At 38.8% G+C, this 72,089-nt stretch overlaps 1 protein-coding gene across 1 annotated transcript; it reads left to right on the top strand.

Moving 5' to 3' along the window:
- The first annotated feature begins 1,813 nt into the window (after positions 1 to 1,813).
- On the top strand, positions 1,814 to 60,434 carry LOC109073856 (lethal(3)malignant brain tumor-like protein 3). The gene is made up of 18 exons (XM_042746278.1): positions 1,814 to 1,868; positions 8,528 to 8,639; positions 13,784 to 13,934; positions 19,185 to 19,314; positions 20,150 to 20,234; positions 20,363 to 20,457; positions 23,910 to 24,014; positions 24,100 to 24,235; positions 24,374 to 24,465; positions 24,783 to 24,934; positions 31,239 to 31,315; positions 35,292 to 35,377; positions 35,466 to 35,576; positions 46,113 to 46,227; positions 47,868 to 47,970; positions 50,586 to 50,729; positions 57,273 to 57,377; positions 60,259 to 60,434. Exons 1-18 carry the CDS (start codon positions 1,815 to 1,817, stop codon positions 60,431 to 60,433), a joined length of 2,028 nt encoding a protein of 675 aa, XP_042602212.1. The 5' UTR covers position 1,814; the 3' UTR covers position 60,434.
- Positions 60,435 to 72,089: the final 11,655 nt, after the last annotated feature.

Genomic DNA, 72,089 nt, shown 5'->3' on the forward strand with positions numbered 1-72,089 from the left:
GCCTCAAGATATCTGCCTGTTAATACAATGATTATGCCCGTTGTTCCAGTTTAGCTTGTATAGTGCTAAACAGTGTTTGTGTTGTGCTGCTTCGTGGTTGTTCCAAGGGTAACACAGGCAAAAGAAGGTTTGACATCTGACATTGCAAGAGACAGATGAAAGACAAACAGTCTTTGCTAATGTTTTTTATTTTATAGATTATGCATTAAAGTCAGTTTACAAATGCATACTGTCTTAATGCGCAAAACCCCAGTGCATCATTCATTAGATGATAAATTGTACAACTAGCACTGGAATAAATAAAAATGTAATTGAAGAGTTCAGATGCAAAAGCCTCTAAGTGCTTTGTTTTCTAAAAGACCTATGTTTAGTTTCCGTAGGTTTCATTTTTAATGGCAAATGAGTGGGTTCTTTTCCATTGCATATTAAGGAGAAATAACACCTGAACATAAAAAAATAGGCGCATCAGAAAAATGCTAAATTCAGAAGACAAATTTACAGGTGACACTTTTTCAATGTTCTTTGTATAGATAAAGCTTTCTAATTGTTCTTTGTTATTTGAAATAATTTGCAAAATAATTCAGAGTGTTTTAATATGATTTAACATAGTATATGAAGGAATCTGATCAGTTAAGAATATGTCTGGGCCATAATTTATCAATAAACTAAAAGAAAGAAAAAAGACATTTAATGCGAATTTAATTGTCATTTAAACTGAACATGTTAAAATGCAGTTATCTAAAAAAAAAAAAGCTTTCATTTGTATGCAAAAAACAGATCTCTTATTTATATGATATATGTATATGTAATATAATATATGTATATTATATAGGATGAATAATGTATAATGTAATATGTATGTATATAGTATATTATTTATGTATATAGTATATGTATATATAGTATTATATGTATATGTATAATATATATGTATCTGTATCTATCTATGTTATATGAGTCAATATATCTGTAAATATATACATATATGTTATGTGTATATGTATAGTAAATATAATAATAATGTATATAATATATGTATGATGTATGAAAATGTGACACGTGCATTTTATAAGATATCTAGTCGATATGGAAGTATTCGATTCAGACTGTGCATGACTGAAAGTTATATTGCATGGTACCATGTTTTAACTGCATTACAAAACTAAATAACACATCAGAAGTTAATTTTGTTTCTATTGTAAGTCAAAAACACACAACGTCGTCAGTGTATAGATGAAGTACAAAGAGCACACAGGAAGGAGTTTCAGTGTGAAGTTTCTTCATGACCTTTAGTGGTATATTGTGAATAAGGCTCATATATTGTAGGGAGAAAAGTCGTGCGCCTTTAATGGTTAGAGAGTCGGACTCCAATCGAAGGGTTGTGATGTTTCGAGTCTCGGTGTCACGCAGGAATGTGGGTTGGGGGGAGTGCATCGAGCAGGTTCTCTCTCCAACGACTCAATACCACGCAACTTAGGTGCCCTTGAGCAAGGCATGAAACCCACAACTGCTCACTCCCGGGCGCCGCAGCATTAAAAGGCTGCCCACTGCTCCGGGTGTGTGTGTTCACAGTGTGTGTGTGTGTTCAATGCTCGTGTGTGTGTGCACTTCGGATGGGTTAAAGCAGAGCACTAATTCTGAGTATGGGTCACCATAATTGGGCTGAATGATCACGATGTCACTTATCTCTGGTGGTTGATGTGGAGTTATGATGTGGTGTTTTGTCAAGATTAGCTGTGTGCGGGTGTGATGGAGTTGTCAGGCCCGAGCACAGCCGCTTAGCTGTGTATTATGATGTGTAACACTTGGGGCGAATGGACTGGAAAAAGGACGGAGTGGGAACACTAGGCTCTGGCAGTGAGCTCAAGGTTAGCAAATACATATTAGGGTCTTTAGGTAAAAATGCAAAAAAAATGGTTCCCTTTTGATTTAAGTCATCTTCTTTACATTCCTGGGGAATATCCCTTCCTCCCAAATACCTACTGTAAAGCCTTATTGAATCGCCAGTGAAAACTGGCCAGTGGCAGTTGATACTATATGTCAATATGAGGAGCTCCACTCTTATATAAGGCAGCGATTGTTACGTCATCCATTCAGAATCTTGAGTTCCTTCAGCACAACCTTCTATGAGAAGACAAGAAGCCTATCAACAAAGAACACTCATCGTGATTTAAACGCTGCAGCGGACCAACACCTTCTCTTCCCTGCTGTGTCCAGGTGAGAGTTCGGACAAGGACAACAAGGATTGAACTTGGCAATTGCCTTTCCTGCATAGAGCCTATCGAATATATGAGCCTCCAGAATATCAGGCATCCATGTGGCCTGCGTCCAGAGCGATGAATTCGACCACAACTAGCCCTGTACGTCTCTCCGCTGCCGCCTCTTTAGGAGCTAAGGAGGAAAGTGACCCAAGATTCTGATGTAGGTGTCTGGTCAGAGGTCCAGGTGGACCGATGCATGTAGGTGCTCCTCACCCCCCTGCTGCAGGTACCCTATCCAGTGCGCTTAATGGACCCCTGTTCTCCACCCCTCTCCCATCGCCATCACTCAAGATGTGGTGTCCTTTGGTGCTATGGAGGGCGCTGAAGAGGAGGATGATGCCATTTCGGTGGCAGCGTCTGTGCGAGAAGTGGTCCAACAGCCTGCTGGATTACACTGCGCCCCATGGCAGCAAATGTGGGGGACCTCCATCAAAGTGATGTCGAGCTCTACGTGTCCCTGTCCAAGGCAGTTGATGAGTTTGGTTTGGAGTGGGCGCCTCCTGCCGAGCCATCCAGAAGCCATCTGGACGAGTGGTACCTCCAGTCGGACCGTGGACGAAAGGACACCCCGCGGAGGCCCGACCCTGTTTTCCCTGAGGTGCAGGGAATAAGATATTGAAGTCATGGAACGCGCCGCTCACTTGTCGAGTGCACAACCCGGTTCCCTTCCTTCTGTCATCTGTGGACGGCGCTGACCAAGTGGGGTGTGTTTAACAGCCCTGGCCCTCCGAGTGATGAAGGTGACAGCTCGAGCGATTGGCCGCTACATGTGAAATCTTGTGGTGCTAGATTGTCACCTGTGGCTTACTTTGACCAAGTTAAAGGACTCAAGGAGTTAAAAATGGCCCTTCTGGATGCACTCAGGACTCTTCGGAGCGGCAGTGGAGACATTCACGGAGCACTTCGTTGAGGCGCAGAAACAGTCGAAGGCCATTAGCCACGTTCTGCCAAAGAGCCCTGACAGATACGGCAGGCCACCGGCACTGAAATCAAAGCCGTGTTCCTGACACTGTCTCTTGGAGGAGGAAAGCTGCACCCAGCGCCGAAGACGAGCCACTGAAGAAGTCTGTTGCGGGTGGAGAAAGTAATTGTCATGTTTATTTTTTGACTTTTCCACTATGCCGTGCAAAAGTTGAAAAACACAAAACTCACCTCAAAATCAGAGCAGTTCTCCTCCTCTCACTTCTCTCTCCCCATCACTCACTCTCACACTCGTGTGGTATTAAACTCCCCGCCCCCCAATGGCGAATTATCCCTCACGGTGTGCAGTCCGCCTCGCCTGCTGTCACAGTTTACAGAAGCGTGCCAGGCACAGGCAGGGGTATCAGAGTGGGTTATGAAATCAATAAAGAACAGCTACACGCTTCAGTTCTTCTGCAGGCCGCCCTGTTTCAAATGTGTGTTAATGTCCACTGTACGGAAGCCGAATGCCTCAGTTCTGCGAGAGGAAATACACAACGTCCTTGCAAAATGTGATGTAGAGAAAGTGCCCCTTGCAGATGGCGAGAGTGGCTTCTACAGTCATTATTTTCTGGTACCAATGAAAGACGGCGGACTCTGCCCAATCTTAGACTTGAGACCGATGAATTGTGCTGCGACAAATCCTCTCACACATGATTATCTCTTTTCACATTCAGGTAGCCCCTCACCACAGGAATTCCTGAGATTTGTATTCGAGGGGATAGCGTACCAATTCATGGTCCTACCCTTCAGTTTATCCCTGGTGCATGGATGCTGTATTCTGGATTCTGTATCTATCTAGATTTTTAGGCTCTACTGTTAGTGTTATCTGTATGCACCATGGGTCTGAGAGTAACGCAATTTCAATTCTCTGTATGCATGTACTGTACATATGGAAGAATTGACAATAAAGCAGACATGACTTGACTTGATGCTGCTGTCTCTCCTCTGAAGCAGAGCAGAATCTGCATCCTGGACTATATCAATGATTGGCTAATCTTAGCCCAATCAGAGAGCACGCTTCTCAGTGACAAGCTCAGTCTCCTCGCTCATCTTCAGAGCTTAGGACTTAATGTGAATACACAAAAGAGCATGCTGGTACAGAGCCAGAACATCTCCTTTTTAGGAGTGGAGCTGAATTCAATCGCACGGGCACCTTGCGCATCAAAGTTACATGTGACTGCTGGGATGCTCTGACCCCTTGGCATCATATGACTCTGTATCACCGGGGTGTTCCTATTGGCCAAGTGATAAGGAGAAAGACTGTTATGACAGATGCATTTAGCAGGGGCTGGGGAGGCGTATGCGACGGCAGACCAGCCTTTGGGACATGGTTAGAAATGGAGAAGTTGTGGCACATAAACTGTCTGGAGCTCCTTGCTGTACACCTAGCGCTCGAGTGCTTTCTCCTGGACATTCTCCACCGTCACATTCTCATCAGGATGGACAACAAGACGGTGGTAGCATTTATTAATCACCAAGGGGGTGTGAACTCGTGGCCGCTGCTGCGGCTGGTGAAAGACCTTCTTCTGTGTACTCTACCCTGGGAGTGGATGCACTAGCTCACAGCTGGTCAAATGTATGCAAGTATGCCTTTCCTTCAGTGAAACTTCTGCCTTGCATGCCTTGCAGAATCAGAGAGGACAGAGAATCTGTTCTGTTAGTGGCACCGATATGGCAAAATCAGCCGTGGTTCCCAGAACTGGTGAAGATGCTGGTAGCCACGCATCCCCCCCGGATCCATCGCTAGGGTTCCCTCTGGCGGCAGCTCGCGCTGGTTCTCAGGGCCCCACCCCAGTGCCTTTCTTCCCAGAGATGCATGATGAGCTCACTGGGTCATGCATGGCACCTTTGACTGCCAGAAACTGCCCCAGTGGCTCATCCTCCCTCACCACCCTCGATGGTGGCGCAGCTCTGGGGTAGACGGAAGTCCCCCATGTGGAGCGGTCAGTTGCGATGCAATTGTGTCCAAATGCCGCTACCACTTGGTGGAGCAAGCCGTTTGTCCCCTCCCAGGCCTGTAGGCACACAGAAGGACTTGCACAAGGGTGGTCACAACCCAGAAGTTCTCAAAGAACTCCACACCACAACGGACCTCGCTCTACGAGCGACGAAAGGTTACGGCATGGTCTCTGGGTGATTCGATGTTCACTGTGGTGGTCCAGGAGCGCCACCTCTGGCTGTGTCTGGCCAACATGCGTGAGACAGACTAGACACAAATCTTGAACGCCCCTGTGTCACAGACCAGCCTTTTCGGTGACACTGTGGAGAACTTTGCCCAGCAGTTCTCCGCTGCCCAAAAGCAGACAGAGGCCATCAGGTACATCCTGCCCCGGTGTGCAGCTGCTGCCTCTACTCGGCCGCTGGTGGCCGCACCTCAGCCTGCTCATCACCGAGGGCAGCTCCCTGCTGCCACCCCCACTCCCATGCTGCAAACACAGAAGCCTCCAGCAAAGCAGTATCGTGGAGCCAGCTGCAGGGCAGCCGCCCTGCCCATCCAGGCCCCCACCAAACCTGGTGGCAAGAGCAAGTGGCCCCTCCCCCTCCCCCCCCCCCCCCCCCCTGTCCCCCCAAGAGCAAGTGGCCCTGAGACGGGTGACCCAGAGATGGAGGGATCTGCTCTTTTGGAGATGGTGAACGCACCACTCCCTCCCCCGGAGGAGGGCCAGGTGGAGAATTTTTGTTTCTTTTTTCCCCGCCAATCTTCCCAAATACTCGACAAAAGTGCACAAATCTGGGGGGGGGGGTTGTGGATGATCCAGTGTCATATCACACTCAACCTTCTCCTCTCGCCAGTGAGCAGCAGTGGGCAGATCGGGAGGACGAACCAGTGGACTACCCAAGCACCCTCTGCTTGAATGCAGGTAAGAGTTACACACACTGAGATCCTGCCTCGGACCGGCAACGAGACGCCCGCGCCGGGTCCCTGCATTCTTCCTTGCTGCCCCACTGTGGGTACAGCTGTAGTTCCATTGGTGCCCCTTTGCACGGCGTCTGGTAGCCTGGGAGCTAGCGATACCCAGCATGTCTCGATGGCTTCTTTGGACTGTAAGGCTCGTCTATGTGATTCTATTTGCCCGGCGCCCTCCCAAGTTCAGGGGGGTCCACTTTACTTCAGTGAATGCAGCAGATGCCCCTGTCTTGCGTGCAGAGATCACAGTCCTGCTGGCAAAGGATGTGAAGGAGCCGGTTCCTCCAGCCGATATGAGGATGGGATTTTACAGCTCCTACTTCATTGTACCCAAGAAAGGCTGTGGGGTGAGACCCATCTTGGATCTGCGGCGTCTTGAACCGGGTCCTTCACAGGCTCTCGTTCACGATGCTCACGCAGAAGTGCATCTTCAGGTGCATCCGTCAAATGGGTAGAAGCACTGACTGGCCCCAGCTTTGAGTCGGCTTGCTATAACTGCTCCAGAGAGTCCATACAGTAGACTCTATTGAGCTCCTCCGTCCCCTTGGCAGCCAGACATGGCAGAGCATCCGGCGCCAAGCCCTCTTTCGATGAATCCGTTAGAACTGGTAGAAGGCTGGGTTTCATATGTAGAGACCTAAGTGGATACCATATGTGTAAAGTCCACGGTATGGTCTCAGAGCTGTGTTTCCCTTCTGCTGTTACAATCACCTCCAATCTTACATATGCACCTAAATGGATGTTCATATGTGTATTGCTTCTGAAACCTCCTTCGGGAAGGATTGAGCTTCTGCAACGTCCCTGTTCCAAGTGGAACGGGTACATTTTCCCAGTGTTATTCAGTCTTACTGATTGGGTAGTGCCATAGCAGAAGTAGCTGGTCTTCTTGTGGTAAGCCCTGACCTGCACCAAAAAGTAGGGGCGCAGGTGGCTTCCACAGGACACTGGAAAGGGCAGTACCTGTGGCCCTTTGCTAGGGATCCCAATTCGTCTGTCACCCGTTGCCACAGCTCCTGTACCACTGCTGAGTGACCGGTTCACCGGCTTGGCTCCTCAGTGAAAACCTGAATATAAGTACCTGCTGTCTACTTATACTCACGCTGTGATCAGCAGCAGCTGGATGCAGTAATCGCATGCCAATGTGCATTGGCTCATTTAGTTTACACTCAAAGTGGATTGGTCCCTCTAGGCGAGATCCCAATTCGTCGGTCATCCGATGTGACGTTTCCGTTCCCTCCTTCAGGGAACGAGGGTTACCATACGTAACCTATGTTTCTCACGTAACCTTGGTCCCCTGGGATGAGGGAACGAGACATTGCTCTTATTGCCGTGTCACCTAGCTCAGTATCTTAGAATGGCAAGTTGCTTCAGTCAAGATTCTGAATGGATGACGTACAAGTGCTGCCTTATACAGAGTGGGAGCCCCTCATATTTCATGCGCTTGAATGTAGGGGTGCACGATAAAGATCGGCCGATCATTAATGCGCATCTCGTCAGTAAAGCCGGTTCTCTAATCAGTGATAAATTCCATCGGGTTCGTGATTTCACATAGAGCAGCTGTTACTACACAGGGCCGTTGTTAACTGACAAGCAGCGCAAATCCGCATTCATTATCAGTGTTTATTTGCGCAGCTTGTCAGTTAACAATGGTTCTATGTTGTAACAGCTGCTCTATGTGAAATCATGCACCTGATGGAATTTACCGCTGATTAGAGAACCGGCTTTACTGACGAGATGCACATTAATGATCGGCCGATCTTTATCGGGGCACCCCTACTTGAATGCCATTACCCAGTTTCACTGGCATGATTCAAGGCTTTAGTAGTATTTGGAGGAAGGGATATTCCCAAAGCAATGTCTCATACCCTCATCTCAGGGAACAGAGGTTACAAGTAACCGAGAACGTTTTCTTGCTTAGTATTTTTTATTTTAAACATTCTTGAATCAAGATGCATTTACTTGACAGGTAAAATGGTCTTGTTTTCTAAAAAAAAAAATTGTTAGTTTTTGTTTATAATGAGCAAAAATATCTGCCAATGGGGTAAGAAAAGTAATCTTAATTCAAAGGCTGAAACAAGATTATTTTTCTTAACCCATTGGCAGATATTTGTGCTCGTTTTTTTTTTTGTTGTTGTTTTTTTTTTTTAGAAAACAAGACTTAAAATCATTTTACCTGTCAAGTAAATGCTTCTTGATTCAAGAAAAATACTAAGTAAGAAAACAATTTTTGCAGTGTATATATAAACACAAGACTGAATATGAACCTAAACATGACCAACTTACTGCATTAAATCTTTATGTTTTAATGACGGACATCTGGTGGGAGTGTGTAGGTTAGTCATGTACATTCAGCATTGCAGACAGTGTGTAAGCGTCTCCGTTGTGTGTGTTTTAGTTCCGGGTGAATGAGTTTGGGGTCCTGGAGGTCATAACGGACGAAATGGAAGAGGAGAGGGGCAAGAAAGCTCATGCCACTACCACATGGAGCGTCCCCACTGCACAAGAGGGTAAACACAATCATACGCTCATGTTTAGGTTTAGAACTGCCCCTTCCCTCTGCCTACAGTTCTACACAACATCTCATAGACTTAAACTGGAAACTGGTGATTTTCACTTAATTGTGCTCATAAAGTGGTAAAAATGGTTGTATATTATTCTAACTCAGACTGCTTCGGAAATAATTGGTTGTGATTGTCCCACTATTGATGAGATCTATGTCTCACGTTTACAGAAAAAAGGTCTAACAATCCTTAAAGATCCCTTACATCCAGCCAGACAGCTCTTTACATTTCTACCTTCAATCAGACACCTTAAAGCAATTAAAACTAAGTCTACACTTTTTCTGAACGGCACTTATCGTGGGATTGTGCATGCTCCTAATTCCTCTAGTATCTATGCATCTGCATTTTACTCCTTGTAATTGATATGACATATTTATAGATGTATTTATGCATTTATATATGTTTTAATATATATTATTATTATTGTTGAATGTTGATGAGCTCACCAAGTAATTTTCGAACAACTAGGTTATTTTGGTAATAAATAAATAAAATAAATAAAAAACTAAGTGGGCTGAAATTAATTGTGAGATTGCAAAGAATTTCCATCTGACATTTTGTCTTTATTACACAGTAACATAATTTAACGGCAGAGACTGTGAATCAGAATGGAGTCTGTTGATAAGGATGGAGTGAATTGTTTTTGATGAAATTATAGTTTTTACTTATAATTGCAGGTGATCATATGCGTGCCATTCACTACGATACCGTCACAATACAATCACTTGAAATAATGTTCCGTTAAAGTAAAAATACAAAAATTAAAATGCTATTGTTACTACTTCTGCTTGGTTTAAACCATATCAATTTGTTTTATTGTTAGAAATAAATGTATTTTGGTTGATTCGGTGATGTTAAATAATATTTTTGACTTGAATAATACAATTTTTTCAGTGTATAACTATGATGCTACATGCATGTAAAATAAAAAGAAAAAAACTTGAGTTTACTTGCAATATAACAACTATTAAATTAGTAGTTAGTAGTGTGAGAGCACACAAAGTTGTCTTTCATAAACAAGTACAATACAGGTCCTTCTCAAAAAATTAGCATATTGTGAAAAAGTACATTATTTTCCATAATGTAATGATAAAAATTAAACTTTCATATATTTTAGATTCATTGCACACCGACTGAAATATTTCAGGTCTTTTTTTTTGTTTTAATACTGATGTTTTGGCCTACAGCTCATGAAAACCCAAAATTCCTATCTCAAAAAATTCGCATATCATGAAAAGGTTCTCTAAACGAGCTATTAACCTAATCATCTCAATCAACTAATTAACTCTAAACACCTGCAAAAGGATTCAGGTTCTCTATAAAAATTCCCAGCCTGGTTCATTACTCAAAAACCACAATCATGGGTAAGACTGCCGACCTGACTGCTGTCCAGAAGGCCATCATTGACACCCTCAAGCGGGAGGGTAAGACACAGAAAGAAATTTCTGAACGAATAGGCTGTTCCCAGAGTGCTGTATTAAGGCACCTCAGTGGGAAGTCTGTGGGAAGGAAAAAGTGTGGCAAAAAACGATTCCAGACCTTGGGGGACCTGCGGAAGCAGTGGACTGAGTCTGGAGTAGAAACATCCAGAGCCACCGTGCACAGGCGTGTGCTTTTGAACCAGAAACAGCGGCAGAAGCGCCTGACCTGGGCTACAGAGAAGCAGCACTGGACTGTTGCTCAGTGGTCCAAAGTACTTTTTTCGCATGAAAAGCAAATTTTGCATGTCATTTGGAAATCAAGGTGCCAGAGTCTGGAGGAAGACTGGGCAGAAGGAAATGCCAAAATGCCTGAAGTCCAGTGTCAAGTACCCAAGTCAGTGATGGTCCTGGGGTGCCATGTCAGCTGCTGGTGTTGGTCCACTGTGTTTTATCAAAGGGCAGGGTCAAGGCAGCTAGCTATCAGGAGATTTTGGAGCACTTCATTCTTCCATCTGCTGAAAAGCTTTATGGAGATGAAGATTTCGTTTTTCAGCACGACCTGGCACCTGCTCACAGTGCCAAAACCACTGGTAAATGGTTTACTGACCATGGTATTACTGTGCTCAATTTGGCCTGCCAACTCTCCTGACCTGAACCCCATAGAGAATCTGTGGGATATTGTGAAGAGAAAGTTGAGTGACGCAAGACCCAACACTCTGGATGAGCTTAAGGCCGCTATCGAAGCATCTGGGCCTCCATAACACCTCAGCAGTTGCCACAGGCTGATTGCCTCCATGCCACGCCGCATTGAAGCAGTCATTTTTGCAAAAGGATTCCCGACCAAGTATTGAGGTGCATAACTGAACATAATTATTTGAAGGTTGACTTTTTTTGTATTAAAAACAATTTTATTTTATTGGTCGGATGAAATATGCTATTTTTTTTGAGAATAGGAATTTTGGGTTTTCATGAGCTGTATGCCCAAAATCATCAGTATTAAAACAATTAAAAAAGACCTGAAATATTTCAGACTTGGTGTGCAATGAATCTAAAATATATGAAAGTTTAATTTTTATCATTACATTATGGAAAATAATGAACTTTTTCACAATATGCTAATTTTTTGAGAAGGACATGTGTTTATTTGGATTTAAATTAATTAGTATTTAGTGGGAGAGTTGATTTTTTTTTCACTGCCGTTGTACTGTGTGAAAACTCGTATATTTAAATAAATTCAATGCACACAAACTGAAGTACTTTAAGTCTTTGGTTCTTTTAATTGTGATGATTTTGGCTCACATTTAACAAAAACCCACCAATTCACTATCTCAACAAATTAGAATATGGTGACATGTTAATCAGCTAATCAACTCAAAACACCTGCAAAGGTTTCCTGAGCCTTCAAAATGGTCTCTCAGTTTGGTTCACTAGGCTACACAATCATGGGGAAGACTGCTGATCTGACAGTTGTCCAGAAGAAAATCACTGACACCCTTCATAAGCAGGGTAAGCCACAAAACAATTCATTGCCAAAGAAGCTGGCTGTTCACAGAGTGCTGTATCCAAGCATGTTAACAGAACATTGAGTGGAAGGAAAAAGTGTGGAAGAAAAAGATGCACAACCAACTGAGAGAACCGCAGCCTTATGAGGATTGTCAAGCAAAATCGATTCCAGAATTTGAGTGAACTTCACAAGGAATGGACTGAGGCTGGGGTCAAGGCATCAAGAGCCACCACACACAGACGTGTCGAGGAATTTGGCTACAGTTGTCGTATTCCTCTTGTTAAGCCATTCCTAAATGACAGACAACGTTAGAAGCATCTTACCTGAGCTAAGGAGAAAAAGTCCTCTTTTCAGATGAGTGCAAGTTTTGTATTTCATTTGGAAACCAAGGTCCTAGAGTCTGGAGGAAGGGTGGAGAAGCTCATAGACCAAGTCCAGTGTTAAGTTTCCACACACCAGTCTGTGATGATTTGGGGGTGCAAAATGACATCTGCTGGTGTTGGTCCATTGTGTTTTTGAAAACCAAAGTCACTGCATCCGTTTTACCAAGAAAATTTTGGAGCACTTCATGCTTTTTTCTGCTGACCAGCTTATTTTTGAAGACTGCTGATTTCATTTTCCAGACAGATATGGCACCTGCCCACACTGCCAAAAGCACCAAAAGTGGTTTTAAATGAACAATGGTGCTGGTGTGCACTGTGACTGGCCAGCAAACTCATCAGACTGAACCCCAGAGAGAGAATCTATGTCGGTATTGATCCAAGAAGAAAGAGAAAATGAAAACAAGAGACCAAAAAATGTAGATGAGCTGAAGGCACTGTCAAAGATAACCTGGGCTTCCAAACCACCTCAGCAGTGCCACAAACTGATCACCTCCATGCCACGCCGAATTGAGGCAGTAATTAAAGCAAAAGGAGCCCCTACCAAGTATTGAGTACATGTACAGTAAATGAACATACTTTCCAGAAGGCTTATGAAGTATTCTGATTTGTTGAGATAGTGAATTGGTGGGTTTTTGTTAAATGTGAGCCAAAATCATCACAATTAAAAGAACAAAAGACTTAAACTACTTCAGTCTGTGTGCATTGCATTTATTTAATACACCAGTTTCACAATTTAAGTTGAATTACTGAAATAAATGAACTTTTCCACGACATTCTAATTTATTGAGATGTACCTGTATTTAACAAGTAAAATAATAGCATACTTATAAGTTCATCTGTAAGTTGTTAATAAAAAAGGGTTAAGCAAATTTTACAACATTTTACTTGCTGTTTCTTTGTAATTCTTTATAAGATTTAATAGCAAGATACAAAAGAAAAATGTAGATGTAAACTAGATTACACATAAAATTTCACTTTAATAAACTAAAAAATATGGAAATAGTACCCTTGCAAGTATACAGTGCTATTTTTCTTCCATCTTTATTTGACCCCTTTAACTCTAGCACTATCTATTGTAATTCTATTCTTAAAAAAAACTTGCCCCTTTTAATCTATTCATTTACTAACTGCTTGTTTTCTTAAAAGTAACACTAGCTTCTCAGTTCTTTTTGTATTCTATCTATTTGTTTTCTTTTTATTTGTTATACAATTAACAAAAAGCAAAAAAAAAAATATGTTCTTTTAGATTGCTTTTTTCGTTTTTTTTTTTTTTTTTTTTTTTTTTTTTTTTTTTTTTTATTTATTGTCATATTTTTAAGTGTATTGTTTTGTGTTATGTGTTAATTTTTATAGGACTTGTTTTTGATCTTGCATATCTTTGCTTTGATTGCTTCTATTGTCCTCATTTGTAAGTTTCTTTGAAACAAATCGTCTGCGAAATGACTAAATGTAAATGTAATAATCACTACATGAAGGTAGTTGGAAAGTATGCTTGAACTTTTAAGTTTGTTTAACGAAATGAGCGTATGAACTTCTTTTTTGTAAGAGTAGTGACACTGACTGAACACTGGAGCAGATGTAGATGATATTACTGATGTCCTGCATGCTCATCTGGGAATGAAAGCAGGAACATCTTAAGTTTCAGTAAATCTTGAGTCACTTTTATAAGTGCCAGGCAACAAGGTTTAGTGTATAATGGCATTTTAAATCGATCTAGAGACTTCCATTTGAAAAGAGCACGGGATTGATTATTTAATCAAAATTTGTCTTGATTTTCCTCAGCTCTCTCTGAGGGGCCGGTTACAAAGGAGGAGACGGCGTGGGCCCAGCGAGGCCTGGTGTGTGTCCGCTGTAACAGGAAGGGCTCCGTGGTGGACTTCCTGTCTAACGGGCTCCACTGCAGCGAGCGCTGTCTGCAGCAGGAGCAGCAAGAGTAAGTCCTGCACTGCACTGCCGCTGATCACTTCCTCAGATCATGTGTCGGGGGGAACGCATTACAAGTAACAAGAGTTACACAATCAGATTACTTTTCCAAGTAACTAATAAAATAATGCATTACTTTTCATTTTGAAAGAAATATCTGAGTTACTTTTTTTTAAAAAGTAATGCAAGTTATGCAACTTTATTCACTGACGCCTCTCCTGTCTCCATGATGAGATAAATCAGGAGCGAGTTGCAAAGGCACTTCCTCCTGAGGCTTATTCATTTCACTTTTGGTGTGAAAGGGCCTTTACAGTTGCCAAAAATATAACTTTTGTGTGTTTTGTTATTTAAAAAACAAAAACAAAAAATGAATAAGCAAGCCCATCCCAACCAGTAACACTAAAGTAATGTAAAATGTTTCCATGAAAAGTAACTCAATTTGTTACTTTTTCGTGGAGTATAATGCAATTTTGTAATACATTACTTTTAAAAGTAACTTTCCCCAGCACTGCACTAAAGTGATCAGATGTGCCATTTTCACCTGCTGGACCAGAAAACAGCTTAACAAAATTCATGAAATGATAATTGACACCCGTGGAGCAAAATAAGGCTGTAACTTAATAAAAGAAAATATTTTTTTGTAACTCTCCAGCACAGTTTCTATGTGTGAACATTTAACTGTTAATTTCAATTGAAAGTGTAGCATAAACCTGATGAACCGAATTAAAATAACACTAAATGTCCATTATGTTACACCAGTTACACTACTCTTGCTCTAAACACTCACTTATTTTATTCTGGTGACACTGTGAAGACAGTGATTTATGTGAAAGAACAGATGCTAGTGATATTAATGTAGCTCTGTCAAAGATTATGTAATGCAAAAGCTTTTATTATACTCTTCCTTTTAGAGTTGGAATTTATAAACGTGGCGTGTGACCCCCATGAGAGCGTTTCATGTTCACCGTCCCTCTCACAGTGTGTGCAGGTTTCAGTTCAGGGTTTCTGAGGGTCTTAAAAAGTCTCAAGTTGCCCTTTCACAAATGAAGGCCCTTAAAAAGGTCTTAAATCAGAGCAGAACGTCTTAAATGTATATAAAAAATTGCATTGCATGCATTGCTAAAACTTTATCTCTTTTTTCAGTTTTTTTTTTTTATTGTTTTCCCATGCAAATATCTAAACATCCTTAATTTAAGACACATTTACTTAAGATGCAAAATGAAGCTTCACTTTTTAGCAGTGTGATTTGTGATTTGCAATTTGATGAAGATACGCAACTTTCTCAACAGCAGTTGATCTTGGCAGCAGTTGTTGTGTTTTTGTTTGTGAGCACTGGGAAACACGCTTGCATTGACTGACCTGTCACAATGATTTGAAATAGAAATGAAATTTAGTGTGTGTTTTGAATGGAATGCAGGTGCGCTGTATACTGACAGATATCATAGAAATAGCATGTTAAACAATATTCAGTATGTAATGATAAACATTTAAAATAGTAGTATGCTCAATTACAGTCAAATGAGCTTATTATAGTGATTTAGTTAACATCTTGTTTAGTGTTTCGGTCTATTTTTGTGTGAAATCATCCTGACCTTTTTCTTTCTGATCAAATGAGTCAAGAAGGAAATCACAGGCAGTATGGCTTCTGGAGCATGTGTTCATAGAAAAGGAAGGTCAGCTTGAATGCAGTGTATTGTTGTAAACACAAGGTTCTCAGTAATTGAAAACTTGTCAGAGAAATGTAGAAACTGTGATATCCAAGCATAGAAAAGACAAGGAAATAGCATATTCTGCTCTAAAATATATTAATATTGGCTACACATTGCAGATAATAACATCTATTTGTTCCTTACTCAGTCTGACCAATTGAATCGTCTCTATAATTGAGTTTCAGTAATTAAGGGCCAAGCACTGAAGGTCCGTAGGCATCTATTGTATCCGTTATTGTTCTTCTACTTTTTCTTCCGCTCTGAAGTCTATGGCATCCCACAGACCTGTATTGTAAAAAGTTACGAAATTTGGCACACAGATGGAGGACAGTCTGAACATAAACCACACCAAATTTGGAGTCTCTAACTCAAACTCTCTAGCGCCACCACTTGTCCAAGTTTGCACTTATGTTTGTGCTAATAACTTTTTTAACTGTAAGGGCTAGACGTCCTCTAATTACTTGGCTCAAGATGATCTGAATGCTCCCTATGACAACTTTTTCAGTCATAAAAAAGTGTCCGCCATTTAGATTAAAACGTAAAACAAAATTACTTTTACAACTCCTTGTAGACTGTATGTTTAATTTCATGAAAATTGAAACGCACCATCTTCAGACCATGTCGACTAAAAACCATAGAAGATGATCAGTCAAACTGTATCTGAATAACACATCAATGAATTTGTTACCAAAGTTTCGGCACAGTGCCACCTAGTGGTCAGGAGATATGAAAAACTGCTCTTATAACTTCTGAACTGTTTGGCCAAAAATCATAAGGCTGGTTTCTTTACATTTTGGAGCAGCAAGACGAGTCGAATGTTACCAAATTATTGGCCATTTTGAATAAAAAAAAAAAAAATGTTTTATGCATGCATTGGTGTATCATTGCGAAACTTGCTATGTGTTTTTGGCACCATGCCCTGAAGAACTTAAAAAGTTCAGTTGGAGCACCACCTTGTGACCAAAAATGATAATGAAATTTGAATAAAGCCCATAACTTTTGATTAGTTTTGTCTATTGCCATGAGACTGGTCTTGATAGATTCTTTGGATTCAGTGGATGCCGAGAATATTGATACCATTTATTCCATAATCGGCCGAACTTCCTGTCTGCCATTTTGATTTATGTTGAAAATCTACTTTTTCAAACTTCTCTTAGACTGTTGGTCTGATTTTCACCAAATTTAACCCAAATCATCTTCAGACCATGCCGGCAAAAGTTATGGATTATGTGTCGAATGTCAATAGGCGAAACGGTTTTCATTTACCACGTCAACAAATTTGATTCATGACGCCAAACTGCATCTGAGTCTGTATCTTTGACATACTGACACCGAACATTATGTGTTATCATCACCTAACACTGACACACCACATCCATTTGACTACAGCGCCACCTATTGGTCAAAATTGATAATCATATTACTAGTCAATGAATTTACCCATGGGAAAATGTACTGCTCAGTGGTTGCTCTTCCTAAGATCAGGAGATTTAGATGAAATTCTCATATATCTCTTTTGTTAGTATCAACAGCATTTCAGATGTTTCTCCTAAAATCCATTAGGAGAAATAGAAATAGACACAAATGAGACATGTGGAATATTTGAGAAAATGTGGTGGAAGAAACATATCTCTTTATTGTCTTGCTGTAATCTCTGTCAAGACTCCATTATAGGAATATTTTATTGCTCAGTGGTTGCTTTTTCGAACCTCAGGAGACGTAGTTGTGATTCTCATGTATGTCTCGTTTTAGTATCAATAGTGTTTCAGATGTGTCTCCTAAAATTCCTTAAGAGTAAGTGAAGTAGACACAACTGAGACATGAGAAAGTTCTGAAAGAAAGGAATCCAAAAGGACAATGGGAGAGAAACGTGTGAGAAACATGGCAGATCTCTTTGTTGTCTTGCTGTAATCTCTTGCAAGACTCCATTATAGAAATGTTTTACTGCTCAGAGGTTGCTTTTTTATTGCGGTTTTTTACCTTTAAACACTGCAGTGTTGCTATAAAGCTTATCATGTTGTGATATTTTCCAGTCAGCTGTAAACAGATTGCTTGCTCTGGTCAGTATACTGAAGCATGGAGCAGGTGTGAGCCTTATGGGATGAATGTATTTGTTGGTCTTGCTGACGACCGGTTGGTTCCTAAACATAGGCCTAGACATGGTTTCAGACAATCTTTCAGATCATACAGTCAGTTTATTCAAGAATTGATGTAGTCAGTTTGCTTAATAAGTTTTCAGGGTGTGATTTGCACCAAATGTATGTAACACTGTTATGTCATGAATATAGACTGTTGTTCAGCTTCAATAGCCAACTATTATTATTAAGATTAAAAAAAATTAATAAGTTAACATAATTTGTGGGGACTTCTGGAAAAATATATATATTTGAAATCAGGAAGTAATGTTTTTTTTTTTTTTTGTATGTGCTGTCTGTGCTATTTTAGTGGCACATTTCCTGAATGAATTGAGTGAAATTCCTTCAAATCAAGTAAAGCAGTGTGTTTACAGCGTGTTAAAAAGCTGAAAGTGCAGCACATCTGGATATATGCCCAGTCATAATGCTCCTTTCTGTCTTATAATGATGACAGTTCATATTTTTAAAAAGTGAATATTAGCATTTTATTTTAAAGTTTACTATAAAATAAGTGTTTTTATTTAATACTCCCTTTTTTGTTTTAAAATATAATATTATCATCACACTTCATTATTTTATTTAAAAACTCAATAAATAAAGTGCTATAATATTATCATCACTATTATTAATTTATCTTTTATATAGTTATATTTAATGGGTCACACAATGTGCAGTGTGAGGACCAAACCAAATCTCCAGGTGCTCTCGTGAGTGAGAAGGATGATGAAAAACTGATGATTTTAAAAAATTTTTTTTACAACTATTGTTATAAGTTTTTGGGTATGATATAGGGTTTTTGGATTTTGCATTTTTAGAGTCTTGATTGAATTATTGTTGCAAATCAAGTCTGAAATGGCTTCATCATTAAGAATGGATTTAAAATGATGCACGAATCAGTAATGTTTCACACATTATTTGATGTTTAGCAAAAGTATGTTTAGGAATTAATAGCTGTCACAGATTTATATTATACAGAACATGTATTTAACAATATTATTATTATTTTTTAATAAAACAAAAATGACTAAACACAGATATTAATCGCAATTTTGGTGAGGCTGGCGGTGCAGTTGCTGGCATACAATCAGAACACACTTTACTGTTAAGAAAGAGGCCACAGGATGTTGTGAAAGGGGTCTTCCTGTCTCACACAGACTTAACCCGTGCCATGCTAACCCAGAAAGAGAGAAAGAGAGTGACTCCATTAAAACAGACGACTCTGTGTGACATAAACATATTGTTTTCTTATAATTGATAACTACAGGGCATGTTCCTGATCATATATTATATTGTTCTTCAAACTATGCTCTATACATAAAAAGTAATAAAATAGCATTTCTAAATCCGGCTGATGTCGTAACAGAATCTCATTGTCAAAGCATGTAAATAGGAGTATAATGTCTTGTTATGGTGCAGAGAGCTGAAGAGAGAAGGCTCCAGAACAAACGGAGAGGTGCTCGGGAAGAAGAGATCCCGTCTGACCGAGAGACTCGCTGAAGACATGGACAGCTCGATGGAGATCGCCGAGGAGGACGATGAAGACTACGTCAGTCTACTTACGTTTACTCTTCATCTTTTGTTTTCAGATTCCTTCACAAAAAAAAAAAAATCACATGTTATTATTATTATTATTATTATTATTATTATTATTATTATTATTATTATTATTATGTGTGGGAAACACAGAATGAGGTCATTGGTGCAGCCCCTAAAATTAAACGTCATTATTTTCTGGTTGCAGTCTCAAAAGACTTTGCTACATAGTGTTAACCTGTAAACATTTACCTTTGTAAACACTATTTGTGGGACCTGTACACAAAACTCAAAACAGCATTTGGTCAGTGTTGATGAAGTAGAGTAAACGGTTTCAAACAGTGAAACATTCTTTATCAGGATTTTAAAAATCCTTTTCTTCAGCATAATTAGTTTTTGCCTTGTTTTCCCAAAAAACAATATCCAAACAGCCTTAAAATGAGATTGCTCTTGAAGCTAAAGATGTTGCATAAGATATTGACCTGTTTTCAGAGAGTATAATAAGTCTCACCTGTTTAAAACCAGATTACAGTACAGTGGTTTGCATATTTATACTGACCTGCTGCTCTCAAAATGTGAAAAGTTTTATTTTTGACACCTTTATATTGTTATAGCATTTATTTAGTTTGCACATTTTTTTAAAGGAGAGCATTGGGTCTGATGTGGAATATCCAGTTAATTATAATCAGCAGATCAATCAAACTGATCTCACAGAGTAGATCTCATATGAAAAAGATGTCAGGATAAACTGTATGTTACTCTTCTGGAAGCCACTGCAGATTTTACATTAGATTCCTGTTTTTGTGTGTGTGTGTGTGTGTGTGTGTGTGTGTGTGTGTGTAAAACAGGAAGAGAAAGAAAGCAGGCGACCGGCACGTGGGGCGACGAGAGGCCGCAGGAAACGCAGAGGAGATGCAGCGCTGCTCAGATACAGTGAGACACACACACACACACACACACACACACACACACACACACACACTCACTCACTTATGGGCAGCAGATGGCTGTGACACCTGTCTGACACTCTATGACACCTGTGACTGTTTCCCATGATGCAGCGGTTCCCTACGGAGGCAAGAAGAAGGCGTGGTGTTGGGCCTCATACCTGGAGCAGGAGAGAGCCGTCGCTGCCCCCAGTAAACTCTTCAAAGAGGTGAGACAACACACAGTGACACTGTTATGAAAGAACACAACCTTTGATTCATACATGGATATCTAGTGATGCACCAATGTAGAGTTTTTGTTTATTATATTTTTTTAAGGCTGTCAAGCGGTTAAAAATTTTAATCTATTTAATTATGCAGTCTGATGATTATTTAATCAAATTAATTACGTATAAACTTTGACTGAGAAGTTACGCCCAAAAGATCATTTAAAATCATTATTGTGTTAAATGGGAAAAGGATCAAACAGACATTATAAAAAGAAGCTTTAGAAATAAGTAATACGTTTATTTCAGAAGCAGCATCTGAATTGATATTTGGAAATATTTGCAGAACATTTACTGCAGCTCCAAAACAGTTTAGTTACCAACACTGCTTAACTCAAAGGGAGAACTAGTGTGCTTTATGATTTGCAAAAGAAAAAAAGCCATACAGGTTTGAAATGACATAGGAGTGAGGAGGAAATTATTACAGACATTTTCATTTTTGGGTGAACTATCCCTTTTTTTCTTTTCTTTTCTTTTCTTTTCTTTTCTTTTCTTTTCTTTTCTTTTCTTTTCTTTTCTTTTCTTTTTTGTAGTTGATATGGAATTCTTTTTTAAAATAAGAAACTGCCAGCAGGTGGCGGTTGGGTCTTGATTAATGAGTAAGTCGCTGAGTAATTCATTCATTTGATTTGTTCAAACAGCTGATTCATTCAGGAATGACTCTCTATGAATGGGCCTTTGAAGTGTTATCCCCAATTCATTCAAAACATGGATTTATTTAGAAACAAATCACAACTTGGAGACACAACAGTTCTGCAGTGGCTTTAAAGGTAATATTTTCATTGAAAAAAATTAGCAAAAACTATAGTATCTTATTTATTGAAGTGGTATATAATCAATATCACATTTGCACTCGTGCTATTCAGAACAAATTGCGCTCATTGCTAGTAATATTTGTTTAACTATATTGTATGATATAAAGATGAGACAAAACATCATGCAGGGGTATGCCCAAATCTCTTGAATTTTAGAGGCACATAACTGCATTCTATAGGCTACATCACGCAGTGAGCAGTGTTCGTCATCAATTAATTGTCTGAAATCTAATAAGATGACCTACTTAGGTCTGGGTGTGATGGGTGCATTAATTGTGTTAATAATTCATCATCATCTGTCCACAAAAATGTTGGAAATTATGTTTCCAAAAAGCATTTGAAACTCACAGCATTTACAGAGATGGAGTTCACTGCATTTAATATGAACAAGATCATGAGCTGAAGGCCTTCACTTTAAAACATGCAATTAGTATACTACAGTATATGCTTATTTGAATAAATCACATCTGATAAGTGCACAAACCCATATCAGGATTTAGATTTTTAGTTCGTTTGACACATGCTTTTCCAAAGCAATGGCGTAAAATACATTAGTGATCTTTTATGATATTATGAGAAGAGTAAATATATTTTCGATCCATTATAAAACCGTGGCAGGACAGATTAGAGTAATTAATGGGAAACACTGTCTAATATTTACAATGCTAGGATCCTAATATGCATCTGTATATACTGTATCTGCAAGGCTGAATAACAGTTAAATGTATCTTTCCACATAATTACAGAGGTTCTTGTTGATGTATCTATTTCAGTTGTTGCACATTTCTATGTGTTTTTTGAACAAATTGGTTGAGTGAATGATTCAATGACTCACTCAATACAGTCTAACTTGCAGAAAGAATCACTGTACATATTATATAATTATTATGATGTTGGCCATAACTGTATGTCTAGTGGCTGACAATGGCTTTTGTCAATACAGGCACAAAGCAGGGTTAAGAGTTTCATGACAGCAAATAAAGCCACAAAAACACTGTACAAAAGCTGCTTTACTACAACAGACTATATTTATGAAAAAAAAAGTACATACTATCAAAATGACCAGTTACTGGTGATTTTTCTGTCTCGCTGATATATCATAGGATACATCTTATTGGTTATTGGCTGTAACAAAAAACTGTGAGATTTCAATTTCTTCTTTTTTTTTTTAATTAGGGTTTTTGTGGGTCTTAAGAAGTCTTAATTCAGCCTTCCACAAATTAAGGCCTTTAAATGCCTTAAATTGGAACAGAAATGCTGCATGCACTACTAAAAATGAATATCTTCCTCAGTATTGTTGTCTTGTTTTTGCTAATGCAGATATGATTACCTAAGTTTTGTGTTCATCAATGCATCATTATTAACATCCCAAGAATCATGTCTTAACCCATTTTGTGCCTGTGTTGTTGGTAGATTGTCAGTAGATCACTTCCCAATCCCAACGGCACTTTTAAAGGATTGCACTCTCATGCTAATTTGCCCTGTTTAGTAAATCTGGCCCATGAAGTCTTGTTTTCTGAAAAATTGAAGAAAATTAAGTGAGTTTATATTTAAAACATGAACAAATATCTGCCATGTGGGAATGAACACTAGTTTTCCCTTTGAATTAAGCAGAATTCGCAAATATCTGTTCTTGTTTTATTCATAAACACACTTTGTTTTGATCATTTTCACAGAGAGCAAGACTGCTTATCTCATTTTTTTCTCTCCAGTAAATGTATCTTAATTTAAGAATCTTTAGACACTCGCACTGGAAGACAAGTGTTCAGAGGGTAGAGTAAAAGTTATTCCTATATTCTAGTGGCTGAGACCAGAGCCATAAGTTTATTTCTCTCTAAAATGAATTAAAAATTAATGAAGATCGATTGGGACTTGTATTTTAAAACTTTGAATTGTTGCTAATACAAATAATCTACGTTTAGAGACCATATTTATGTATTGTGTTCACTTCAATTTATTCCTTAAATTTTCTGTACTTAGTCTTAAAAACCTGCAGAAACCCTGTAATAAATGTGCAAAGTTAAACTGTGTAAACTGGTGTGAAAAATGTTTACTTTTTTTTTTTTAGCATAAGCTTGCAACATAAGATATTTAAAAAAATGAAGGGTTCTGAATATTTTCTGAATACACTGTAACAGAATCACTAGTCACCTGTATTAGAGAACATCTGTATGGTGCACCTTGAGCTGTGTAAGGAGTGTATAACTGGTGTGTGCTCATGTGCTTGTTTGTGCCTGTGTTTGTGTGTGTGTGTGTTTGTCTTTGTGTGTGTGTGTACTTGTTTGTGCTACACTGTTGGGACCAAATGTCCCCACAAGGATAGTAAAACCTGAAATTTTTTACATTATGGGGCCCAGCCTGCGGTCCCCACGAGGAGAAAAGTGATTAAAAATAGTAAATGATGTTTATCTGGAAGTGTAACAATGCAAACAGGTTTTCTGTAAGGGATATGTTTAGGGTTAGGGGATAGAAAATATTGTTTGGTCAGTATAAAAGTAATAGAAGTGTATGGAAAGTCCCCACAATTCACAGAAACAAACGTGTGTGTGTGTGTGTGTGTGTGTGTGTGTGTGTGCGCAGTATCAGTCATTTCCGCAGTGTAAGAATGGCTTTAGGGTTGGCATGAGACTGGAGGGTATCGACTCTGAACACCCTTCCATGTACTGCGTCCTTACCATCACTGAGGTAACAACCAAAACTCTAATATTGTCTAAATAAGAGTTGTAATATGATATTATTATTTTACATGATCACTCGTGCATATTTGCAGGTGTTAGGACATCGAATCAGACTGCATTTTGATAAGTATTCAGACTGCTATGACTTCTGGGTAAATTCCAACTCTCCTGACATTCACCCAGTGGGATGGTGTGAGAAAACCGGACACAAGTTGCATCCACCGAAAGGTAAGAGACACCCGCCATTCATAGAACACCCAGAATTCAGTTCAAGCAGCTTTGGTTGTAAAATGATACTTTTGTTTTCACTTTCATGACTAATGTGTATGTGCTACTGTTCCTAACATGGTTTTTGTGTTTCTGTAGGGATGAAGGATGAAGAGTTTAGCTGGTCCTCCTACATCAAGCTAAATAAAATACAGACAGCACCCAAAGCCCTGTTTCAGAACCAGAACATGGTGAGAGAGAGCATCACATGACCCCAGATCAAGCCATAGGAAATGTGTCCCATTTTCCCCTAGATGGCACTGTTTTGCTTCAAGTAATGAAGCATTTAAACAAGACAAGCACATCCACAGCACATTTAACCTATGTTTAAACACCTCACAATAGTAGGACGTAGATACTGTACAAGTGAAACAGAAAATATATTTAAAACTTGACTTGACTTTAGCATCAGGATTTTATTGCATGATGAATTGCTAAGATATTATTGGTTGATATAGTAATTCAGGAGCAAGTTATTCCGACTGAATGGATATGCTGTGTTTTTCAGACCGTGACGCCGTCAGGGTTTAGGGTTGGTATGAAGCTGGAGGCCATCGATAAGAAGAATCCCTCGTTCATCTGTGTCGCCACGATCGCAGACATGGTGGACAGTCGATTCCTGGTGCACTTTGACAACTGGGATGAAAGTTATGACTACTGGTAAATTCCCATCTTTGAATTCATGTTTTTATGCTATGCTCCTGCTGTGACTTTCCCTGAAAGAGGACAATTGTTTTTATCTATGGACAGGACGTCATTTTACCAAGACTTTCTATACGTTTTTTTTTTTTTTTATCAATACATGCAGAAACTTTGTTAACAAGCCAAATGCAAAATAACTTGTAAGAAAGTGTTAAGTATGAAAAGTGATTTTTACTCACTAATTCTAAAGCACAACATTATTTAAACCCCGATGGCTTGGAAGTCATATCATTGAAATTCTGTTAGTATCACTCAGTTTTACTCTTAATTTCACCACATAATCACTACACAGTTATAATTATTATTATTATAATTATTATAAAATAATAATTTACAATTATATTTCTTGCTTGTCTTTAAAAAACTAATCACTATAATAAAGTTCACTTTTGTACTAATATAAGGGTGAACATATACATATTCATGAACATACTGAAATACAATACTGAAAAAGTATAGAGGAACTCACATCTGTGAACAACATGAAATCACATGCTTTTTATGACTTTATTGTGAGAAGATAGTCGGCGCCGACATGATATCAATTTTTTAATTTGAATCAATGCATCATTTGGGTAGAGTGGCAGCTTTTGTTCTGTTTAACTCCTGCTGAAATGCTGATGAAATTGATGAAATTGTTAGATTTTTCTTTTTTTGGTGCAGCAGTATTTTGGGTGTTTCGGCTTTGTTATATGTTTGTTTTGTACATAAAATAAGTACGCTGTAACCTTATGATGACCTGATAGGATCTCTCCCATGGAGAGCCCATTCACTGACCTGATGTTGACCTAAGAGGCTAATTTTATGGGCCATTTGGTTCACACTTTTGTAAACATAAGTACAGCTTGCTACAGTTGATTGCAAATACATTTGACTAAAGTTAATTAAAAACAAATAATCTTTCAATCCCCTCTTTGATCATTTTTGATCACAAAACATACTTTTCAGTAATCTTGAATACAGAATGCTGCATACAGGCTCCATTACTTAAGATGACAGAATAAGAGTTCATGGTGAGGTTTGCATTATCTTGAATGCCTAAGTTCTTTTTTATTTTAATGTTGCAATCTTGTGGAAGTGGCGGATGTTGTTCGTTCTGTGGATGTTCAGGCATGTTCATCTAGGTAGCCAGTGCAGTTTGGTCCAAGCGTTGGATGTCTTTGCTCATCCTCTGGAACGCTGGGACACCTGCAATCACACACAAGAGAAAGGGGAAATGTATCTTTCCAAAGAAATGATTTTAAACAAAATATGTCTAATTACCAATAAAACTGTCCCTATTTAATGTTGGCAGGACACTACAGTGTTTATCAGTGGTGAAATGTTCAGGTCTTCATCCTCAGACGACAAGCTAGAGCCTAAAAACCCTAGACCCACCATATCTGGACTCTGAAAAACACTACTGCCATCTATCCCTCATCTCTAGGCATATTCACATCAGTCCACTGTTTTCCTGCGCCTCAGCTACTAAAAGATCCTCAATTGGTCTTTCCCACCTGTATTCTTGTTGTGACACTTGTTTTTTAAATCTTTACGCATTTGTTGGGCACTATATCATTGGCCCCTCTTTGGAGGTGCCAAAACATGATTCTTGGCATTGTGTTTTTCATCAGTTTAGACAAGGCTGTCGGATGTTAGATTTTCATTGGACATGGGCAGGCCTGTGACATGTTCAAAAAGGCATAGTCCATTTCCCTTGTGGTTTTCCTTAAGGCATTGGTTGTCACCATGCGTTTTTTTTTCTTTTAATCTTCCGTTAACAATGATGATTGTTTCCTGGACAATTCAATTTTAATCTGTTTACTATGCAAAACTGTTTGTGAGTCTTGCTGAAGTTGTCTTAATGCCGCTGCATGTTCTCCTTTACGGCTTGTTTAGCAGCACTGCCTACTAGGACATTATCTTTGGCTTCAGTTGTTGAGTTTTCTGTGTATGCTTTTCCTTTCTGTGTGGTGTCTTCACTTGTCTTGTTTGCATACATGTGGAGTCCATCAGCTTTTGGATGAGATGTCAATAGCTGGTGCTGCAGAGAGAGGTTCTTCAGTTTCCCTGTCAGCTGCTGAAAACTCTTCAACAGGGAGGTCGTGGTCTAATGGTTAGAGAGTTTGACTCCTATCCCTCAGTTTGTGGGTTCGAGTCTCAGGCCGGCAATGCCACGACTGAGGTGCCGAACCCCCAATTGCTCCCTGGGCACCGCAGCATAAATGGCTGCCCACTGCTCCAGATGTGTGTTCACGATGTGTGTGTGTTCACTGTTGTGTGTGTGCACTTTGGATGGGTTAAGTGCAGAGCACGAATTCTGAGTATGGGTCACCATACTTGGCTGTATGCCACGTCACTTACAATCACAAATCCGGTGTCCTTCCTCATTGTAATGTCTGCATCTTCCCTGAGTTTTCTCTCTTGAGTGTCTCTGATATTCGCTTTTTCATACCCCATTGTCCTGCTGTTGTATGACAAGGTTTTGGATTGTAAAACTCTATCGACTTCCTGTGTTCTTTCAATCTTTGCTGGCCATTCAACAGTCTGCATAAATGTTGTTCCAGTGCTGTCCCATTCATCATACCTGATTTTAAGAGTTTTAGAAATCTCAGGTTTCAGTCCATTAACAAATGTGGTTTTAAGAGGCATGCTAGTGTCTTTAAAGAGTTCTTCAGTGTTGTTGTTCAAACCAGCATGTTCCATCCAAGTTTGCCTAAAGCGTTCTTCAAACTCTGCAACCATTCCTCCTGTCTTCTGCATGCTAGAGGTAATTTTAGCCCAATTAACCTCTGCAGGTTTCAGTTTAAATAAGAAGGTTTGAACCGCTTCCCATCCAGCCTCAATGTTTTCTTGAGATTCACTAATCCTTCTTTCAACACTTTCTGTTAGTCCTTTTTGGTCATTGTCTCTTAAGTTCACATTAACAATCATCAAAGCGTCCAGTGGATGTAAATTGTAGATTTTCTGCAAGCGTTGAAGAAATTGTCAAAATTTCTGTGGTTGCTTGTACACATCTGGCAATTCTTTTGACCATTTGTCAACTTGCTCTGGAGTAGCCGGTATGTTCTGTATGGAACATATTTCTTTACCACCTTTTTTACTGTGCGAGTTTGTCATTCACCATCTTCCTATACTCCTCTTCATTGTCAGTTTCAACTTCAGTCCTTCTGTTCTTTACAATTACAGGAGCAGGTCTAACCTTCAGGTTGTCCTTTGTAATTTCAGCATGTGTGTTGATATCTGCATCACTGTTATTAGAGCTGCTTGAAGATTTTGATTTCAGTCGTTTGGAGAGCAAAGTTAGCAACTTGTCATTCTCATGTAACAGTATTTCTTTGTCCTTCTTTACAGTCTGTAATTGTTAAGCCAGTGCTCAAACCTTTGCTTTCTCTGCTTTGTTCTCATGTTGTAATTTGTCAATTTAACTTTTCTGTAGATGCTGTTGAATTTGTTTGAGCAAAATTACAGACAAGCCATCTCTGTTGGTGTTTGTCCTTTAGAGCTGCATCTTTACATAAGCCCTTTTAATGTCCGGCAAAGCCCATAGTCCACTCTCTGAGTTCTTGATGCTGTACTTCTGGCACATGTCATCATGGCACTTTCTCAGTCCCAGCCTTTTGTCCAAATATGCATTCAGATTTTCCAACATCTGATTATTGGTAACATTTGGAGGTCTGTCCCATGTCTTTCTTTTGTTGGCCTCAATGCAGGACTATTGCCATTGTTTTGTGCAGACTCAGCCATGGCAAATACAGGAAAAGTGCCCTCAGTGGTGTGAAAACAGAACAAAAGGTGTTAGAACTGTTAAAGGTACTTATTCAGATTTAAATTCACAGCAGTCTGTTAGACTGACCATTTTCAGTTACACAGACAAACCATTCGTTTAAAAGCTCAGCTTAGCTCATTTATGGCTCTTACAGTCACATGAGAACGGACTTAACCTCTTTCTTAAATGATTCTTGTAGACTCAAGAGATCAGGACCAAGATATAAACACTTTTTCTATAGCTCTTACAGTCTCAGGAGAATTAACAAAATCATTTAAAAGGTTCCTACAGACTCAAGAAAAAGGCCTAAGCCAAAAATTCTTAAACAGTGCTACACTGGTTATTATGGTTACACTACATACATCAAATGATCTGCTTGCTTATGAAAAATCTTTGAGACAGGATCAAGTTGATTCAAATAACAGACGCGGTCTGTTGATCTTCAAATCTGTAGAATCTCCAAAACTCTTTTGTTCACTTCTTGTTGCAGTTGGTGAGTTCTCTTCTCTGTCAGTCTCTCCTGGCTGGCTCGCCACATTGTTAGATTTTGCTGTATTTGGCTGAGCAGTAGTTTGGGTGGCTCACCAATGTACTAGATTTCTCTAATACATAAAATAAGTAAGCTTGACCAAAGTTCTCGTGGGGAGAAGAATTTATTGAAGGTAGTAGTGTAGCAGTTCTTCAGCAGTGATGTTAGCATGTCATCCTTCAAACAATCTTAACCCAAGGTACGGTCTGTGACACCAGACCTTTATACCTGATAACAAATGTGCTACAAACAATACAATAACACCCCATGGAGAGCCAATGATAGTGTAACCTTATGATGACCTGACAGGACCTCTTCCATGGAGAGCCCATTCATTGACCTGATGTTGACCTAAGAGGCTAATTTTATGGGCCTTTTGGTTCACACTTTTGTAAACATAAGTACAGCTTGCTACAGTTGATTGCAAATACATTTGACTAAAGTTAATTAAAAACAAATAATCTTTCAAAACTGAACAGGCTTAAATCTATCAAATGAGTATCAAGTTGAGTATCTTGCTAATTATATCAGTCGTAAGTCATGAGGACACAAATGGGACACGTTCTTGTTCTTATGATTGACCCAGTTATCATTCTGTGCTGAGTGTGTCTTTGTATGTGTGTGTGTTTGTGTGTGTGTGGAGCAGGCAGAATGCTTTTAACTGCTCATCAATTACTCAGGAGGAGGAGGATAGTAGCACAGTGAACAGCACGCACTCTGTGTCTTCAGCTCAGATCACATCTGACAGCTCTGTGCACTGAGCCCCGGAAGAGCACATCTTCTCCAGCCGTTATGCTCCCACAGTGCTTCCCGAACATCTCATCCCCACATTTGTTTCACTTTATTCAAACAAATCATGTCAGGAGATCAGGAGAATTCTATTTTAGCCATCATCTTACCATCAGAAACCGCATCAGATGTTGTTGGTCACGAGGAATCTGGGGTTGGTCAGCTTGATTCTAGACCTGCTGGAAGGGATTGTTAGATCCAGGCTAGTTTTGCTTCAGGACCGAGTAGAGACCCAACACAGCACTTCAAATATTTATGCTTGGAAAAAATCAAAATGTCCTTAAAATACAATATTGAAATGTATTAGCATTTTCTGCCAGAACAGAACGAAATACAACATTTTAGAGTATTTGGTTGAATTTTGTTGAAGGCATTCATCTTCATTAAAGACATTAAACCACAGGAAATGAAGTAGTTATGATGCCTACAATTAATGACAAGAGATACATTTTGCTTCTGTTTTAAAAGTAGATGGGTGTTTGTTGCTATCTTAACTGCACATAATTATTTGGTTATGATTTGTGACCCTGGAGCACAAAAGCAGTCTTAATTCACTGGGGTATATTGTAAACAATAGCCAAAAAAACATTGTATGGGTCAAAATTATAGATTTTCTTTTATGCCAAAAATCATTAGGATATTAAGTAAATATCATGTTCCATGAAGATATTTTATAAATTTCCTACCGTAAATATATCAAAACTTAATTTTTGATTAGTAATATGCATTGCTAAGAACTTCATTTAGACAACTTTAAAGGCGATTTTTATTGCACTCTCAGATTCCAGATTTTCAAATAGTTGTATCTCAGCCAAATATTGTCTGATCCTAATAAACCATACATCAATGAAAAACTTATTTATTCAGCTTTCAGATGGTGTATAAATCTCAATCTAAGAAATTGGCACTTAAGGTTTTGTGGTCCAGGGTTACATTTATCAGAATGGTTTTCCCTTCTGTCTGTGACAGTAAAAAAGATGTGTGCACCATTTTTTTTTTTTCATCGTGTGACCCACAAGCGCAGATGAAATGCAAAACTGTATTATTTTGTGTATTTCATTGTATTTTATTGCATGCATTGTCTGTCCCAAATAAAGAAAGAATTTGAAAAAAAAAAAAATTATGGGGAAAAATGCAATGGTTTTTTTTTTTAAATGGTGCATGAAATGCATTTGTGTGTTTCTTCTTTTCTGCAGGTGTGATGCAACAAGTCCTTATATCCATCCGGTGGGCTGGTGTCAAGAGAACGGGAGGACCCTCACCACCCCTCCAGGTGATGCAACACGTCAACACATACCACTAATCATTTAAAAAAAAATTTAATGTACACTATTTCCCCCCAAAAAACTGATTTTAAAAACACTATGCAATAAGCTGCTTTAAAAGCTAAAAGCATGATGAAGGAAGGAGAAAAGTTAAGGTCTGCCTGTTGTATTTTTAAAGCTCATTAATTGGGGCTCTCTGATAATATGCAAGACGACGTTAGGTTGTTGTGCTGGTTTAGATCTTAGCATGTGAAAACCATTCCAGCTGAAGTACAGACTAGCTTCAGAGTGGCTTCAGAGGGACTTCAGTATGAGGACAAGAGGATGACTTGTGTTTATTCTGACCTGACTTCAGACTTCTGTTGGGGATTCAGGAAAGACATGTATATAGTTCTTTATTACACCTATAGTTCTCTGCAAGTCAATTGTTGAATCAGGGTTAATTCACCCTTCCACAAAATAAGGCCTTAAAAGGTCTTAAATTGAAGCAGAAAGTCCTAAATTCACAGATTAATGCATTAAATGTTAAATGAAGTCTTGTTTTTTAAGAATTAAGTGAATTTATGCTTTAAACAAGAACAATTATCTGCCAGTGGGCTATAAAAACTTGTTTTCCCTTTGAATTAACTAGATTTTGTTAAGCCCACTGGCATTTTTTTTTAAATCACCACATTAATTCACTTCAGCTGTTTTGTGTGTAAAAAGTAAATTAAAAAGTAATGTAGATTGGTCGCAAATTGTATTTTTAAGCTTTGAAGTCTTGCTATAAAATCATTGTGCGCTGCTTAGACATCTACATTTAGAGACCATGGTGACGGATTGTGTTTCCTTTAATTTATTCCTTCAGTTTTCTGTAATTGTTCTTAAAGGGGGCTTTAAAATGTGTCCCTTTCTTTTCTTTCTTTCTTTTTCTTTCTTTCTTTCTTTCTTTAGATGTTTCATGATGTTGTCTCTCACCTAAGTTCACAGGTCCACCCAAAATGATCTTATAATACATCATAAAAACCAGTGAGCTCTGGGAAATAACATGTTTTAATCAGTCCCTCAAACCTTACTCTCTATGTCAGTGGTTTTCAAACTTTTTCAAGAGCGACCCTTTTTTTTTTTTTTTTTTTTTTTTTTTACGTGACCCATAGGCTTATTCTTAAGCCAAGCATAAGAATAACAATAACAAACGCTTTTGATGATGCACGTGCACTGGATGATCATTGACGCGATTGCAATGCAAAGTTGATTCTGCACTAATTTTTTTATCTAGCTATGGGATGCTCATTAACCTGTTAACCATTAACCATCATAAGAATTTTAACCAATTAAAAGCCTACTATCGTTTGCTGCATGCTTAAAAAATACACAAAACATATTCCACAACAAATCCTTTAAATGTGATATTCAGAACAGAACAAGTAACAAACAACTGTCACCCAACCAAAATCACACACACTCACACAAACTGTTTAAAAGCAAAAAATAAGGAAACAGAAGGAAAACAATTATCCTATTGATCTGAAATAAGTGTGTGTGTGTGTGTGTGTGTGTGTGACAGAAGACAAGGCTCATGTTCACTGAACTCTTTAATGTGTGTGTTTGTTGCTGCCGATGGAGCGAACGAGTGTGTGTGTGTGTGTGTGTTGCTGCCGATGGAGCGAACGAGTGTGTGTGAGTGTTGCTGCCGATGGAGCGAACGAGTATATATATATTAATGAGAAGGGTGGGCCTGCTTATTCTGCATAATTTGGTCCCAAGCCGGTTCGCAGGATGAGAGGGCAACACGCATGTCCGGAGAAGCATTCAGTTTGTTTCGTTGTTTCGTCTTCATTTTGGTTAAAACTGAGAATCCAGTTTCACACATATAGGTAGTGGTGAAGGGTAGTTGCTTTGCTCAGCATGGGATACTCGGTGAAGAGGCCAATCCAGAACGAAGACAATTTTTCTGTTTTGTGACGAGTTTTCAAAGTGTTGTCACTGGTTAGTTGGATCATTTCTGATTCTTCAGAAGGAGTTAAATTCAGTTCAGCAATTGAATCTGGAGTTTCAAAGTCATAGGGATTTTTCACCCACCGCTTGTCTTTTTAATTCATCGAACTTCGCCTGGGGAAAGTAGCGAGAAAATTTCCCCATCAGTGCATCCAGATGTGACTGAATGAGACGCGTCAGGCCAGCGACCGATTCGTTGTGCACATCGTTTTCTTCAATGCGTTTCATCATTGTCGGGAACATATAGTAGCTCGCGGTTTTGAGTCGCAGCTGCCAGAGTTCGAGTGATTTCTGGAAAGCCTGAATTTGTTCGCAATGTCTGAAAATGTTGTCTTCCCGTCCTTGTAGTTTTAGATTCAGTTCGTTTAGAACAGAAAATATGTCAGCCAGATAAGAAAGTGTTTAAAAGCCATTTCTCATCACTGAATTGGCTTGCGAGAGGTGACAGTTTATCAGTAAGAAAAGCACGTATTTCATCCCTCAATTCGTACACTCGGCTGAGCACCCTACCCTTCGACAGCCATCTCACGTCTGTATGAAAGAGTAAATGTTTGTGCTCGGCTCCCATTTCAACACACAGGGCCTCGAAAAGTCGGCTATTAAGAGCACTGCCTTTAATGTAGTTAACAACTTTGACAGTGTCTCTCATCACTATTTCAAGCTCAGGTGGGATTCCTTTTGATGCCAACGCTTCACGATGAATAAAACAATGGTACCAAACAATGTTTTGTCCTGCTGCATCCTTAATCCTTCTGACAACTCCAGTATTTTTGCCAGTGAGGTTGGCCGCCCCGTCGCTGGTGATGCCTTTGCAATTGGCCCAATCCAGACCGCTTTTTGTTATGAATGCATTTAATTGTTCAAAAATATGTGCTCCTGACGTGCTAGAAGGCAAAGTTAGGCAGCACAGAAGATCTTCAAGAAATTCACCTTGCCAAATGTACCGAACATAAACAAGTAACGTAGCGCTTGATGCAACGTCAGTGCTCTCATCCAGCTGAATAGCAAAATCCTTCGCTGACTTCAGTCTCGCTATGAGCTGTTCTTCTAAATTCTGGGCAATATCCACAATTCGACGTGACACCGTATTGTCACTAAGAGGAATAAGTTTTAGCTTTTCAGATGCCTTTTCATCCAGAACTGTATTAACTATGTCTTGTGCAAAGGCAATATTAATCGCTCTGCAATTGTGTGTGGCGCTTTTTCTTTGGCAACACGATATGAAACTTTATAAGATGCCAAGTGCAATTTGTCATTGTATGTCACACTTCTGCCGAGTAACTGAGCTGATGACTTAATTTCTTCAGACTTCCTCTGAAAAAAAGATAATGGTTTGTCCGCAAGATCTGCATGGCGTGTACTTAAATGTCTTTCCAACTTCGCTGGTTTCAAACTTTCATTTGCCAACTTTTCACCGCATATTACGCACATTGGTATTGCAGCACGGACTGCGTCTGAACAGTTGACAAACCCAAACTTCAAAAAATCATCTTTATATGGCCTTACTCCGGATTTCTGCTTTTTCTTTGCTGGGCAAGTACTGCTACTCTGTTCACATGCATCGCCTTCGTTATCTTCCCTGCTGATCTCCGCTGTTTGCGGCAGGGTTTGACGACTGGCTGCGTTTTCTGCTGCTTCATTTAAAGGGGTCTCTGTCTCTGGCCCTCTTTTTCTTGTGAAAAAATCATAAATGCTTTTTGACTTTGGCTTGCTCATGTTCAGCATAAAATAAATTAAATACGGGCTACTAATGTCACGCTACCTAAGACGTTGCATCATCTCAGTGAGAAAAAGAAAATGGCCGTATCAACAACACTGCGCGCAAGATTATTATTTTTTTTTTTATGTATTTTGCATGTATTTGAATGATTTTTCAGTGTACTTCTATTCAAAGTTATTATTATTAATATTATTATGATTAGAAAACGGAATTAATTATTTTAGTAAAAAAAAAAAATCACTGGCGACCCATTTTTGGTTTGAAAACCACTGCTCTATGTGCTGTAGGATACCCTGATGTGAAGAACTTCTCCTGGGAGAAATACTTGGCAGAGACCAACTCATTACCAGCTCCTGCTCGAGCCTTCAAAGTGGTGAGTGCATGTGCTTATTGCCAAGCATCTCCAGCCCCTGTGAGCGACCCGAGGTGTTGAGGACATCTGCCTCTCTCTCTCCCTACAGAAACCTCCTCACAGTTTCCAGCTCAATATGAAGTTGGAGGTGGTCGACAAGAGGAATCCTGCTCTGATCCGAGTGGCCACAGTGGTTCATACGGATGACCATCGACTGCGGGTGAGAAACTATATTTTGCACACAACTCAGTGTGAATTTCCATGTTGGTCTGGAGGGGTCAGCTGGTTGACCTTGTTTTACATTTTAAAGCCTCACACATGAAATAAAAGTCTGAAAAATCTAATTTTTTGAAATAGAACAGTGACCACTTGGTTATTGCTATTTCAGAATAATGATTTTGCTGGACAATGCAGGGCATGTGTGAGAGAGATAAAGTTATTAGACTAAAGAAGTAATGATGATGATTGGAAGATAATTAAGGGATAATACACGGCATTTTCTTAAACGAATTTAATGCACAACGTGGAGGCAAAGAACCTCCTGATGCGAAGCAGAGCACATTAAAACTGTTTAATGCAAGCTAGTCGTGCATTATCCTGCTATACAATGGTCATTTGCCAGTACTGACGAGTTAAAGCTGTTAATGATGTATGCAGTGCAGTATTTGAGTGGAAGTGTAAACATTTTTTTTCGCCTATTATGGCTCATTAGCTCTAGGATTCTGCCCGCTTCAAATCAGACACAGATATGAAATAGTAAGGTAAAATCACATGTATTTGAATAAATTAATTATAACATTGATTTGAATAAATTATCGAGAGAGAGAGAGAGAGAGAGACATGCAAGTTGTGTGTGTGAATTACCTGCATCTATTCATCTTTCTCTCTACAAACAGTGAAGTTGTAAGTTTAATTGCTTCAAAAACCTCCTCGTTGCTGAGAAATTTAACAGTGATTCAGTATTAAAGATATTTTATTAACAAAAGTGGCTGGGCAGTGTTAACAACATGTTTCTGTGCTCTTGAATGTTTCTCTGTGTACGAGTGATGTGTGTGTGCATCAGTGAAAGCAGCTCAATATAGAATGGTGATTAAACTGACTTAGATCTACCTGTGCATCACGGTTTTAATGCACACCTTTCAGCCATCAGAATCGAATATTCAGACAGACCATGGTATAATTGTCAATAGGGCCTTTTGCACTACTTTAGTTCCAGAACTAAATGTACGGTACTAAAGTACTGGGACGATTTTGCGCGAACTGTTTCCCAGTACCATTTTAAAGGGTTGCATTCGCACCAAGATTTATCGCTGTTCGTCATACTTGTGAAATAAGTTGACACAATGTTTACAGTATGCTTACACAGCTTTTTAAATCATGGCGGGCGAGGGCGTTTTCATACGCGTTTGGCCAATCAATGTCTACTTGCGTCACAGGTAGTACCAGTAGTGCGGTTAGACCCTGCTCCGGAGTAGGAGCTAATTTGGTTCTTCAAAAAGGCAGTCTGTTACTAAAGTTGCACCCAGTTCCTACGGTGCGAAAATGCCCAAAAGTGGGTAGTTCCACAAATAGTTCTGGTACTATGTAAAGGTTCCTGCAGTGTGAAAGTCCCTAATAAGCTCTGTTACTGGCACTCAATTTGCCCAGGTTCAAGTGATAGGCTACTGTGTAATTTACTCTACAGGATCTATTCAGTCTACTAAATATAATGAACGGAATAACAGTTTGGTAGTTAAAATCTAATTTTATAAGTAATGACTAGTTTATGTTCCTTCATTAGACTATGCAAACATCAAATGTGTTTTACCGGATTCAGTGCATCTTGAACTTGTATTTTTTTGTTGGATCTGCCAGCTTGGATCAGGATGTTCTTATCCAGTACGTGTCTAGATGGAATTCCTGACTGGTGTAGCTGTATTTAAAGAATTTTGATGAGGTCCAAACTGGTTTCTTTGCTCCGTCCAGTCATTATCAGTGGAAAAAAATCCTCTATATGAATGCGTTGGTAGGTTATTTTCCCAGTCTAGCTAGGACAAATGGATTTTTTAATGGCAATTACATTTTTATTATTGTACAGTATTTCTTATTGTCATATTCTAATTTCAAGGCCAAAGAAAAAAAAACAATCCGGAATGCGGGACTCTGCTTAACTTTTGCAGGATGCGAGACAAAGCTCCCAATTTTGGGACCACCCTGCATTTGTACATCAGGCTTTTATGGCTCATATAGTATGGTAAGGTGATAATATGGAGCTTATTTAAACACTTTTTGATTTTATTTAGTTTTTCACAGATTGTGTCCTACATAGGGACTGAATATGATCTGCTTCTTGCTCACGTATCCATGAAATCCACTCTGCATCAAAGCATTTCATCACTGATTTCTTGCTCATTGTGTTGTGCAGTTTCCCAGCATAATCGCTCTAATTGTCAGTGAAGATGCAGTGATGCAGTGCTGATTCAGCTGACGGTGATCCCATGACAGCATCTGATCTCTCGGCTGTCTGTTTGGGAGTTAAGAAACGATCAGGATGAGTCATCTTTGCTTTTCCCTTCGTGTGGGCTGGAGGGAAGCTCTGCTCCATATAGAAATCTACTTTTGAACATGATTTTTCAGTCCTCTGGTCAATAAAGGCTGATAAACGTCTGCTCTTCACACACATGAATGCGTGTTTGTGCCAGAGCCGTTCTTGCAGTTGTAAGTTTTCAGTCGTCACTTCTTTGCTTTCAGAAGCAGTGCTGAACCTTTCAGTTTAACACATTGTAATTCATGCCAGCTTTGCTTTGGATTCGAAGTACTGAAAAATGGCATAAGTGCTGATGAGCATTTCCTGGAAAACAACACGGATAAGTCAGATTGTATTGCATTCAGAAATAATTTCAAATGCTGGTAAATAAAACTTTTACAAACCCTGTAGGCAGGTATTTAGTTCCCCTCACTCCACAACAAATCCTTCAAAATTACTGGCATTCAGAGCAGAACAGGAATAAAAAAATAGAAGAATGAAACAACTTATAGCAGCATTCAATATGAACAATATTTATTATAAACCCCAAGCCTAAAAAAATTATTTAAAGTGAAAGTGAAACTACTGCTGTACAACTACCTCTCTCAAATCCAAATTTGATTTTTGCATATTTTGCATGCTAGATGTTAATTTCAAAACGATCAGAGCAAGACACATTTTATACTAGAGATTGACAAGGTCAAGCATTCACAGCTGTTCACACTGACTGAGCAACAAAACAAATTGTAGACATTAATTTTTAATGAGAGTTGGTTGTTTGAGGCAACAGTAATGATTGTTGGCAATGCATCAACATCAACAACAAGTTGAGTCGTGACTGATATGCAGTTGATTAGAAACACCTACAATCAACCAACAGGCCTCATTCCCAGGTGTTGCACAAGCAAAGTGAAAGGCGATTTCAGTCAGGTCTCGCCATTTTTGAGTGCAGTGTGCAACAGGTGGTTAACTGTCTGCGTAACCGTCTGGGTGTAATAGCACATGTGGGATCCAAGAGGGCAGCAGAATCCACACACATCAGTCACACGGACCGAGAGAAATAACAGATGTCACTGTCTGTCTCACACTCAGGCGGAGAGCTGTCAGATCTGCCTCCTCTCCCGCTCACGCTGTCTGTCTGCTCAGCCAGCATTTGTGATCCTCCACAGAGAGAGTGAGCAGAGGTCCTTCAGTCTCTCTCTTAAACACCCAATCAATACTCTGTTTACACATGTCGGTCTTGTTCATGTGTCCGAGCCATAAAGTACACAACTTCCACCTCCAGTGTTGCTCTCTCTCATCACCTCTGTTCACTGACATGGACCGGAGCTCAGTGCCATGCACTGGATGGATTTGTCAGATTCCCACTGTGTTTTAAAATCCCCCATCAATATTTCCTGAAGCAGCTGTAATTAACTTGGAGGAAAAAGACCTTTACGTCCAGGTCTTTGATGGTTGTCTGCAACGCCCTTGACTGTCACACAGGACAGAGACAAAAGGGTTTGATTTATCTGGCATGTCTGGATCTAACCTGTTTACAGGGTGTCTATGCAGTAGTTTATATGATAGCATTTTAAAAAGTCTTAAATCCATGGCATTGTAAAAATTAGAAGTTGTTAAAAAAAAACTTGAATTGCGTAGAATTGTTTTCAATTTGTTGTTCGTTTACAATTTGTTAAATTGTATTCACAATGGTGTTTTTCTCTCAGCATTTAGACAAGCTACTACTTAAGAAACCCACCCTTAAAGGGTTAGTTCACCTGAAAATGAAAATTAGCCTGTGTTTTACTTGTACATCCTAGGTGTATATGACTTTCTTCTTTCAGAAAAATCCAGTCAGAGTTATATTAAAAATTGTCCTGGCTATTCCAAGCTCTATCATTGCAGTCAGCAGGGTTTCTGTTGGATGTCTATAAGACGTCAAATAAAGCATGCACATCCATAATAAAAAGTGCCTCACACAGCTCCGGGGGGTGAATAAAGGCCTCCTGTCGTGAATCCATGCATATTCATAAGGAAAATATCCATATTTCAATCGTAATAAACACTTTTCTCTCACTTCCAGTATCTGTCAGATGCGGAAGGCGTTCCAGCGGATGACGTAGGACATTGGTGTTGTGTGATTAGTGATGAATGCAGAGAGAGAAAAGAACAAAACAAAACATTGGTCATGAATTAGAAGTAAAACCTGAGGATTTGTAAAGAAAAATGCCAGAGGATTTCAATATAAGCCAAGAGGAGACTGGTTTTCCTTTGCAAAAGTAAGGCAACTTTGCTTCTTTTGCTCCTATAAACAAACTCGCGAGACGAGCATATCTCAAAGGCGCGCGCACTGCGCATACGTCCTACATCATCCGCCGGAACGCCTTCCGTATACGACAGAGACACCTAGGATGGTTCGGGGGTCAGTAAAACAGGCTAATTTTCATTTTTGGATGAACTAACTCTTTCACCCATCTCTTTTAGAGAACTACTGACCAGTTTCCCTTCTTCCTTTCATTGCAAAAACACTTGAACAAGCTGTTTTCCACCAAGTCTCGGCCTTTCTCACACAGAACAACCTCCTCAACGGCAACCAGTCTGGCTTCAGAAGTGGACATTCAACCGAGACTGCCTTGCTCTCAGTTGTTGAAGCCCTAAGACTGGTTTGAGTCTTACCTCTCAGATAGATCCTTCAAGGTATCTTGGAGAGGTGAGGTGTCCAAGTCACAACATCTAACTTCTTGGACCACTTCTCTTCTCTGTCTACATGGCATCACTAGGTTCTGTCATTCAGAAACATGCCTTTTCTATCACTGCTATGCTGATGACACTCAACTCTACCTCTCATTCCATCCTGATGATCCGACGATAGCTGCTCGCATCTCAGCTTGTCTAACAGACATTTCTTGCTGGATGAAGGACCATCACCTTCAGCTTAACCTTGCCAAGACAGAACTGCTTGTGGTTCCATCAAACACATCATTACATCAAAATTTCACCATCCAGTTAGGCACATCAACCATAACTCCTTCAAAAACAGCCAGAAACCTTGGAGTTATGATTGATGATCAGCTAACTTTCTCAGACCACATTGCTAAAACTGTTTTATAGATTTGCTTTGTCCAACATTAAGAAGATCAGGCCCTTTCTTTCGGAACATGCTTCACAACTCCTTGTTCAAGCTCTTGTTCTGTCCAGGCTAGACTATTGCAATGCTCTCTTGGCAGGTCTTCCAGCCAGTTCTATCAAACCTTTACAATTAATCCAGAACGCGGCAACTAGATTAATTTTAAATGAAAAGAATGCACATCACACCTCTGTTTATCAATGTGTTACCAATAGCTGCTCGCATAAATTTCAAGGCATTGATGTTTGCCTACAAAACACCATTGGCTCTGCACCCCTTTACCTAAATTCATTACTTCAGAATTATGTGCCCTCTAGAAGCTTGTGTTCTGCAAGTGTACGTTGCTTTATTGTACCATCCCAAAGAGGCACAAAATCACTTTCATGGACTTCTTAATTAAATGTCCCTCCTGGTGGAATGACCTGCTCAACTCAATCCGAGCAGCTGAGTCCTTAGCCATCTTCAAGAATCGGCTAAAAACACATCTCTTACATCTTTATTTGACATTCTAACTCTAGCACTCTCTATTCTAATTATATTCTTTAAAAAAGAATTGTCCCTTTTAGACTTGCACTCTGTTCATTTATAGGTTTTTTTTTTTTTTTTTTTTTTTTTTTTTTTTTTAAAGAACTAACACTAGCTTTTCTAATCATTTTATATTCTATTTGTTTTCTTTTTATTTATTATACAATTAACAAAAGGAAGAAACTAACAATAGCTTGCTCTATTCTTTTTCTATTCTGTTTTCATTTTATTTATTATATAATAAAAAAACCTTGCTACGTGTACTGTGTTAAGATAACTGAAACTTATAACACTTGCATATCATTGCTCTTTTGTTGATTTTGATTGCTTCCATTGTCCTCATTTGTAAGTCGCTTTAAAATAAAAGTGTCTGCTAAATGACTAAATGTAAATGTAGAACAAAGCTTAATAACTTTTTGTTTGTTTGTTTAAAATGAAGTACTAAAAAAATTACAACTGAAAACTAAAACTTAAAAGCTATATGAAAACCTATATAGACCTGAAAAAAATGAAAACAAAACAACATGGCTAAACCTTTAAAAGTAAAAAGAAAAAGTAAATATGATAATAAACAAATAGTAAAATCTCATTTAAAAGTAAAAAAAAAAAAAAACTATAATAGTAAATAATTTGTTTGAGCCATAAATGAATTAAAGCAATTAAGAAGTTTGTAATATGTTTCTTAATATTAAGAGTGATTTTGTTTTTGATATATGCTTTTTATGTTATTTGTATTGTATCATATGAGTTTTATACATGCAATACATGTGTAACAATTTGAAGGAAAAGAAGGAAGAAAAAGGATTTTGTGCTAGACAGTCGTTTGACCGAGGGAAAAGCTAAACTTAAGTGTAAAATGGTTCAATTTCTTTTATAATGTAACTTGACAAAGAAAACGTAAACGTTTACACTGCAAGTTATGGATTCCCATGTCAAATCCTTTGTGAAATAGCTTTGTGGAAATAGTGAAGAATGGAAAAAGAATCAGTATAATTACATCAGTGATACTATAATTACACTGGTTGTGAACAAAGCAAAAGCAAAACGAGATAGAGAGATTGCAAAATGGATGAAGTCATGGGTGGACGCATGCAAACTGGAAGGAGATTAAAAGAGAGTGAGACTGATGAGAAGAATGCAAATGAAACATTTCTTTATCTCAAACTGTCACGCAGTAAATTACAAAAGCCAGTCTGGTCTGGATGGGCGGCAAAAAGCCAGTCCACTCAGCCTCCACATAATGACTGTCAGCTGTGCTGTGAACACCACTAAAAACACAGCTCGCCTTTTTAGTCCACCCCTGTTCCTGCAGTCCGGCTGATTTCCCAGGAACACGTTTTATCAAAGTCCTGGAGGCAGGCTGTCATTTAAGGGCTGTTGCTCTTTTCTTCTCATTGTTGTGATTGCAGCAGCTCTTTTCAAAGAGTTCTGAGAGTCTCAAATACAATATGACCGAATCACCCTGCCAGCCGTCTGATCGCTGCCAACGTTTCTTTAAGATTCCTGTTAAAACGTTAATGTCTCTAGAGATGCGCATTGCAATATGAAGATAATCTTCTCGAGGGACCTTGAAATGTTAGTAGCCAAGCTGTTCCTGCTTTCATCTGAAGGGCCGTAAGGTGTTTTGTACCTTGTGTAAAAATAAAATCTCTGTTTATCACCACACAACCAGCTCCTCTGAGATTTGTTGTGACGTTCACGCAGTGTCACCAGAGAAAGACACCATGAACCTGCAGGAACAATTTCTCCTGGCCTTAGGTGTCTCGATTAAGGGCAGTCTTCCTAGAGCAATGGGTTAGACATGATTTTTTTGGGCTTTACATAATGACACAAGTATACCAGTATATTTACTACCAGAGACCTTAGTAAATCACATCGTATTCATTTAAATCAGGGGTGTCAAATATATGGTCCACAAAGGTTTGAGCAATAATGTAAAATAATACATAAAACATTATCTTGAAAATTAAATAAAAAGTGTATTTTTAACTTAAAGCAGAACAAATTGCTCATTTATTTGCATTGATGCTACACCTTGGGACACAAACACACAGCTCAATATGGATCAAGCGGCGCCATCTCCAGCAGCAAATAACTGATGATAGCTGTGTTTTAATGATGCTTGCGTGGAAAGTATCTTGTGATTTTAAAGATGTCTAAAAGAAGAAATTTGACCTGGAATCACAGATATTTAAGAAGAAAAGCAAAGAAATTATTTTGTCCTGTAAGCTAAATCAGTATGTTTAATCACAACGTGTGTCTGTAGGAAAGTGTACAATATTAACCAACACTGTGTGGTGCACTAGACAGTTTAGTGTGGAAAAGTAGGTAAGATAGGGGTGTGCGATATTTGTTTTCCACTATAATATCGTAATTTTTGTTTTAATAATGTGCAAGCTGACATTATGTAACTTTGCAAAAAAAATAAAAAATAAGCAAAACACATCTTGAGAGTCTTTCACTACAGGATAAAGGCTGTTAGAATGCAGTTATAATATAGTTTAATATATGGAGGCAAAAATGCAACATAAGAGCTCTTGATTTTATATTTGTATCACAGTATTTAAGTAATATCACATGAGTAAGGGGGTTGTTTTCCTGAATATCAGCGCAATCACAAGTGAATTGATTTTATGCAACAGTTTTATGCAAACAAGATGTTAGTATTACTGTAAATGAGTTTTGGTTTAGTCACAGTGTTGTCTGTTTGCTGTTTCACTGGAGTAGAACATTTGTGGATCTCCAGCAACAGTGTGTTTTGTTACTGAATGATTCTGTGTTTTTGAACAAATCATTTGAGTCAGTGATTCATTGGCCCCATTCATAAAGACAACCGTCACTAGCATCGTTTCTAAATGAATCAGCCATTTTGAATGAATCTTTTGAATGAATGAGTCAATGAATCACTCGTTAAGATGGGGACTTGCAGACACCTACTGTTAGTTTTAGGTTTGGTTTTATATTTACTTATACGTTGCAGTCTTAATCCAAACAAGGTACTATCTCAAAAAATAAAAAAATAAAAAAATAACTAAATAAAATAATATAAAACGGTTCACTCTGAGCAGAATCGATATTTTAACGTTTCTGTTCCAGCGTTCCTCTGTATTATTACTGTTCCAAAATCGGTTTGAGTAGAAGAAATACTGGTTAATAATGTTGTATTTTAAAAACATTTTCTTTGCCTATAATAATAATAATAAAGAATGGCGTTTTCTGATCTGGTAGCCTATCTTAACCCGCTGCGCTCAGTCACAGCCAATACAGCATCATCTTTTCTAGATTTTGGCCAAATGTAGGCTACTAAACAAAAGAAAAAATCTATTAACACTTTAAAGACATCAAAGTATTTTTTAAGATATTTAAAAATGTTTGCTGCATTGTTAAAAAAAACGCTACTTGTATAAGATTGCGTTTTGAGAGTGAAAAAAAAAAAACATAAGTCTCGTATAGGCTCACGTCGCATTTTATTAGCCCTATTACATTCAGAAATAATATAGGCTAAAATGCCGGTAGGCTTAAGCAAAATGTTTACAAACATTATAGACACAGTTTCACTCCACAACAAATCCTCTAAAGTTAAGGTTATGCATTTAGGCTATAAAAACATCAATCCAAAAACCAATTAATTTAAGGTGAAACTGATGCATTGGAACGTGTCACAATGAACCGTAACTCACAATTTTTTCTTTCGTTTTGTTAATCTGTCAATGATTTAAGTGAAATATATTTTATGTATATGCCTATATATTTCATTTTATGTAAGCCTATAGTTTTATTCTGTTTTCTCTGTTCACAGAAGCGCTGCGGGTGTATGTGATCTATTGAATCTAAACTCTTAACGCCGGTGCATTGCCATTGCGACTTACCTATGAAGAGTTCACAGCTAAGCGGACATTTCACTCGTTGGCTTCAGCGTCACATTTGCATAGACAACACTACTGGAATTCATGATTGGTTGACAGCAAATTTCAAATAATAAATGGAACGATAAAATAACGTTATTAACCGGTTAATGGCCATTTCAAATTTTCGATTCTGTTCGGAACTATAAAATTTGATTTAGTTTCTGGTTCTGTTCCTGTCAAAATTTAGTTTGTTTCCAGTTTCATTCCTTGAACCGGTTCAGAGCCCTGAACAAAAGGTTATTCAGTGAGCACAAGGTGACATTTTCTCCAATCCGGCCTTCAACCTTAAATGAGTTTGACACTCCTGATTTAAATACTCTCCTCCCATAAATGTTGCATCTGAAAGGGAGACTCTTTCAAATGCATATGCAGTAAGATCAGCTACAAAAATGACTGTGTTAATGTCTTTTCATCACTAATGTTTCACTGTGTGACTATAGTAAATCCTGCCAGTAGTTTTTTAACACCAAAAGAGGTTTCTGGTGCAAGCTGTAAGCAAACCTGGGGATTTACTAAATGTATTAAATTCACGGAGGTTTATGTTTAAACCAAGAACGAATTACAAACTTTACCATGAACTTTAAATGTCAAAGATTTTACGATGTATTTGCATAGTGCATAAGTGCATAGTGTATAGTGCATCATTTGAGACGCAGCTTTATTGTTTTTTAGCATTGTAAAAGAGTGATCTGCATTGCTCTCTCTTAGATCCATTTTGATGGCTGGACAGATGAATATGATTACTGGATCGATGCAGACAGCCCAGATATTCATCCTGCCGGGTGGTGCGCCAAAACCGGACATCCACTGCAGCCGCCCATCAGTGAGTACAGACAGATTTCACACAAACCTTAGCTAAGAGACACGCTCGTGATGGAACAGCTGTTGCAAATGTCACACAGCAAGACTTGAGGCCTTCAAAGATACTTGGCTTTGAATTTAAGGCAGCATCACGTGTATTCCTACGGATAAGATGGGCAATGCACAAAGTATATTTTATTCAGTACTGCAAATATCAAAGAAATATTTGCATCTTCTTAAAACGGACAATTTGTTTTATATACCTATTAATATTGTGCAGCATGCTAACATCTGAAGCTATTGGAATTCATTGTTCCTCTCATTCACTTTGTGTGACGCATGGATATGATCCTATTTAATATGTTCCAAATATTTTCCTGTAAAACAAAACAAGAAACTGACTAAGATTAGATTGTTTTGTGTAGTGTGTATAATGCAGAGCAGATGTTTTTGCACTAAGGTTTTGTTTTGAGAGCGAGCACTGACAGTTTCCAACAAGATGTTTTAGTGATTCAGCCCTAAATGTTGAGTTAATTGCCACTCAAACAGCGTTCTCTATCATCTGTAAATAGACTGCCTCAGACGCTCTAAATGACAGCCATTTTCCTCTTCATTTCATGGAAAATTGTAGCCGGTGGAGAGAGAAGGAATTATGTGGGTACAAAAGAGGGATGGAGTGTCTAACAGTCCTCTCTCTTCCTCTCATGTCAATATCTTCTATTAGCTCCAGAGGATGCTGGGAAAATGCTGTTGAACAATGAGCTTTACTCCAATCAGTCTTGCTGATAATCTTCCTCTCGTTCTCGTTCTCGTTCCCTTCCTCTGTGTCCATGGAAACGGATCGGAGCAATGTTTAGAAATCAGCAGCTGGCATCAGGATGTGACCGACTTACTGAGAGAGAGAGAAACAAAACGAGTGTGAGAAAAGAGAGAGAAACCAGGCAAAGAGAATACATCCATCAGAGTCTATATATACTCTGAGTCTTATATATTTTCTATATATGAATCCGTACCTGAGTCTATATACACTCTCGATATAGATCTATATGTACTCTTAAATTAATCTACATCTTGGTTGTCTCCTTGGTAAACAAGTACACTAACTTCTGATTAAATCTTATTAATATTTTTCATGATTGCGGAAATGAATCCACAACTGAGACACAACCATAATAATTTGTATAAAAATGGACATAAATCATTTCACAAACTAAATATTGTGAAGGTTTGTATTTTGATCTTTGTTTGGATTATTGTTTTTAGAATGGATTTTCATATCTTACTTGAAGATTGAAAGTGTCAACACATGAAGAGTTCACATCCGAAAGCCTCCAAGTGCCATCTGAAATTTTCTTCTAAAATGAGCACTCTTTAAATGTAAAAAAAAATAAAAATAAATTATGTGAGTTTCATGTACAAAAAGAACACATTTTAAATCTGTTATTTTGAAGACAGATCAACCCTTGGGACATAAAAGTGTCAAAAGCTGAAAAAAACACCCATATCTGTATATTACATTTGATTTTGTTACATTTTGTCTCGGTGAAGCTCATGTGTGCACTGTGTTACACTTCATGTACTTCATGTGTAAGTTGATATTGTGAATTCCCGAGTGAGGATGATGTATAACGTGTGATGAGTTTCTGTGTGTTTTCTTCATAGCTCCTCAGGACATGTTTGAGACATCCGAGCAGGGCGGCTGTCCCACGCCAGGCTGTAAGGGAGTGGGTCACATCAAAGGAGCCCGCTACTCTGGACACCACAGGTCAGTGTGAATCTGTGCGGATGTTTATTTGTTTGACATCAGAGTTTGGTTAATCTCGATAATTTGAACACTGTTTAAGGGTGCCTAAAAATAGGGCAGCTGACCACTGGTTCATGATACAGTTCATGCGAACTCCAGTATAGTTTGTTTCTGATGTGAACTTGGTCGTACTAAATAAACTCCTATTGCTGAAGTATGAATTGGTCAAACTGTGCATTTCTCAACTCACTTTCAGTTTATATCTCATTTCCAGCTGCCTTCAGCAGAAATTGACATTGCATTAAAATGCATTACTTATTTAACTACATTCAATTTGTACACGTGCCATTCTCTTTTGCACTTCGGAAACAAAAAAAAAGTGAGACCAGAGAGCTACGCTATCCATGCATTTCTCCATCTTCTGCATAGTCGGAAACCAAGCAACAGAGATAAAAAGCTGTTTATCAAATATGGCAAACGTAAGCTCAAATGTGCTTGTGTGACATTGGTTCTCGTGTGTCAAATAAGCATGTGATGCTGATAGGCTGACGCTTCGTGATCTGTGTGTCTGTGAGAATGAAGGGCACGGTTTCATCTGATACACAAACTCAACCACACGTGATGCTCACTGTGTTTTCAGCATCTGCATCTCAGTATATGAGAGATGAACACTCATGATCATCATCTACAGATCTGCTCTGAGAGTCACAACCTTTTACCATTTACTTTGAGAAAACTACTAAGACACTGAAACTGAAAGATCTTCATGGCAGCCTGTCTAAAAGTCTGGTCTAACTTGAACAAATTATGACAGAAATGTATTATGATTGTAAACTAAAAGGTAATTATTTGTTATTTAAAATATATTAAATATAAGTATTAATTGTTATACAGTACTGTTGCGCATTTGACAAAAAATAAAAAACGCATTGTTTTGTTGCAAATTGTTTTAATTTTATTACATTTTAAAAGACTGAATAAATTGTTGAAGTTTTATTAACTCATTTAATTAGACATTTTAATGATAAATTTGTATCGAATCATAAAACAGCATTCAGGAAAAAATTAAACAGATTTTATGGGTCCCTAAATTAAAAGGTAGCTCTGTGGAGTTTAATTGTGAACAAACAAATTGTCTTTACATTAATTCTCAAGGTCAATCAAACATGTGGAAGGTATTTTATTCCCCATTAATGATAAATAAATATCATGATAAATATCGATATGATGTGGAAAAAATACTGTGATGATATTTTTGGCCATATCGCCCAGCCTACCCTGAATATCATCTTCAGCATATCCTAGCTCAGTCTAACCTGACTAATGATCACTGGTCTTTCTGCTCTAACACTGAGGCTCAGATCAGCAGGAAAGGTGTTGCATGTCTGTTCTCTGATGTTTCTATTTTTAAATCACTCAGAGGGCAAGAAACCCATACTGAACAAAGCTCATATGGAAAATATCACTTTACCGAATCAAACATGTTTCATATGTGTGATAACTTCTAAGCAAGGGATTCCCAAACTTTTTTTTTTTGCCAGCTGAACCCCTTAGACAATATATTTACTTTAATATCCAACTGAAATTTTAAGTTACTGTAAATTTTAAGTCAATGATTTAACAACACATTCACACGTGTCACTTGATCACGTGACCTGCAAATAGATAAAATATTCAAAATAAATAATATAAAAATTATATTTAAAAATTTTTAGTCTTTTATTTTGACTTTATAGGTGTATTTTGTGTTATTACATTACTGGTGTTTTAAGTATATATAAAGAATAATGATGAGTATTACAATAATAGTAAAAGTAATTTACAATAATAACAATAATAATAATAATAATACAATAAAACAACAGCACCAATAACAATTGTTATTATTATTATTATTACTATTATTATTATTATTTTAACTGTAAATTGAACACAGAAGGCATATTGCTGTAAATTACAATTGTATTGTAAAATAAAAAATGAAAATTAATAATTATAATAATATTAGTTTTCTAAACATTACACAACATTGTAACATTAGTTACAATACTAATATTGCCTTAAATTCTTTCTAAACATTCACACAGTCAAGCTTTTATTTTGTTAGAATACTAATGAAATGCTCAAGCTATTTAAGTTTATGCATTGTTGCAAATTATGTGACTGTGAAAATAAAGTAAGCCTTAGTGCACATTGCATTCCCAAATGTTAAACTTACAGCACATGCAGAATCAAGTTGATAAAAACCTCAGATCATCACACAGCGCTGCGCTTCACTCTAAGACGAGGTGCAGAAGACTGTAAAGTTATTTGATTGAATCAGCTGTAATCGCGATTTATCACACAGCCCTATTTATTTTAATTTGACTCTTGATATAATTAATTATTAACTTTTCATCAGGAAACACTGCCCAACTGAGCAATACTCAGAATAAATGATAGCTAGTACATGCATAATTTAATTCCATGACTTTATGAATTTAAGACTTCCTGCTCCTATTTAAGACCTTTTTAAGCCTTAATTTGTGAAAGTATGAATTAAGACTTTAAGACCTGTGACTAGATACAAAGCAGCTACTGAACTGCAATGATAGATGAAATGTTTTTAAATTGATCGGTGTTTCCTGGTGTTTCAGTGCCGTGGGTTGCCCGTATTCTGATATCAACCTGAATAAGGACTCTGTTCTGCCGGATCGCTTGAGCGGAGAGATGCCGGGAAGCGGAGTGGGTCGGCCACGCAGAGCAGAACCAAGCGCAGAGATTTCAGCTGATGCTAATGAGTGAGTGTTCGTTTCTCTGATGGGTTCTGCTGAAAATATTTAATATTTAAAGAGCTCTAATAATGGAGAACCCCTTAATTAATAGTTGGATGTACAGTACTGTGTGTCACACAACTCCTGCTCCAGCAAACCCAAACTGCAGAACTGACTGGGAAGGATGAATGATTATCACACCACAACCATGACTGTGATGCTGAGATCCATCTTTTCACACTGAGGGACTCAATAACTCAATTATTACAAAAGCTGCACACATTCATCGATGCTCAAGAAGGCAGTGCAATGTATGAAGAGCAGGGGGTGTAAACTTTTGAACTGGAAGATCCTAATAAATTGATTTTACTTTATGGTTTCTGAAGGACAGTAGTAACTAAAAAACAAACAAACAAACGAAAAAGATATTTCATATTTGTATATATTCTGCAAGAGGTTTATAAACTGGGATCACTATGCACATTTATGGTACACTATGCAAATGTATGCCCCTAACTGTATATGATCGCCCATATTAGCACATCTACATGTGTTCAGTAACTTGCTGGAGACATGATTAAAGAGTAAAGAGTTTAGGCAATCATAACAGTGTTCATTTACATAGTTTTAAAAGTACAGTAGCAGAAACAAGCTATTTCATTATAACTGTCTACAGCAGACAATAGTGGCATTTTGCGATGCATTAAAACTAAATGACTGCTGTTATTATTAATAAGGCTGTCTTTACTCTCAAGCTGTGCCTTATTTATTACCTCAGAGTCAGCTCATGATGTTTCTGGCCTAGTAATTTGAAAGGTTGAATGTTGATAACCATGTCAGAGATGCATTCAGAGACTTCAGCCTGAGTGTCACTTAAAGGGCTTTTCAAATCTGAACAGATTTTAAAGCACCAGGTATCATACACCTGGTGACTTTGTAAATGGTTACAGAGGGAAAACTGGGCATCATGCACTAAATGACTGAAGATCACACACTACCTGGTCTTGTGTTGCCAGATCTTTGACTGAAAGCATATGGTTTGGTCTCTATAGCTGCTTTAGCTAGCCAATACAGCCACATAGGTGAGAAGAGGTCATCTGAATAGGATCCACAGCAACGAATAACAGTTTGTTTTGCTCATTGACATGTTTATACAAGAACAGAGTGGTGTGCAACTATACTGTACATGCCATTTTTAATTTTTCTGTACATGCCATTCTAAACACTGTGCCAACAGTAACTAAAGTCAGCTTCATTGTTTGTAGAGAGAGACAGACGCAGACAATTTACACATCTCTCCTTCTCTCTCTCTCTCTCTCTCTCTCTCTCTCTCTCTCAAAATGGCCATATTTGAGGAAAAAAAAAATTAAAGTAGTTTGCATTACTTGATATAGCTGTCTGCCATTTAACATTTCTATTGTAAAATGTATCGTTAAAAGTTGACTAATATTAAATGATTTGTAGCTTCATCTTAACTCGCTCTCTTTACTCTCGCTCTCGGCCAGTAACACCTGCTCTTTCTGAGTCCATCATTTGTGCTGTGCAGTGGGGCATGTGAATAATGGCAGTAAAAAAAATAATAACCACAATTCTTAGGGAATAATAAGAATAATGGAAATTGCGTGTAAACGGGAGTGAAGAGCTTTGCTCTTGACATGTAAACATCATAATGCAATTAAAGGGTTACTCCATCCCAAAATTGAAAATTTTGTCATTAATCACTTACCCCATGTCGTTCCAAACCCGTAAAGCTTTTCTTTGAACTGTTTGCTTTCATTTTAGACATAACCAACTGAGTCTTCATGTACACCTTGTGTGTTTTGACAGTATTAGTACAAAAGATTACTTAGTTCAGTAATCAGGCACTGTTTGACAGGTTTTTTAGTGCAAGCACTTTGGCACTTTGGGAACTAAGAAAAAGTGACGTGACATACAGCCAAGTATGGTGACCCATACTCCGAATTCGTGCTCTGCATTTAACCCATCCAAAGTGCACACACACAGCTGTGAACACACACACACCGTGAACACACACCCAGAGCAGTGGGCATCATTTATGCTGCGGTGCCCGGGGAGCAGTTGGGGGTTCGGTGCCTTGCTCAAGGGCACCTCAGTCGTGGTATTGCTGGCCTGAGACTCGAACCCAAAACCTTAGGGTTAAGAGTCAAACTCTCTAACCACTAGGCCACGACTTGCCCTTGTGCATGTCAGACCAGCGACCAAATGCGTGAACATTTAAAAGCACATGCAAATAATGTACTTTTGTGATTGCGAATAAGTGCAGTGTCCTGTGAGAGTAACTCTACTGCTGAGTTAACACTGATGTGAATGTATGTGGTGTTGTACAGTATTGAGACTGAGGTGTCAGAACTGCAACTGTCGCAAACCCCTAATCCTTCCCCGAGATTGGTTTGCAGTGATCAACCTGAAGGATGCATGCTTTTATGTCTCGATTCTCCCTTGACACAGGCCGTTTCTCCACTTTGCGTTCGAGGGATGGGCATATCAGTACAAAGTCCTTCCCTTCGGGCTGTCCCTGTCACCCCGTAAGATTACGAAGATTGCGGAGGCAGCCCTTGTTACCATAAGAGGACAGGGCATTCGCATTCTCAATGACATCTCGATGACTGCCTCATTCTGGCTCAGTCCCGGGAGCAGTTGTACGAGTACAGGAACATGGTGCTCAGTCACCTCAGCCAGTTAGGTCAACTGGGAAAGCAAATTCTCTCCAGTGCAAAGGATCTCTTTTCTTGGTAAGGAGTTGGACTCAGTCAACCTGACGGCACGCCTTACAGATGAACCTGTTCGGTCGATGCTGAATTACTTGAGCTCTCTGAAGCGCAGGACAGCGGCCCCACTGAAACTGTTTCAGAGGCTCCTGTGGCATATGGCAGCTGCAGTCGCAGTAACAATGCATGGATTGCTTCATATGAGGCTGCTTCAGCATTGGCTTCACGACCAAGAGCCAAGATGGGTGTGGCAACATGGCACGCACCGAGTGACGATCACTCCGGCCTGTTGCCAAGCTTTCAGCCCATGGTCTTTAGCAGGAGCAGGAGGGTGTGGAATATAACCTTGCAGGAGCGGGACAAAAAAAAATAGTCCTGCGCACACCTCTACTGTGGAGTTCCTCCATCACCCCCAGCAGCCAGATGTGGCGGAGGGTCCGGCATCAGGCCTAACACTTGTAATTACACCTGTTGGTTGACCCCTGTGCTAGGCTAGGTGTTCATATGTTGTGATTAGGGGTCGATAATCAGCGCCGATATTAAGCATTTTTATTGTTATCGGCATCGGCCATTTTCAAAACCGATTTGCCGATAAAACCATTTTTTTTTTTTTAAATGCGCGATCTGGCACTGATCCAGCCACCTCAGTCAGAGCGCACCGCTCTGTGGCCTAGACTAAGTCCCGCCCATCGTCCGTCTGATTTGTTGGGAGTCACGAGCCTGGCCAATCAATACGGCTGGCGCGGCTGGAAAATGTTCCGCTCTCCACACCGAAAGCACAGTAGCTGCTTCAGTGATCATCATCACACATCAATAAGTTATCTCTCGAAGGTAAGAATGCAGTAAACGTTCCTGAAGTTGCAATAATCACTACACTGAAGGTGCAAAACACCTAAATATAATCGATTTATGATGACAAGCCCCGTTCAGTTATTATACTGTGAATTCCCGGTCAATGTCCGTCATTGCAGTGATATGCTTTAACGGATCATCACATCAGTGCTGAGATAGTGAAACTAAAACCTACTTCTCTCACCATTCGGGCCAATTTAACGTTATATTGTGGAATAGATTATCAACACGAATGAATTCACTCACGTCTGCTGCGGTTTTTTTTTTTTGTGTTGTTCACATAGCTTCACTGAACAGCGTCCGTTCCGTTAGGGCTCTTAGTCAAAAAAATTGCGCATATTGGAGAAATATTGCTTTATTCTAACATGATTGCAAAATAATTTATCATACAGATTCAGAATTACCATTATGCAATTTTGAAGAGCTGAAAGGGCATCAAGCGCGCGCCCTGACGCGACGCGAGCTCCCTATTCCTGATTTAGTTATCTCCATGGCCGCGCTCTCTCATTTGACTAATAACCAGGGTGCGATTTGCGGGGGGGATGGGGGGGATTTCCCCCCTTCTGGTCTATGCATCCCTGCCTCTGCTGATAACTTTTTATCCCCGGTGGGGATAAAAACATCATGCAAACCCGCTCTGACGTCCAGATCTGAATCAAATGATTCGCGATACGCGATCCGATTGAAGCGCATCGAAACAGTTAATCATTTTGCGACGCAATGGTTTAACTGATTCGGAGTTTCAAAAAGCTCCGTTATGTTCTTTGCTCGCTTTCTCAATGTAATTTGTTGTTTGAATAACCGTGGACATTAAATCATTACAATTAATAGGCCTAACGTAGGCTTACAATGTTTTTATTAAACTGAGATCACACTAAATACAATTTCCGTCGTATTAAAAACATTTCATAAAATTTTTCAAAAGCATCCCCCCCTCTGTTTATTTCACAAATCGCACCCTGCCTAATAACCCTATGCTAATAACGTAAATTGTCAATAATCTCACATTGCACGTTTCTGGATGACGCTGTCCTGGATACTTCCTAGTTTGTATCGCCGTGATAAAAAGTCAAACAAACATTTTACACATCAAAAAAAAAAAAAAAAAAAAAAAACACTATTACAATATGGGTTGTGTGTGATTTTAATGCAACTCTGGGTTGCAAATAAAATGCTAAATATAACACACACACATATATATATATATATAGAGAGAGAGAGAGATAACATTTATTTTCCATTATTTGTTCATTTGTTGCTGTTTAAATTTGCTTTAAGTTTTACTTTGTTTATAGGATGCTGCTGATGGATGCTCCCAGCACTTTTATGTTTGTTGTTATTATTAATATAATGTTGTTATTATGAACAGTTCTCAGAATTAAGATGTGTTGAAATAATTTAAAGAGAGTCTTTGTCAGAGGCCTTTTATTCTTAATTTTGACATTAATTTCATTTTTACACTAGACACATATCGGTTCAAAATATCGGTTATCGGTCTCCTTGATCTGTAATAATCGGTATCGGCATCGGCCCTGAAAAATGCATATCGGTCGATCCCTTGTTGTGATCCCCATGGTGATCCCATGTGTGTATTCTTTCATGGTATGGTTCCCCTCTTGATGAGCCCGTGTCTGCCACTCTGCCGTCCATTGACGTGGTGTTGCCTCCCTCCTAACTGGGCCGGAGCCACCTTAGAGACATTCCATATGTTTTACTGCCTTTAATGCCCAGTCCATATGTGTAATTTCCACATGATGCCTCCCTGCGAGCAGGATGTGGATTCCACAGCGTCCCTGGAAAGAGCACGCTTTCCCAGTGTTATTCAATAAGTCTTACTGTATTGCTCTAGTGGAACAACAGTAATAGACTCTCTCCACGTAAGCCCTGTCCTATCTTCTGCCCTAGTTTCCAAGGGGGGACCAGGTGGCTTACTAGGGGTGCTGGAAGGGGCAGCAATAGTGGTGCTTTGTTAGGGATCCCAATTCGTGACCGAGTGAAAGGGAACCTCTCGGTTACATATGAAAGTGAAAGTGAAAGTCGTGACATTTGCCAAGTATGGTAACCCATACTTGGAATTGGTGCTCTGTATTTAACCCATCCAAGTGCACACACACAGCAGTGAGAAGTGAACACACCGTGAACACACACCCGGAGCAGTGGGCAGCTATATCCAGTGCCCGGGGAGCAACTGGGAGTTCAGTGCCTTGCTCAAGGGCACTTCAGCCATGCACCGAGACTCGAACCTGCGACCTTCGGGTTACAAGTCCAATTCTCTAACCATTAGGCCACAGCTGCCCCACTGTGCCCCACTGTGCCCCACTGTGCCGTATGTCACCCCTGTTTCCTGAAGGAGGGAACGGAGATGTCACGTCCCATTGCCACAGTTGCTGTACCGGGAATATGCCTGAATATGCGGTGCACCTGCTGCCTATTTATGCTTTTGTCGTGACAAGCAGCAGCTAGATGCAATTATCGCATGCCAATATGCATTGGCTCGTTTAGTTTACATTAGAAGATGATAGGGCTCTCAGGTGAGATCCCAATTCGTCAGTCACCAATGTGACATCTCCGTTCCCTCCTTCAGGGAACGAGGGTTACATACGTAACCAATTTGTTCACCATTACAAAATTAAGGCATTTTTGGTGCAAGAAACTTGAATAGCAAATAGTGGACACAAATGGAAAATAAATATAAAATCAAATGGAAAATTTGACACAAGTGTACAGTATGGCCACTCAAATTATAATCTGGAATTTGAATTGGTGTACTTATTTGTTTATTTTAAGGTGAGCTCAGTGAAATATAACACTTGCTATTGTAAACAAATTAGCATAAATTATCATATTTGCACTTGATTTGCTTATCATATCCTGTCAGGCCCTGAACAGCACACCTGTGCTGTTTGAGATAAAACGGAGGACTTTGTCACGTCTGGCCTCTTTCACAGTGATGTGTTCATTTATCACCGTCTCGCCTCTGTTTCTCCAGCAAACCCGTCACCTCTGCCCCATCACACCCGGAGAAACCCAGCACGGCAAGCGCTGCCATGGAAACGCCACCAAAGAAGCCCGTCGGCACGGAGACCAAGCGAAGGTTAGGCTCATTCACTCTCTTGGTGATTCATTTGGCATAAAAATTAAACTTTTATGTTGCTATTCTCATTAATGTAATAAATTGAATTTTATTAACTCTCTCCCTGCCCTGCTCCCTCCTTTTAACATGCAATATGGCAAACTAAAGAACAGAGCCTCTGCTTTACCCTAGTGAAAAATAAATATACTGAAATGTATGTGAAATACATATATTTCATGCTAAGTATGCTCCAAATACATTTATATATTTATGTGCTGCAGTTGTACTTTTGGTATAACTAAATAGTACTAAACTGGCATATTAAAGTCTGCTAAATTGGAACAACTAAGTCTGTACTTAATGTACTTTAATTGTGTTAAGTAGTGCTGAAGTCCAACTAAAGATATACTGAAGTATATTTGATTGTGCTGAAGTGGAACTGTACTTCATATTATAATACTCCATCCCAAAATGAAAATTTTGTCATTAATCACTTACCCCCATGTCGTTCCAAACCCGTAAAAGCTTTGCTCGTCTTCGGAACACAATTTAAGATATTTTGGATGAAAACAGGGAGGCTTGAGACTGTCCCATAGACTGCCAAATAAATAACAGTGTCAGGGTCCAGGAAAGTATGAAAAGCATCATCAGAATACTCCATCTGCCATCAGTGATTCAACCGTAACGTTATGAAGAGACGAGAATACTTTTTGTGTCTCTCCAAATCATCTGATACAGAAGAGCATACGAAGCCTGCTTACTGCTCAGAATTGCCAAAATGGCGCTATGCTGATGTGGAGAGACACAGAGGAGAGGAATTATTGAATAAAGTCGTTATTTTTGTTTTCTTTGTGTACAAAAAGTATTCTCGTCTCTTCATAACGTTACGGTTGAATCACTGATGGCAGATGGAGTATTCTGATGATGCTTTTCATTCTTTCCTGGACCTTGACACTGTTATTTATTTGGCAGTCTATGGGACAGTCTCAAGCCTCCCTGTTTATGTCCAAAATATCTGAAATTGTGTTCCGAAGACGAACAAAGCTTTTACGGGTTTGGAACGACATGGGGGTAAGTGATTAATGACAAAATTTTCATTTTGGGATGGCGTAACCCTTTAAAGACATGTGATATTCAAAGATCATTCAATCCTTATTAATAGTGATAATATACACATTTTAGGCATAATATTAAGAAATGTGTGTTGTGCACAAGTAGTACTAAAAATAAAGTTTAGTTAAAATGATTATATCAGTAAGTCTGATATGTCAGTAAAAATGTTAATAGGTTTAAATTACTCAGTAGAAAATAAATGTATTTTAAATATTTTTTTACTAGGGTTAATAATTTTTTAGTCTAATGTATTCTTATCAGCACTTGAATGTGGCTAAGTTTAATAATAATTAAAAAAGAAAAAAAAAAAGATTTTGAAAAAAAGCTGAGAAAATGGTGTTTTTGTCCCAGATTTTGTGCGGATTGGATTCAGATCAATGATCCAAACAGTCAATTGCTTCCATCAACACCCCCTAAAGCTTCACAGTCCTGAACCACTTCTTTGGTCAACAATTCATTCGTTAACGTTAGGCGGTTTTAAAAGAGTTAAGTACATCAAAACAAAACAAACCATTATGATTTTACAATTTAAATAATATGAAAAAAAGTAATTATATATTATAGTAATGAGTATGAAATTGTTTTACTTTGCCGTAATGAGAATGTCAGGAGAAAATGTGTTGACAAGATAATGTCACATTGCAATTAAACCTAACAAAGACTTAATTGTCTTTGCAAAATAAAAATAAAAAACATCAGGTCTGGATGGATGCACACTACTGTCCTCTGACTGACACACACACACACACACACACACACACACACACACACACACACAGCTGTCCTTGACTCTGTCTAACAGGCTGATTCATTATTTACTCAGAGTAAAATGATTTTTCTCAGTTGTGTTGTTGACATAATGACCTGTTAGTCAACAAGTCTTATTTTCACCCAAACATGTTGCAGCAAACTGTTGCAATGACTTACACAGGAAGGTCGTGCCATCGCTCACTGTGTCACGACAGAGATGCTTTAAACAACATCTCTGAAGACACACGTTTATTTATTCTGAGATTGCATTTCTCCTGTTCAGCTGTTCACAAATATCCTTGAGAAATTTCTGTTTGTTTTACCAAACGGATTTGCATAATGAGCTTTATATTACACACAAAATATATGCAAAATCATACCTTGGCTATAATAAATACTAGATCAGCGCATGATCCTTATATGAGCTAAAGTAGTCTTGCTCGACACACTGTGTAGTAAGCCATTCAAAGCTGCGACTGCATTTGAAATGGAACACTAGCTTGCTGCATACTGTGCAGTATATGCTTTATACCACCTACACAGTCTGATGTCACATGATTTTCCATGTTGCATTTTTGATTCCTGTGTGCCTTGTGCTCTCATTTCAGTTGTCTAACCCCACCCATCTTGTTACCTGATTATTGGTTAATTCGCCCCATCTGTGTTTCCCTCATCACCCTCCTCATATGCTCCCTATTTATTCTCCTTGTGTTTACAGTTCTGTGTGAGTTTGTCGTCGAAAGTTGTGTGTGCCTTGTGTCCTGCCCTGCCTTGTACTGCCTTGCCGTGCCTTCCCCTACGTGGTAGTTTCTGTTTTTTTGTTTTATTTTGTTATTAATAAATGCCTTCCTGCGATTGAGTCCTCGCCTCATCCCTGAACCCAAACCTGGACAGATCTGGGGTGTTTGTAGCTATACACACTACATACAGCATAGTAGGAGTAGTATGGTAGTGCTCTATTCTGAACAGAGTTGCTGTCACGTATCCCATCTGCCTGTGTGTCTCGCTCTGATGATGTCATGATGATGTTCTCCCTCAGGGTTGGTCGGCCCTGTAAAGTTCGGAAGGTCGAGGAGCTGCCGCAGGAAGAGGAAGTGGAGAGTGAGGTGTCATCAGTCACCGAAACCAAAGGTAGATCTACACCACCCTCGCTATGTGTTCATATTATAATTGCATGTCATTTGGTGGACGTCAGGATTGAGCCTGGAAATTAAAACAAGAATTACAATCCTGTTTGACTGAATCAGAATCAGATTTGTATGTTTACACACAAGAAATGTATCTTCGTGACAGAAGCTTCAACAACTGCAGTAAACAACACACAACAGTACACAAATAGTAAAAAATAAAGACAAGTGAATAAAGAGGCATAAAGAGAATAAAAGATAAATGGGCAGCGTCATTTAAAGTGGTTTTAATAAATGTGGTGATAGGTACTGTAATCACTAAAAGTATTTTAATAAAAATAAGAGAAATAAGCTATTCAAAGCCTGGTGGTTTAAGTTTAAAACATGAAAAACGACATGACAAAGAAAAACATTCAGGACACGCACACAAAAAAAACTGGTTCTTCAGTGGTTCTTTGTGGTAGTTGACGTGCTATATAGCACTATCTTTAAAAATATAGGTGCTATGCAGCACTTGAAGTGGTTTCCCTATAATTACGAGTCAAAGAACCACTTTCAGTGCAATTTAGCAAAAAAAAACAAATTACCCAATCTTGCTTCTGGTTTAAAGACATTTACTGTGTAATAATATCAAGAAGGGGGCAAACAGGTTTCATATACGTTCATATGTCAAGTTTCAGGAAGTACTGCAGATTACCACGTTGTACAGTATGTGAAGAACGCCCTCAGAATCGGTGTCTGAAGCATGAGAAACTCAATGTTGTGATTCACAGATGAGCTGAAATCATTTCAGTTTATCACAACTGCTCTATTTCTCTCTGTGATGACTCACTCCTTCTCCCTTTCTGCCTTCCTTTTTCTCGCTGTGTCTCTTTCCAAAAGAATTGGTCTTTCCTTCTTCCTCTGTGGCTGGTTCTCTAAAGGTTTAGTGGCAGTCACTAATGAGGAAGAGGGCTGGATTCAAACCGCAGGTTCTTTTTTCCTCACTTTAAAAGCTTTTTAACTCGGTCCGTTCACAGGCGTCAAAGACAAGCTGAGAATAAAAGATGTGAGAACCTCAGCTTCTGTACTTGGATGCATTGTGGGGGTCGCGAGTGGTAATCTACCGGGGCTTGAGCCATGGATAATTATAACGTAAGAAAAAATGATGAGAACGTTGAAGATCTCAATGGAGAAGTTGTTTATTGCAGCATAGCAGTGACAAAGTAGAAAGCAGACAAGTGGAATCACTTTTAATCTAGCAACATTTTTGCATTTATTCATTGTTTAGGTGCTTTTATTTTATGTGACTTGCAAATGAGGAATAAAACACAAGCGTCTGCAATACAAAAGTTTTTATATTCATAAAGAGAAGAGAGATGAAATGTGCCTTCTCTGGCTCATTAAAGACCAATAGAAATGCTACATTTTGAGTCAGTTGCTGAGTTTTGGTTGAGGATTACTGTAGTAATGCAGTATAGGGACGACAAGAGTCCAGGCGAGGAGTTGTGTATAAAAAGACTTGATCTTCTTGATGAATGCTAATCAGCACGACTGGGCTGCAGGGCTTGTGGATGCGAAAGGTTGATGTGACTTTGACTAGAAACCCTGAAGGATCTACCTGTGAAGCAGGACTCAGAGCAGCAGAGCGCGGTTCCTGTGATGTCCGGTGATAGGAGGATCTGATGATTAATGGTGTCGCGAGCTGCTGAAGGATCCACAGAATGAGGACAGACAGTTTAGAGGCAGCCCCTGCAAGCCTCGGGGATCGTGTGTAGGTTTAGAGTGGGTTTAAAGCAGTGGAGCTACCCAAGCCTGATTGAGTATTGTGGGAATAAATGCCAGTGAGGACAGATGTGATGAAGATGTGTGTGAGTGTTGGAAAAAAAATTGGACTGAACTTGCCAGGAGCAGGTGACTGTGTACATGTTTGAAGTAAATGGCTCATTATCACTATGCAGTACATTCCCCATTATACATGCCTTGATATATTAAAAATAAAATGTTAAACTTTTTTTACATTATGTTAAATATATATATTATTTATTTATTTATTTATTTATTTATTTATTTATTTATTTAGCATATAATCACAATTAGATGAGCCTGAGGGTGACCCAAAAATGAAAATTCTGATTGATAGTATTCGGTAATATTATCAATTTCACTGCACTGACACTATCGGAAGAGAACTAAATTTGAACTAAAGTGAGCTCCATAATGACACTAGTATCTTCTGTAGAGTTGCTTTACCGCTAAATTGAATTTAATAATTTATCAATTTTAGATTAACGGTTATTTTCCAATTTTCTTAATGTGCAGATGCTTTGAAACAATCTGTATTGTATAAAGCTCTATACAAAAAAATGTGATTTGACTTTTGCACTGGCATCCCATAATGCACTGGTGAGAATGAAAAAGCACAGATACTCTTCCCTCAATAACGCAATTATATGAAACAAACACACTGCAGAGACAGTACCTGACATCTGCACTCTCTTTGCTGCTTCATTTGTCTTTTTGAGTTTTGCTTGTGAGTTTATGCAATTTTTCATTGCAGTACACTGGAATACATAAGAGCAGGGGTGTCAAATTCAGTTCCTGGAGGGCCGGAGCCCTGCAGAGTTTTTTTCCAACTCTGCTCCAGCATAGGGCTGTGCGATTAATCAAAATCGTCATAAAATCACGATTTGAGCGTGCACGATTTCTAAATCGATTTATAGCACGATTTTCCGCGGCCCCACCTCCAGGTCTAAAAGACTGCAAGAGCAAACACGCTATTACCACTTAGATATCTAGATGTTTTCAACAGCATGTTTTTATGAATTCCCTTGAGGAAGTGCATTTATGACAGCTAATGACATGGATAGACCCATTATCAGAGACGATTACGGTGTTTATATAACAGGCATCAGATGGTGCCCACCGGCTATGTGCTCCACTAATTAATGTCAGAAAGTGAGCAGCCACAGCCTCATAATTCTGCAGTGAATATTCAACCATTGATTTCGCTGGCTCACCACAGTGTCATTTAGAGAACTCTTTCAAACTAAAGTACAGGCATGTTTTCTTGAAGTCATGAAGGAGTGAATATAAGGGTGCTGTCACACTTGATCCGAACACGAGTTTGGTTGCTCCCCCTCCCCTAGGGGCTTTTATTAAATAACAAAACAAAAACTACCCTCATGGTGGATTACTCTGGAAAGGCAAGGCAGGACGAAACAGAAGGAGACACAACTAGAAACCAACAGTCACTGGATCACTGGAATTAAAGACAGGTGTTAGTCATTATTTACTAGATCTCCTTATTACCGCTCATCTCCAAACCCGTTCTCCCGCTGCAGCCTTTCGCCTTCGCACGCCCCTCTCGCCACAATAATCATTGTATTTCCAGCTATAGAACGCATGCTTTTCTCTCACCATGCTGTGTTTTCCGTTGGTAGTATCTGCCTCGCAGGTGCTTACCAGTCAAAGTCTCAGAGGATGCAAAAAGCAGCAAAGATGGAAAAGCAGCGCAAGCGAGTAAAAAACCTGTAACCGCTGTATGTCTGATATTTCATGTTTGCATCATGGTGACAGGCTGAAAGCTGCTGTTGTTTTTACAGAACATTTAGAGTTAATAATAGTCTACTTGTGTTATACCTTAAATAATTTTGAATTTGAATTACATTGACTTTTGAGACTTTTTTTTTAAGCATTTTCCTCGTATTTCTAGAGTCGGTCAAACGTTCTGAAAAAATGTTCTTTACATTTTTTGCCAAATCGCCCAGCCCTACTGGCAAGGCAAGGAAGGATATGGCAGGACAGGACACAACACAAGGTGGTGTCATGGGGAGGGACCAGGGAGTATCCGGTGGGTTGGGAGTCCTAGTGGACAGCCAGGGTGGAGCTGGAGTGACTGACCATGGAGGCTCCGGTGGGTTGGGAACCCCAGCGGAGTTGTCAAGGCGGTGCCAGTGGGACAGACCAGGATGGCTCCAGCAGATCAGGAACCCTCACAGATGGGTAGGAACCAAAACTCCATCGGTGACAGAATGGAGAAAAAACCTTGGGAGAAACCAGGCTCAGTCGGGGGGCCAGTTCTCTTCTGGCCAGACGAAACCAGCAGTTCAATTCCAGGCTGCAGCAAAGTCAGATTGTGCAGAGGACTCAACTGGTTCCTGTGGTCTTGTCCCGATGGCCGTCTAGGATACGAGGTTTTCACTGGAGATCTGTCTCTGGGGCTCAGCTAGTAGTCCTGGTCTCCGATGACATTCAGGGCTGTAGAGGTCATCTCTAGGTGCTGATCCAACATCTGGGCTGGATACAGACTGGATCTGGTGTCTACGGTGACCTCGGAATATAAAAAAAAAGTACTGTAGTACTGAGGTGCTAAACCATGCAGGGCTTTATAAGTAATTAGCAAGATTTTAACATCTATATGACAAATAGGGAGCCAGTGCAGTGTTGACAGAACCGGGCTAACATGGTCATGCTTATTGGTTCCAGCTCGAAATCTAGCTGTAATACTCCAACAATGCACATTTGCATGTCTTCACGCTTTGCCACAACAGACTTGTTGCGGGCCTCTGTGTCTACTAGCACTCTGAGTTTTATGGTGTCAGTGGCCATTTGTCACACCTGTTTACATCAACTACCAATTTCAATTCCTATATCAAGTGTCTGATAGAGAAGGTGTGCTTCCAAGAAGACAAAAATACAAGTGAAAGTGACCATTCGGAGTTTTTTGTGGTTTGGTTTTTTCATATCTAATGTTCACTTACTTTGAGTTGAACACACACACACTGTGAACACACACCCGGAGCAGTGGGCAGCCATTTATGCTGCGGCGCCCGGGGAGCAGTTGGGGGTTCGGTGCCTTGCTCAAGGGCACCTCAGTCATGGTATTGCCGGCCCGTGACTCAAACCCACAACCTTAAGGTTAGGAGTCAAACTCTCTAACCATTAGGCCACGACTTCCCCTGGCATACAAGCATACAAAGCTCCTACAGACTAGAAGCACAGCATCCAGACGGAACCCAAATAATGTGCTTAGAGTCTCTTGTCTAACCATGGCACGTGTTCTGTTTCTTTTTGTTTACACTTCAAAGAAGGGCTCTGTCAGAATGAATTAGCCATGAAAAGCAGACAGTGGGGAAGGGTGTTATCTCAGTGTTTGGCCTCCGGCGCGGAGCACAACAGCTCGTCAACGCTCTGCACGCCACTCCAAAGTGGACTGTGAACCAGTTTTACCAATATCTGTTGAGAACGCTGCACTCTCTGGGTGAATTTAAATGGCTTTTTGCACTCTTGAAGGGCGCTGCTGGAAGGCCGCTCTATTCATAGGGACCTTCTGAACAAAATAGAATAGTGTAAATTCAACAAGATGAAGTGTACAAAAGAAGTGATTTTTTTTTTATTATTATTATTTTTTTCTTTCATTTGTCATCAAGGTGGTGATTCTCAGGAGAATTTACTTTTACTTTTAATTGCTCTTGTGTGCTATATGTTTAACAAGCATCACTCAGTTAAACAGGTACATTTTTGTAACTGCAGATGATTAGTCCTGCAGATGTCTGTGATGTCAGCAATAATTATCAAACAGCAATAATGCTGAGAAAAATTAGAAGAATCACCTACCTCTCCTGTCTGGGAAAAAATATATATTTTTTTACCTGTTTGTTTTGAAGCTATATAGAGTTAAACTACATCACTACATAGTTTTGTATTGCTTTTAAACTACCTTTATAATTACATTATAATATTATTTAAAGAAATGAATTAGTTAAAATTAGTATTTAGTTGCATTGTTTGTTTGTTTTTTTCGTATCAAACTTATCCATTATTTTCACTGGGATTGATACTGAACACTGAGATTGGTATTGTGTTAACATTGCTAGAAATGATTCTGTGTGTCAGCTAATCAGTATGATTAAACATAAATTACTTACATTCTTTATGATTTAATGGAGACTGCACCCATTAGTCCAGACAAACATAACCTTTAACATGAGTGAGAGTGTGTAGGAGTATTCCTACATTTACATTTGTACATTACATAAATAAACGCTGATGCTTTTGTTCAAAGGGACTAAAAATAGAGCTGTGAGAGTTGGTCTGCAACATGCATGTGACATAATACACAAGTAGTTTTTGTTCTTTGTGCACAATATTTTGCCAACCTATTATGTATTGTGACCATATTAGGTATTGTCAACATTAATGGATGTTAATTATTAATATCTTTTTATATTTAACTGTGGACTCTAATTTCTGCCTAAAGCTGTAATAATAATAGCATTTTTCTCTGATAACGATACAGCAAAAACAGTGCATTATAAAAAAGGGATTAAATTCATTACTTGACAAAAGGAAAACAACCTTTATTAATGTTACTTGGAAATGCATAATAAACCTACTTCAGCTCTCAATTCACTTTGTTCTTTTATCCATCTTGTTTGCCAATGTGCAAATGTTCACCTAGTGTCTAAAACCAAGCCTTTGTTTTTGTTGTTGTTTATTTCTGTGGGCTCCAGATGTAATGTGCATTACAGTTGTCAGTGTTACTTTATACTGCATATTTATCTATGTTTGTTTCAGCCTATACCCCATACTCATACTGAACCAGTTACTCAAATCTATCTGTTACTGTATATCTCTGTTCCAACCAGAGTTTTAATATCTTACCAGTATTGCAGAGGTTACTCCTGTATTATAAAGATATGTTTTTGTCTCACTTCAAATTGAATATTTATCTGTTCCTGTTATGTTCCTAGCATTTACAACAATTTTTTTAGTTTTAGTGTTTACATTTTTTTGGACACAATAGTTTGATATTTATCAGACATAATAATAATAATAATGGTTGTCTTATGGATTTCAGCTAGAAATATTATCATATTCCTAATTTATGCAATTGTATAATTTCCCTATTTATTCCAAAGCATTGTGTGCTGTACCCTGAGTAGGGCAGAATGATGCTCGGTTTACCAAGGAATTGACTCTCTCTATTTGTTTGTGTATATGTTTGTGTTTGTGGTGATTTTGATGTGGTTTTTTGAATGATGGGAAGTTAAAAAGAAAGATGTAAAGAAAAATTATATACATAAGTGATGTGATCAGCACAGCAAGCTCCTTCCAACAGTGGCAGGCATCACGGCCAGTAAAGTGGCAGCGTGGAGCGTGGATGAGGTACACAGAGCTCCCGTGTGCATCTGCATTTCCCACTTGCTATTCAAATTCAAGACAATTATGCTTTGTTGAATTAATGCAAGTTTTTTTTTTTAGATCAGTTGATTTGTTGTGGGCTCGGTTAACTTCAGCTGTTGCGCCTCCTCTAATCCTCATTGTTATTCTGCAGGTGATCGAGTTTATCCAAGGACTTCCAGGCTGCAAGGAGCAAGTGCGCACCTTCAGAGAGGAGGTACATTATTCCTTTTAATCACGAGTGGAATCAGAACGACTGAATCCTGTGGGAAATATTTAACTTTTTAACTATTTAATATCTTCCATCATGAGGTTTGGCAGCCAGAGTAACTAAAGCATTTTAGGAACAGAATATAATGCATAAGGAAGAGAGCATAGGGCATGATGGGATATGTGAGAAGATCTCATTGAAACCATTTATAGGCATGTCAAGTCGTCCCACGTCACAGCATCATGCTTGTTTACTGCTAACAAGAATGTTAAAGAGGCCAGAGGGCTGCAGCTTTAAATAATTCTGCTCTCTGAGCTGCTGTCTGTCTGCTCTTCTGCTCTTATTTCCAATCTCTCTCTCTCCGCATGTTCGCTTCTGTGTCTTGTTCTGTGTTTTCTAATTATATGTGCAAATGGGAGCTGCATTAATGAGTCCTGTCATAAATGTCTCAGAGCACTGGTGAACATTATTCTACTTTGTGTTCTTTTATATTATGAAACAGTTTGTTTTATAATATAAAAAATATAAACTGATTCAATTATGTCATCCTGGTATCACGGACTTGCTCTCTCGTTTCATACAAATGTAGTTGATGCCTTTTTGTGACAATTTTTTTGTCCATTTATAATGGATTATAAGATAACTAACAAACTGGTACAATTTCTTCTTCAGCTGCTTTCTTTATGGAAGTTTTGCATTCAAATAATTTAACTCAGAATCAAGTAGCTGTGTAATAAGAGAGATAATGCACATCCCGCTGGTTGTACAACTCCCTTCAGTGTGATAAAAGCGCTGATCACCCTGTTGGGGGTTATTCTGCGATAACAACCAGCTGGATGTGCATTATCCCTCACTGAAATCATAGTTAATTTTCAGTGGAAATCCAGTGGTGTAAAAATGGTGTAACGAGGCACTTCCAGTGTGAACAGATCTGCTTATTATAATGGGAGGATGTGGTTTGTGATTGCAAGGAACTGATGCAATGGTGTTACTAATTATAGGCTAAAACAAGAGTTCACCTGGTTGTGTAGTTTAAACGTCATCGGCACCTGAGTACATTTCCACATCATCTCACACTTCACTTCTACACAGGATAGTGCTGGCAGTGTAACTGTACAGTATATCCAATGCAAAGACTGAGATGTGGAAGCTGCTAGATTCTGCCATGTTGTTGATAGCATGGTACATGTATCTGCGTGGCCGTAGAGTTTAGCTGCTGTGACGTCAAAACCCAGAAGACTAATTTACCATGGGTTCCCTCCAGATCTTCCTATGGGTTTTTATAATGGGGTTTTTCAGTTTATCAATAAAACAAGGTCTGAGGTAAATATAAAAATTAAAGGGGTCATATAATGCGGTTTCAAGTTTTCCTTTGTCTTTGGCATGTTACAAGCTGACTGTGCATAGATAAGATCCTTAAAGTGGAAAAGACTAAACTCTCAAACCCAAAGAGAGATTTTTGTTTTATAAAAGTTAAGACTTGTCCACTCCCTCCTAAAACGGCTTGTTTAAACGCCCCACATGTCTACACTGTGTGGGAAGATTCGCATAACAGAGGAGTAACAATAATGTACGGTATGTGGAAAATGTGTTTTTTGAACCTTAAAATATGTAAACACGTTGCATTGCATCAAATACACAAAATAATGTTATTTTTAGCATTGTCATGTAACCCTCGGATACTTTGACATTTCACTCTACAGCATCACTAAAGCAGGGCTCACACTGTGCAATTTTTAATAGTCTGTTAGATCATTGCTTGTTGGGCTGTATGTTAAAAATGGGTGTGTGCAAGAAACCTTGTCTGGGGTTTTACATTATCAACCTGTACACGTTCAGTCAGGGGTGCAACTATCCAGTGTTGTCGGGTATGCAGCAAAAAAAAAATTTCACCCCCCCACACACACACTTTTAAATAAATAAGTGCGCCGGACACCATCATGTATGGGCTTAAAATAATAAATGTTTATTTTAAAGTATATCAGACAGCCACTGTAAGCCTCCCATAATTATATGGTATATATGTACACACACACACACACACACATATATATGTACACACACACACACACATATATATAACACACACACACACACACATATATATATGTACACACACACACACACACACACACACACACACACACATATATATATGTACACACACACACACACACACACATATACATAACATACACACACACACACACACACACACATATATACACACTTATATATATATATATACACACACACACACACACACACACACATATATATAACATACACACTGACATGAAATAAAAAAAATATATATATATATATATACACACACATACACACACATATATACACATAAATACATATATATATATATATATATATATATATATATATATATATATATATATATATATATAGCACAGATCTTTAAAGATAGAGAGAGAGATGTGACCCTAATTACAGCTTACATGTCACCCAGCAGATGTAACTGTAGCCTGTATGTCTGACAGCACAGCTGGGCTAACATGAACAGCTAATGGTAAAAAAAAAAATATATATATATATTTGTTTCAATGATAAACCAGCCTTATTGCATAAGTAATGTTCTCCAGCTTCTAGACATGTATTGTGCATGCTACCTTATATTTACCAGTTGTTATTTTACTTTAATAAAATTGAGATATGTCATGCATGGGATTGGTACCATAGGGTTTAACCAAAATCTAAATGTAGATATCAGCAACATTATTTTGCAGTAAGTTAGTAAACACTTGCCAGTCAACATTAATATTTGCAAGCCTCCAAGTTTAGTAGCAAATATATGCATGATTCCACGGTAAACCAGAGATATTAAAGTTGCTTTCCAGATTCTTGTCATTTATTGTAAATGCTACCTTATATTTTTTCATTTTTCAGCTCAGCAACCTCGGTTTTGCATATTCTAAGCTAGCTACATATTCTGTCTGCTACATTCCCAGTGTTAGCAAACGCTAGCTAGTCTGTTAACATGAATAACGTATTTGCAAGCCTCCAAGCATAGACGTCACATTTTAAATCCTATCTGTTGCCTTTCACCATTCACTTATTTAGCTGCTGTTGCATCCCCTGACATGCCATCTCCTTTTCCCTCTTTCTTTTTCTATTTTTAGCCCCCGATAGCTTTTTTTGCTTTATCCATCTTTTTCGAGTTTCAACGACAACTCACTAACGTTACTGCTGCTCACTCAGCGCTCACGGCGCCCCGCCCACTCGCGATATTACCCTTCTATGTCTAAATTCTAGCCTGTCTCTAGCCTGTTAGTCCTCTAAAATTTATGTAACTTTTTTTATATATAACTTTTATATAAATTTATAGAACTTTTATTATTTAAAAAAAATGTAACCATCGCTTTGGCGCCCCCCATGGTGCGGCACCCCTATGCGCCGCATATAGCGCATACCCACTTTTTGCGCCACTGCGTTCAGTGACTGTGAGCTGCATTGCACGCGGAGCTGTGATGTTGGCTATCATTAAAAGTATATGAATGGCGGCAATAGAGAATGGGAAAGAATTTGTGCCCCCTCAGTTTTCTTAACGAACGTATTTATTTAAACCGTTAATGGACACTTAATTGGAGGAGCATGGGCCATCTGCAGAGCGCATAAAGTTATGTTCGATTTGCACAGATCAATCAGCATCTGACTTGAAGGCAGATCAGTAAGCTTTTGTATTGAAGAGGTGTGTATGGATTATTTTAATATTGGGGGGGGGCACATATCAGAAACCTGACAGATCCGTTAATGTATGCGGTGTTAAATTTGACGTATAATTAGCTCTGCCAGTAGCAAAATTTGAAGAGACAATAATCAAATGACATGAAACAACTTTCATTTATGCAGTATTTTAATTGCTGGATTATACAAATCAATACATTATTATTATTTCAAATATAAGACATTTTCCACTGTATTTCAATATTTCATATTTTTTTAGATAACTATATGATGATATACAATCCCAGAATTTCATACAATGCCAAATGTCTGTTTGTGATGAGAAATGAGAGGTTTGTTCTGTTACATGGATTTCATCAAGCAGTAGTTTAGGAGGTTCTGTTTTAACACTGTTGTAGAGCAAGACACCTAGAAATTATACTGAATCAAAGAATTGCACAGGAAATGCATCTTCTTCTCTGACAGCTGTGTATGTTTATCTGCTGATTTATTGTTGTTTGGTTTCAGCAAATTGATGGCGAGGCCTTCCTGTTATTGACTCAGGTGGACCTGGTGAAGATCCTCAGCATTAAACTAGGGCCGGCTCTCAAAATATACAACTCTATACTAATGTTTAAAACCACAGAAAACTCTGCCTGCAACGAACTCTGA

This window comes from Cyprinus carpio, chromosome B20 (assembly GCF_018340385.1).
Source record: "Cyprinus carpio isolate SPL01 chromosome B20, ASM1834038v1, whole genome shotgun sequence".
NCBI lineage: Eukaryota > Metazoa > Chordata > Actinopteri > Cypriniformes > Cyprinidae > Cyprinus > Cyprinus carpio.

Bases quoted from the DNA above. Each gene is read 5' to 3' on its own strand.
- LOC109073856 (XM_042746278.1), top strand. From the start codon at position 1,815: ATGGACTGGAAAAAGGACGGAGTGGGAACACTAGGCTCTGGCAGTGAG. The intron at 20,235-20,362 runs GTGAGACACACA...CCCATGATGCAG, and splicing joins TGCAGCGCTGCTCAGATACA to CGGTTCCCTACGGAGGCAAG. The intron at 31,316-35,291 runs GTGATGCAACAC...TATGTGCTGTAG, and splicing joins GACCCTCACCACCCCTCCAG to GATACCCTGATGTGAAGAAC.